Genomic DNA, 72,089 nt, shown 5'->3' with positions numbered 1-72,089 from the left:
AAAATAAGGTAATTGTTGGATCTTCACCTCAATTTCAACTATTTTCTTCTAACATCAAGCTAATCCACAGTTGTTCACTGCATATTCTTTTATATTAGACAAGCATTCCATTTCAATTTCATTCGGCGAGCAAACCAATCAATTGATTTGTTCCTAATTGGTTATGATTTGAGAGGAACATGCTGTGTGTTGGATGTGGGTTGGTGCAGGCTCCCCTGTTCTTTTTCTACCGTCAAAAAATACTCTTAGTATTGAGCCCTAAAAATAGCAAGCTTCCTACACAGGGCAACAAGGGACAGTAGTTTATATCATTTGATGTCAAAGATGGAGAAATTCCCCTTTTTTGAAGAACCATTCCTTGCCTCACAACAGAATACGGATTCAAGGAAGACCAATTCCATTCCTCCAATTAAACATAGAAACCATCAGTAAAGCGCTCAGTAAAGTCATGAAGAAGCAAAAGGGGAAGAAAGAAAAATCACCTTGGTGCCGTCACCGAAAGGCACAGGATTGGCGATCCTCGCGTAGATCTCCTTGCCGGCCACAGGGAGGAGCAGGCCACTGGTGCTCCACCAAGCAGCACGATTTCTGCAGCAGCGATTTCTGCAGATTTCCGACTACACCAAGCAACGATTTCTCGCGCAGATTTCTGCAGACGGCAGCAGTAGTACTAGCAGCAGCAAGGGGGTTGGGGGCGGGCCGCGGCCAAGGGGGGAGCAGGGGAGGGGGAGGCGCCGCCGAGCCGCAACGGAGTGGGTTCCGCCGTCATCGTAGGAGCCAGAGCTGCCGCCTACATGCTCTATTGTGTGGGCGTGCCTCTGTGAGGGTGTGACCAATGTGTTTCCTTCTCATTTAACACTGGTGCGATTCGTATATTTCAATTAAATTAATATCCGTCATCCAAACAAGCAGCAACTTGGTTCCCCTGGTTATGAGGGCTAGCTCTGTGCACGCAGGCTGCGGGTTCGAGCCCTGTTGCGGGGATTTTCTCCATCTTTTTTTTTCATTGACGGAAAAAAAGGTTTTATTTCCATGCTGTACACATTGCATTTCCAATATATCCGTGAGCAACACATATTATATGATTCCATGAGACTCTTCAACACACTTTTCCGTAATGAGTGAACTATATGTTGCAAAGAGCCTCAACAACATATAGTATGTGATACAAAAACATTGCAGCTCCAACACATAGCTCTTGTGTTGTAGACAATGTGTTGTATAAAGTCAGTCCTGTTGTAGTGTATGCACTTGATCTTATTCAATCGTACCAATTAAAAAGATACATACTTTTACCTTACAACTTTGGGTATGTGTTCCCTCCATATTTTTGCAATTTTTGAGTATCACGATGTTAGGACTTAGGACTAATTACCTACGGTGACATATGTGCAGTTTTCACTGGGCCCACTTTGTCATCCAAACTGACTATAGCAGTATTATTGTCCTCGACGTGAAAAGAAATCCAGTAGCCGAATATCAATCTGTTATAGACTTGCTACAAAGGTAAACTAATTATTTCATTAATGCTTTAGGAAACTTTGAATTGATTGCATCTACAAGGTGTACGTACGCTACATCAAGACGAAATGACGTCACTTTCCATTCCGAAAGGAAGGGAAAGTCATAACCAACTTTCCTTGTAGGATTGAGACTAAGGGCAATAATTTATGTGGCTACTATGTATGCGACTTCATGCATTGGATTCACCGAAAATAATTATAGTGCCATTACTAATGCTGAGGTAAGTGGATAACATATTGATGATTAATTTTCAGTTCCTAGTCATGTTCAAATATATTGATTCTTCAATTCTGGTAATTGCAGGACCTTGAGCTGGAAACAAGTATCCTCATGCCGTAGAGAATCAACACACTTCTAGAACAACTCTGCGGGTTCATCAATGACGAAGTCATTCCAGAGTCCAAGTGGTGCCATGTTTTCAAATGGTGTTGTTTGGATGCTGTCCCTTCACTTAGCATGTGGAGTTCGTTACCTGATTTTCCTCAAGGCAAAAAGCGTAGTTCAGGGTTTTTAGTGAATAAGAAGAATTGAGTGGCATCGCTTCTTACTTTTTGTTGCATACTTGTATTAATTATGAACTTTTGTTGTAAACTTGTCTTAGTTATGAACTCTACTCAATGACATGTGAAATAGCAAGGTTACTTATGCATGAATGACATAAGATGTGAATGAATTATGTCTGTATGTGAAATTATATGAGCTGAGATGATTATACGTGCATGTGAAACTTGAATGCAGTTTATCTTGTTGTATGTGTTGTATGTGATATTATTATGCTATTGTCGGCAACGACTAGATTTTGTACAGGACGGAGGGGATATCAGTGCCGGCTCATGACAAAAAGCCGGCATAAATATGAGACTATCAGTGCCAGCTTGTACCACAAATCAGCACTGATAGTTTGAGTATCAGTGTTTGTTCCTTGTTATGGATTGGCACTGATACTCATTATCAGTGCCTGTTTATAAACCGGCACTGATAGTACGTGGCTATCAGGATAGATCAATCAATGCCGGTTCAAATTCGCCACTGATGCCGTTTTTAAGCCGGCACTGATGACCCTTTCTATAGTAGTGACTCGCTCGGATAATAGATGATACCTTATCTTAAAAAATTTATAATTTTTTAATACGAAGTTGGATGAGGACAAACGTTATATGAAAATTATAGCTCTCGACGAGATTTACAACTTTGTAGTTGAAAACCTTTTCATTTGAAATTATTTAGATATCTAAATAATTATTTAAAGTTTTAAATATAAGATATTAAAAGGATTGCATATGATATTATTATCACTAGAACTTCTATAATGAAATGGTAAGGACGTTTCGCATGACTAAAAAAGATCCTGGGTTTGAATGTAACAAACCACAGGCAGTAAAAAATCGCGTGACTTGTTAATCATTCCTCGTGTGTTGTTGATCATTTTAATACTCCAACATGTGTATTTTTCATTTCGATATGCAAATAATAGTTCATTAAGTGGCAAGGAAGGGTGTCGCACTGTACAAGGTAAAATATCGCTCGTGTGTTGTTGATCATTCCAATACTCCAACACGTGTACCAAGTTACACGTCCATTTACTTTGTAGGTTCCTGCAGAGTTCTAGGCTATCAAAGGTGCCAACATGCATGTTGTGGATGGGCCGGAGAAGCGGGCCTACCGTACCTGTACTTTCTCCGACGACCACGCCGATTCCTCTTTCCACATCGGCTCTTAAGAAAAGTACCATGCTGGTGTACAATAGGACTAGGACACATCAACTCGGCTGCTGGCCTGAGCTCGAAATTGGCTTGGGCTCCAATTGTGTACTCGGCTGCTGCTGGTCCTTGGCGCACAGAACAAGGTATACTTCTCCTTGCTGAATGTGGTTAAATCTGCCATAATCTCTTCATTTCCAATGCACGCCGGGCTTGTCTAAAGGGATGTAGCACTAATATATAGGTGATGTCCTCATCACGTACGGCCTCTTTTGCATGTATGTTTTTTTATCTTAGGACACTTTTGCATGTATGTTTTTTCTTAGGACACTTTTGCATGTATGTTTTATCACCTGGTTTGTAACTCATTTTGCATAGGATTCCAACCTTAATTTAATAGGGTAGATAAGGTTCCTAACTCTTACTTTTTCCATGATCTTGTGACTCGTTAGTTTTGTAGGCATGCGGTGGTTGAACAAATTTGGTGAAACCAAAGGGTTACATAGTAAAAATAATTTGTCTCTGTTAGCCTTCATATATGATATATGGTTCTACGTGTGATATATAATAGGAGTATGCTTTATAAAGATTTTGGAAAGGAATTTGTCTACAAAGTACAACCATTGAAAAAAGAACAAAATTAATAAGTTATGTAAGGCAGAAACTCATACAATTATAAGAAAGAATACAATACAGCTGTGTGGTGGCATAATTGTGTCGACTAGCTACTAGCTTTCTCTTACATTAAACCATGAGTTCTTGCTTAAGTGCAAGTGCATTTTATTTGAACTCTCATAACACACCGTCTTAAGTAATACATATAATGCCGACTGATTTGTGGACAATCAGTCAACTGACCCCTAGATCAGTACACTCCCATATAATATAAACAAACCTGAAAGTATACGTAAACTTCAAACGATATATAGAGGCTAGGGACACGCATGCACTGCAGTTTTACTACCAAGCAAATCCATGACAGCAATTTATGCTCCAGGATAGGTGTACCGCCTGGAGCTTAACATCAGCTCGCTGTCCGATTTCCACCACTGCTTGAGGTCGTGCGAGCCGAATAAGCCACTGCTCGTGCTCGTGTTCTTCCACAGCCTCGCCGAAGGCAGGAGGTGTGGCCGTTCCTTCTTGCTGCCGAGGAAGGATAGGAGCATGTCGCGGTATGATAGCTTCATCGCCGCCTTGGCGATGCCGCGGAAGCGCTCCTCCACCTTCTGCCGCTGCTCGAAGTAGTCGATGAAGCCCTTGCAGATGGGGTCCCTCTCATGCACGTACAGCTCCGGCGCCCAAGGTGACAGCCGGTCGAACAGCTCCTCCATACGCCTCTTGTGACACCTCATAACCGTCGCCCCAAGTGCCGCCTTGATCATGTAGCTCCCGGTGAACAGATCTGTCTTTGCAACTTCTGCTGCGTGCAGCATGTCCAACGCCGGCAGCGGCGACACATGCGGTGGATTGAAGAGGAATGTCTTCAGGTTGATCCCGTGATCGGCCATCATGGTCCGCCCCACGTCTAGCGCCAGCGACGCGCCGAGCGAGTGCCCCGCGAGCCAGACGACGCAGCTGTCCGCGCCCTTGGCGAGGAGCATGTTCTTGACCGCGTTGCGCGCGCTCTGGGAGCGCTTGCAGCACGGCACGTCGTTAAGCAGGATCTTGATGTCGTTGAACAGATCATGAAGCGCTTTGGGGTGCAGCGGCATGGTACCTCGGAAAGCGAAAACGTAGTGTGGAGCCGACGGCTGGCGGCGCATGCCGGCCGGGGGCAGGTACTCGAAGACGGCGCCAAAGATGAACTGGTCATTCTTGTTGGAGTCGCACTTGAGCACTTCCCGCAGGTCGAACTGGAAGCTCTCCCACCACGGCGGCGCGAGCCCCTTGTTGTACACCCTGCACCTGGGTCGATCCTTCTCCATGACGTAAGTAGCTTTAACGAGGCAGGCAGCGATGCACCTGCGATGCTCCTCGTTGTCCCTGAAAAATAAAAGTGCCATTGATCTATTCTCAATGGGAAATGGCTACTACCACTACTTGAAAATCAGATAAAAAAGATATGAAATTAGTTATGGGTCGTAACATGATCTGTCACTAACGACGATTCATCATATGTCGCATCAATAATGAATCATACATCCACCGTGCGTACATACCAGTTAATCGAAGAACCTGCACCGCCTTTCGACACCAGATGTTTCGGACCGGAGGAGTCGAAGCAGTCATGGAGGTTGACTTTTGAAGCCATCGGTGAATGTGAGCTAGAGGATGCACCGGCCGGGAAGGCTTGGAGAAGCCTACGGCAAATGATCAAAAAAGTCGACCGGCGGTGCGGTACTGCATGTGACTACGCTTTGCTTTCTCGTGTGAAAGAATGAGCCCTAGTAGTCACGTTATAAATACTTGCATGGGGTTAGGATCGAGTAGGAAGTTGCAGAATTTCTGCTCCTTTTCACGTGGGCATCTGCAGAAGAGCAAAAGCATGCACATATTTGATTTTGGTTGACTTGACTTGACTCAACCATTTTTTCCTGGGCATCTCACAGACCAAAAAGAATGCACTGATAAAAAAGATAAGAATTTTGCTTTGTTGGGTGCGCAACATAGAATCTGGACCCAGAACATCTCCAATAATGTACCTTTTGTTATAATTTTGATTGACTTGACCTAACCATTTTTACCTGAGCGGCTAACCGTAACATCCTAATTTTTAAAGGTTTTCAATTTTTTCTTTCTATAATGTGGGGAATGTATTCCCAACATTGTGGAAATTTTTGCTATAATTTTATTTGAACATTTAAAATTTAATCGTAAATTAAGCCATGAAATACAGAAGAAGGAAATGAAAAAAAAAACCCTAAGATCCATTGATGCAATAATTATGAAAACACTAAAAAGCTGGCACACCGTTGGCGCTCCTTATGGCCCCACCTGTGCACCGGGGAGTGAATTAGATAGAGAAAATATCTATATATTTTTGTGCGTGATAATTGTTTAGTGAGTCTAATTGATTACTTCACCTGGAAAAATTAAATATCAGGTAACAGACACTGAAGCATCCTAGATTTCAGTTACAGTAGCGACCTAATCTAGTTTTTTCTCTTTTTAATTTTCATATTATAAGGAAACAGTATAGTTCTCCAGTACCAACTGTATCTGGCTCGTCCCCGTGCCATCACACGCTGAATTATTCTTTAAATCGTGATTCTTTTCTTATGTCTTTCGTTCTTGAGGAAATATGACAATACAAGTCAATCTGTTTGGGAAGAAAAACTTCATTGATTAAACAGTGGGATTCCTAAATAACATTTAAGATAAAGTCAATTATTCATGCGCTATTGTCTGCTACTGACCTGCACCATTTCCTTTTAATAAAGGGGAAATTACTCTATCAATGAACTGTTATACTACTTCACTTATTTGGAACCAATTGAACAGTATGATTTCCGTTCTTTGGCCACTCCGTTTCAATTAGAATTCAGAACTGTAGTATTTTGCAGTACAGCCTAGTTGAGACAAAGAGGGAGATAACTAACATGCATAAGCTCAAAATATGGTTTCAAAGCTGCATCCATGGCGGTGCTAAAATTATGTCTTCTTTCTGGACTGGGGAAAAAACTTGTTCTGAAACCTCATGACATTAACTGTAAAAAAACTGCTATAAAATGCACATACCTAGTAATTATGTGAAAAGATAGATAGTCATCAATTGTAGCTCTCAATGAGATCTAGAACTTTGTAGTTAAATTTTTTTCATTTAAAGTTATTTAGATGTCTAAATAACTATTTAAAATTTTAAATAGAAGATATTAAAAAAAATTGTATATATTATAGTTATCACTAATATTTTTATAATAAGATAGTAATAACGTATCGCGTGAGCTAAGAGATCCGGAGATCAAAGGTCACAAACCGCGCGCTCGCCCGCATATTTAGTAAAAAAATCAAGTGACTTTTGATCATTCCTGGTCTCCTGTTGATCATTACAGTAGTCCAACACGTGTGCCAAGTTACACGTCCATTTACTTTGTAGGTTCCTGCAGAGTTCAAGGCTACCAAAGGTGCCAGCATGCATATTGATGGGCTGGAGAAGCGGGCCTACCGTACCTGTACCTTCTCCGACGACCACGCCAATTCCTCTTTCCACATCGACTCTTAAGAAAAGTATCATGCATGCTGATGTACAATAGGACTGGGACGCCGACGAGAAAACTAGCCGAGACACCTGAGGATCCTGTTGCAAAGAAGGCAAAGAGATAGATGACGTAGAGCCGAAGCGTCAATGTTACATCTGCAGGCTAACTTAATTAATTTATCCTCTTTGATTTTGACCATCACTTAATTAAGTCACCACATCCATGCTTGTACATTTTGTTCAGCAAGAAAGCCCTCGAGATTGCTATTCTACGAGCTTGGTCACTGCTAGTATCGCGCCTTATAACATATCAACTGATTATAAGTGCCTATGACGACTATTATACGACTTTGATTATGTGTCATATCAACTGATTTTTCTGTGCAAGAATGTGGTGCAGCAAGCCGCGACTGCCCATTCTCCTGTTGGGTTCGTGTACCCCGAGATTATTTCTCAGTCCACATGCGCATCATAGCCAGAGTTCGTTGCCACCAGGAGTAAGTTATACTACGCTACTTACTTGTACGCACTTAAACCATATATGAACTAATTTTGTTACAATGCATACCATTGGGTTCTACTTGTGATTGATCCGAGTCAAAACAATGTATACACCACTGAACTCAATGGAGAGGAAAGATGGATTACATGATCCATTTTCCAGAGGAAAGTACATATCCCTAACCTAACACTATTTGTATTTAATTTTATTTTACCTCACACTACTAAAAACTATTTTTTAACACACATGATAACTTTATATACGGCTTATATGACAAACCACCTGAGCAGTTGGCGGCGGCTTCCCTGTGGTTTTGGGCCGCCTGTTGAAATAAATTTACACAGGCAACTTCTTACGATAATTATCTCCGAAAATAAGATGGTTACCATAGATGATTCATAAACCGTCTATGTAAAAGGTCATTTTCAGAAACGATTCTTTATATGAACCACCTATATAAAATATTGTTTTCAGAGACGGTTCCATATGTGATATGCCCCTGAAAATGAGAAGATTTTCAAAGACGGCTCATAGAAGGAACCGCATATGATAATGGATGATAGCTTATCTTAAAATTTTCATAACGTTTTCATACGAATTCGGATTATGACAAACTTTATATGAAAATTGTAGCCCTCGACGAGATATACAACTTTGTAGTTGAAAACCTTTTGATTTGAGGTCATAAAATATCCAAATAATCGTTTAAAGTTTTAGACCGAAGAGATCAAAATAATTGCATATGCTATTAGTATCGATAGTACTTTTGTGGTGGGATGGTAAGGACATATCGTGTGAGCTGAGAAATCCCGGATTTGAGTGCCATGAACCTCACATGCGCAAAAAATCGCCAGACTTGTGGCTTATGATGCGCGGCCACGGGGATGCCTAGTCGGGGCAAACAAATATCAGTTTTTTGGATAAAAAATGTGGATTCGGGGACCGATTACTACATGCGGTTTCTTACGTGAACCGCCTCTACCAGGCCGTCAATTTTGTGCCTGTGGAAATCATCTATTTTTCACAGACCTTCCACCAAAGACGGGTGACTAAACGACTGTGTAAATGGGTTACCATCCATCTCTGTAGTAGTGTCAATGACATCTTTTCAATGTTTATAGGGCTTTCTCAGCTTACATTCACTACGTGAAAAACAGACAAAGGAGACACAAAATTAGTGACAGCTCGTAATATGACCTGTCACTTATGATAATAATAACGAGTTATAGTTGTGACCCGTCACCAATGATGACTCATCAGTGACGGATCATCTGAGACTAGTCATTGGTGACAGGTCAAGTTTTGACCCGTCACTAATGACCAACTCATCAGTGAAGGGTCAAGTTTTGACTCGTCATCAATGACTAACTTATCAGTGACGGATCTTCTAGACCAGTCATTAGTGACGGATCAAGTTATGACATGTCACTGATTAGCAATCATGCCCTTCCGGTTAAATAAACAATTACATATAGTCATATACTATTAAGAAGCTTTACCAATAAAATGAAAGTCATTGTCATAGATGAAATCAAGATCCTTTTCTGTGGGATAGATCAACCAGGAGCATTTAAGATGATAATAGCCAATGCTACCTATTATTAATAACAATAATACATGAGATATTACCAAAATATTTTTATTTTTATTTTATTTATTTTATTTTTCTCACCTCAGCAGCACTATAATAGGAACTATTGTATATTTCTGCTCAAGTTTGATGTAAGAGGTGATGTCTGTGGACACAAAAGTGGGTTTCGAAAACTGTGCAGAAATTTTCGGGGCAAGAACTCAATCTTCTAAGCCGTTTTTGGCCTAAAAAATTCACCGAACCCGACAAAGTCAAGAAGAAATGGATGTAACTTTTTTCTGTAGATATCTATAGAGTCAAAAATATGTCGAAATCAAAGTCCGTATGCAAAAGTTATGTCCGTTTTACTGAAGACACTCGGGTTAATTAGTTCGTGTGTCTATTGTACAATAAATATGAGTGATGGGTCATAATTGTGACCCGTCACTTATGATTGTCATAAGTGACGGGTCACGGTTATAATCTATCAATTATAATATTCGGTAAAGATTAAAAGGATAAAATATCCGCCTCCATTGAGAAGGCACGTGAGGGTGAGGTGGTAAGGTGCATGGGTACACGCGTGAGGCTAGGTCATGGATTCGATCCTGTCGAAACACAGAGTATATAAATAGAGTGAAAAATTGACTGACACATGATGAGTGGTGATGACTTGGATAAAAATATATTTTTTTGATAAAAAAATATGAAAAACGTTAATCAGTAAGAAGTGACGGGTCATAACTGTGACTTGTAATAAGTGACTTGTAATAACTTATAACTTGTAATAACTTATAATTTGTAATAAGTGACGGTTTACAGTTATAACCTGTCACTTATGGTTTTGATAAGTGATGAGTCAAGTTTGACCTGTCACCAATGATCTTATTGGTGACAGGTCCTTACCCGTCACTTATGGCTAGTTATTAGTGACGTGTTCTAGGTGATGGGTATGACACCCATCATCTATGAAGATTATGATTCGTCACTTTTAAATTTTTTTCGTGTAATAATTGTGGAAGGAGGGCGACACAGTTTGAAACAAGGTAAATAGTTGGAGTGGACGCGATTCAAGGTACAAGTGCCTAATATAGGATTCTTTCTGACATTTATTGTTCTTATTTTCATTGTTCGTAGTGTCATCGAAAGGTGGACTTCGAGATGTGTGGCTTCTACATCGCGCACAACATGGAGATGCTAATCCAGCATGCATATGATTTCTAAGAGGTATGTATATGCATAATATACTCATTTTTTTAGTACACTCAACCTTTAAGTACAAATTGTACACCTTTACTCATTGCAGAATTTTGATCTCCGCCTCAAGGGCCTGGAGGACAAAATCTTATCTGCATACGAGATGATTTGAATCTATGGTTCTAGTCGAACGCTATTTCTGTTGGTAATATGTCTAAATAATTTGGATTAGATTCATACGTGTGCATATGTGTGCTTGATTAGATTCTGATCTATAAGGGATTAGAGTTATAACGGGTCATCCGTGTGGAAGTCTTATTAGCATGCTCTATATAACAAGAAGAAGGAGCACAAGTATTTTGCCACTCTAAAACCATAGCTGCCACCGCTTCTTGAGCTCCCTATGAAACCTTAGCCAGGCACCGTACTAGCACATTGACGTACGGTGATCCATCCCTATACATGTGGATACTGTGGGGACACTGCTACGTTGTTGCGGTGCTGATCGGCGACAAGACGCTAGGAGGAGACACTTGGTTTGTGACGAGATCGACTACTTTCTCTTCGTGGACGCGCACAATTCTTCTTCCGCTATGCTGTATGTTTAGCGGTAATAATCTATGATCCCATACTCGCATGGTTTCCTCGTTGAACGTGATAGAGAAATTTTGATTTGTTCTAGCGTAGCTTATCCGTTCCCAAACAGTGGTTTCAGGTCTACATGTGTAGTTTTTTATCTGGTTCGATCACATATTGATGATATGTTGTAGTAATAAATTAGATCTATTGGTGTTCTTGTGATCGGTTCATGTGATAGATTGATTGATGCATGGTTTGATATAATTGGGGTCAGATGAGGTGTGAATCAATGGACATATAACCAAAAAGATTAGCTCGATCTTCCACCTGACCGTGCGTGCAACTTGCCCCTGACGGCTGGAATCACCATCGGGGCTAACAGCACGCGCCGCTACATGGCTAGAAGAACAACAGATCGAGGTTGGTGTGTTGTCATCGTTTCTAGAAACCCTTACGTGATGATCAATTCGATTGATCAGGTGAAAATTAAGGTATTGTGAATGACTCTGAATTGGCTTGTGATCAATCTGATAAGATTTTCATAGCGATTTCATAGATACGGTCTATGTATTTCCGAACCATTACGTTGCATACATGCATAGATTGTCATAATAACATGTTCACATTGTAACATTAGAATTCTATTATACGCTTAACATGTTTTTGCAAAGAATGGTGTGATTGGTATGACCTTATTATGCATGGGATATATGTATGTAATTTTGTGGCCTGTGTGTCATGATTAATTGCAGTCTAAGGCTGTCATGCTATTGTATAACGACCTGCATGTCAACATGTAATGCTTGATATTATCATGTAATTCATTGCTAGCTATTAGGTGTAGTAGCTTAGTATATGATCATGGAACCTTTGGCATGAAGGCTATAAAGATAGGAAGCTTGGCGATGGAGATCACAATGGGAATGGCCATACTATGTCACAATTAATATGATTGCCTGTGATGTTTATTTAGGTTCATGTCACACTATTTTATTCATATTTTCTATGAGATAAATAGTTTTACATGATAGAATAGCTTCCCTTAGAAAAATTAAGAGTAATTGATGCCCTTTCAATAGTTGCACCTACATAGATTTTGATCATTATTTGGTAGATCTGCCAAAGCAGGGTACCATCTTTTATCTTAACCAGATAGTGTGAATGTCAGGATCCATATGCATAATGTTTGTTTACTTAACAAATCTATCAAAATGGTTTTGGGCTTTGGAGAATGAAGTTGGGCGCCAAGGCATTGAATGTCACCCAACAAACAAGAGTCATATATGATATGATTAGCAAAGTGTCGCTCACCTATGTCACTAGGTTTCTAGCAGTGATACCAAAACACACTAGAAATTAGTTTAATATAGATCTTGACCCACTATATGTCATTAGAGGGATATTGTTTCAAAACATATAATGAGAGTGTCTTTTGTTAAAATTGTTTAATAGAAGGTTCATATAAACATAATGCTAAATTTGCATGTTTAATTTCTGATGTAGATCATGGCACGTACCACTAAGTAATGCTTCTTATTTTAACTTGAGATCGATTGTTAAAAAAGAGAAGCTTTTTGGAACAAACTTTATTGATTGATATCGTAATATGGGAATTGTTCTCAAGCAAGAGAAAAAGAAATACACTCTAAAGTGTGCCACGGCCATTGAAAAGAGAGCTTATGAGAAGCACACTAATGATACACTTGATGTTAGCTGTCTCATGCTGGCCACAATGAACTCTGAGCTTTAGAAGCAATATCAGAATACGAATGCTTACAATATGATTGCGGGACTCCGTGGCATGTTTGAGAGCCAAGCTAGAGCTGAGAGGTTTAACACCTCAAAGTCCTTATTTGCATGCAGGTTGGCAGAAAATAGCCTAGTTAGTCCTCAAGTGATCAAGATGATTGGTTACATTGAGCGCCTGAAAAAGCTTGGTTTTCCCCTTAGCCCAGAGTTGGCTACTGATGTGATTCTCCAGTCGCTCCCTGCGAGCTTCGAGCCGTTCATTCTAAACTTTCATGTGAATAGCATGGAGAAAAGCATGGCTTAATTGCATGGGATGCTAAAGATTGGTGAGGAAAGCATTAAGAAAAGCTCTAGTCATGTGATGATTATTCAGAAGAATAGTAATAAGAGAAAGCACAAGGCCATTACTAAGACTTAAGATGAGATCTCAAGCTCTAAGTCTAAACTTGTTGAAAAGTCCAAGACTGGCCCTGCTGCTGCTGGTGCTTACCACCACTGCCATAAGCCTGGTCATTGGCAAAGGAACTACAAGCTATACTTGTAAGAACTCATGAATATGAAGGGAAGTGAGACTTCCACTTTAGGTATAAATGTTATTGAAATTAATCTTGCTACTCATCCTAATGATTCATGGGTATTTGATACATGTGCCATTATTCATACTTGTAAATCGTTGCAAGGACTAAAAAGCACTAGAAGTATTGCAAAAGGTGAGGTGGATATTCGTGTCGGCAATAGAGCAAAGGTTGCTGTGTTGGTTGTTGGCACTTACCCCTTGTTATTACCCTTAGGATTAATTTAAATAATTGTTATTATGTTTCGTTTTTGGGAAGAAACATTATTTCTTCTTCATGTCTAGAAGAAGATAGTGGTTTTGAAGTTATAATAAAGAACAAGTGTTGTTTAATTTATTTACATGACATGTTCTATCGTCGTTGTCTATTGATGAATGAACTCTATATTCTAGATATTGAGGATACGCCTATCTATAACATTAATACGAAGATGTTTTGGCATAATGATTTAAATCACACTTATGTTTGGCATTGTCGCTTGGGTCATATAAATGAGAGGCGCATGAAGAAGCTCCATAAAGATGGTCTCCTAGCTTCATTTGATTTCGAATCATTTGATACATGCGAATCTTGTTTGCTTGGTAAGATAACTAGGACACATTTCACTGGTCAAAGTGAGAGGATGAATGAATTGTTCGCCCTTTTATATACATATGTATGTGGACTAATGAGTTCTATAGCCAGAGGTGGTTTTTAGTACTTCATCACTTTCACTGATGAATTTAGTAGATATGGTTACATCGAGTTAATAAGGTACAAGTCTGAATCCTTTGAAAAGTTCAAGGAGTTCTAGAATGAGGTACATAATCAAATGGGAAAGATAATTAAATTTCTGCGGTCATATAGTGGAGAATAATGTTTGAGCCATGAGTTTGGTGGTCATCTAAAGCAATGTGGAATCGTTCTATAATGGACTCCGCCAGGAATGCCTCAATGGAATGGGGTATCTTAACGGAGGAACCAAACCTTGTTCGACATGATCCAGTCCATGATGAGCCAATCTGATCTTGCATTGTCCTTCTAGGGATATGCTCTAGAAACTGCTGCGTTTACATTAAACAGGGTTCCATCTAAAGCTGTAGAGAAGACACCGTATGAAATATGGACTAGGAAGCATCTCACATTGTCTTTTCTTAAAATATGGTGTTGTGAGGCTTATGTAAAATGGCTGATGTCCGATAAGCTTAATTACAAATTTGATAAATGCTTCTTTGTGTGGTATCCCAGGGAAATCAAATGATATTATTTCTATAACCATGAAGAAGGCAAAGTGTTTGTCGTCCGGAATGATGTTTTTTTTGGAGAAACAGTTTCTCTCAAAGAGAGTTAGTTAGAGCACGGTGCAACTCGAAGAAATTCAGGAAACACCAGAAAACATTTTAGCTCCTACCAAATCTCAACAGGTTGTGCAAGATGTTGTAGAACTTGTTGTTGAGCCACCGGCCCCACGTAGGTCTGAAAGGGCACGTCGCGCAATTGAAGGTTCACGCTCCTAACCACGGGGCAATGTGATATATTATTGTTGAAAAATCATGAGCCAAAGAACTATAAGGAAGCAATGATGGGATCGGACAATGAGAAATAGCTTGAAGCTTTGAGATCCAAATTAGAATCCATGCAAGAGAATCTAGTTTGGAACTTGGTTAATCCACTCGATGGTGTAAAAACCATAGAGCACTACTATAAAACCGGCCATAGATGGTGGCTCATCATTGCCAGTTGTGCAAGAACTAGCAGTGCAAATGTATCACTGCCAGTTCTTAATCTCCTGCGCCCGAACTATGATGGAGCTGCTAAGAATTAGCACTGATACCAGCTATCAGTGCTGGTTCGTGTTACAAACTGGCACTGATTGTCGGTATCAGCGCTAGTTCTAGCCACAAACCGCTACTGATGATGAGGACCTAAAATTTTGGTCCAATCGGCCTTTGGCTCATGTCCGCTCGACCGGCTCACATCCACGCTGATTTTCTAAGTGTCTTACTCATCTCTCTCTCTCTCTCTCTCTCTCTCTCTCTCTCTCATCCCTCCTGGCTAGAAATGGCCAGAGCAGAAGGCTAGTTCCCTGCTCATCTCTCATGGCAATCGTCCTTTGGCCAACATCCACACGGTGGGGACCCGAAGCAGGAGAGTGGCCAGAGTAGAAGACGGATCCTGGAGACCATCGCTGACGAGATCTCGTTGCTGTCCCTCCCCACTAATCTCCTCCCTTCGCCGGCAGCGGCGACAGCAAGGCATGAGTTGAGGATGGAGCGCATAGAGCCGACAAGCTTCCAATGAGGCCCCTCCCCACTGGCCTCCTCCCTTCATGGGCAGCGGTAGCGAAGGCAAGCAGGGTTGTGGCTACGGTGCTGATGCTCCTCCTCTCCACCTTCTTCGCGCATGCGGCGGCGGCAAGAAGGGCGGGGAGACGATCGTGTGTTCTGTGGCGGCGTCCTTCATGCCACCACATTTTCTTATGCAGGGCGGTGAAAAGCTGAGCTGGCATGGTAGCAATAGTAGAGCACACCGGTGGTGGCGGTAGCCGAGCCAGCTTGTTTTCTTTTTTTTGGCTCCCGGAACCACTTTCACTGCTGGTTGGAGCCACAAACCGATAGTGATGGGAACTTCTAGTGCTGGTTCTAGAACCGTCACTGATAGTCGTTGATTATCAGTGCCGAGCAATCAGTGGCGGTTCAATACCCGCCACTGATGAAAATTTTGAACCGCCACTAATGGCATGTTCTGTAGTAGTGGAGTGTAAATGGCTTTTCAAGAAAAATATATAAATGGATGGAAATGTCCATATCTATAAGGCACGATGGGTGGATAAAGGTTTCAAGCAAATTCAAGATGTTGATTATGATGAAATGTTTTCGCCCGTCGTAATGCTAAAGTCTATTCGGATCCTCCTAGCAATTGCTGCATATTTCGACTCTGAGATATGACAGATGGATGTCAAAACAACTTTTCTAAATAGAAATTTAAGTGAGGATGTGTGCATGACACGGCCTGAAGGTTTTGTTGATACAAAAAATGCTGGGAAGATATGCAAGCTTCAAAAGTCTATCTATGGGCTGAAGCAAGTATCTCAGAGTTGGAATCTTTGTTTTGATAAAGTAGTCAAAGGGGTTGGCTTTATCAAGAACGAAGAAGAACCTTGTGTTTATAAGAAGTTTAGTTGAGCGCACTTGTGTTTCTGATCTTGTATGTGGATGACATTCTATTGACCAGAAATAATATTTCAATGCTTGAAGCTGTCAAGTCTTCATTAAGAAAGAGTTTCTCAATGGAAGACTTAGAAGAGACAACATACATAATGGGCATAAGGATCTATAGAGATAGATCGAAAAGGCTAACCGGATTAAGCCAAAGTACGTGCATTGACAAGGTATTAAAACAGTCAATATGCATGATTCCAAGAAAGGTTTTCTACCAATGTCACATGGTATTAGTCTTAGCAAGAGTCAGTGTCTCGCAACACCTGATGAGTAGGACAAGATGAGTGCCATCTCATATGCTTCGGCTATTGGATCTACCATGTATAACATGCTTTGTACACGCTCGGATGTTTCCTATGCTCTGAGTGTTGATAGTAGATATCAATCAAACCTAGGTGAAGCTCACTGGGTAGCAACTAAGAATATCCTGAACTACTTCAGAAGAATTAAGGATATATTCCTAGTCTATGGGGGTGAAGAGGAGCTCATTGTAAATGGTTACACTGATGCTAACTTCCAAACTGATACGGACTATTTCAGATCACAATCTAGATTTGTATTTTGCCTTAATGGAGGTGCGGTGAGTAGGAAGAGTTCCAAAGAAGAAACAGTTGCCGATTCAACGATGGAGGCCGGGTACACAATAGCTTCTGAAGCTGCAAAAGAGGTTGTTTGGATCATAAAATTTGATTCTGAGTTGGGTGTGGTCTCTAGTGCGTCTAGTCCAATGGACCTTAGTTATGATAATAACGGAGCAATTGCACAAGCCAAGGAGCCTAGGTCACACTAGAAGTCCAAGCACACACTACGATGCTATCACCTTATCCGAGAGATCATAGATAGAGGTAGTGTGAAGATATGCAAGCTGCACATGGATACGAATATTGTTGATCCGTTGTTGAATCCTCTCTCACAGCCCAAGTATGAGGTGCACATGAGCTCTATGGGTATTAGATACTAGCATGATGCAGTCTAGTGCATGTGAGAGATTGTATCATGGCTATGTTTAAGTGTTTTCGAACAATCGTTTATTTAGTTCCTTGAATAATTATCATTTACATTGATCAACAAGTATGTGACTTGTTTGTGAAACTCTTTATTTTATTATGATGTTATTCTAATTGATCGATAATCTTATATCATTATGTGGAACAATAATGATTTATAGATTGGCACATTAACTGATAGATGATCATGTTTCCCGGATCATAGATACAGAGATATCAAATTAATAATGTGGACACATGTTAGAGAACATGGTGTTGGATTGACCAACCTTGCGACACTGCTAGGATATTATTTATTGTGCCATGAGTTCTAGTCTAAACGTTGTACCTTCAGGATCCTTAGACCTGAGATCGTCATTGATTCCCATAATGTGCAGTAGCACACTTAGGGGTTGCCAAAAGCTACTCTGTAACTAGGTAGTTACAAAGGTAGCGTTCGGGTATGCTATGAAACATGTTTGGGATGTGGGCTATTAAGATGAAATTTGCCCCTCCAAGATAACGGAAGAGATATCTCTGTGCCTCTCGATGCGGATGGATTAAGAAAGTGCATGGCCACGCCAATGTGATTAAAGAGTTGATCATGAGATAGTAATCCACTACAAAAACGATTGAATGGTTTAGCTATCACAAGGATGGCACGTATCTTGCCTTGAGCTTGACTAATGTCGTGAGGCAAAGGGATTGGTGTATGTGTGTATCAAGGTTCTTTCGATACAATCTTTATATATGTTCGAGAGTCAATGTGTCATGCTAGGTGCCACTATTGACTTGTGGTACGGAAAGGGTTTCTGGGTCATGACCATTCACACAGGAACCTAATGTGTCACACACTTAACGAGTTGCAACATTAAGTTACTTGCATGATTGACTCTAGTGCAAGTAGGAGATTGTTGGTGATATGCCTTAGAAGAATCATCAATTCGGATTAGATCCGTAGGTGGACTTGATTGGATTCTGATCCATGAGGGATTAGAGTCATAATGGGCCACCAACGTGGAAGGCCCATTAGTGTGTTCTATATAAGAGGAGGCATGGGCCATGAGTGTAGGTTTTCCGCCACCTTAAAACCCTAGCCGCCACCGCTTCCTGACTTCCCTACGTAACCTTTGCTAGGCGTGGTGTTAGCACACCGGTGTACGACGTCCCATCCCTGTATGTGTGGATATCGTGGAGGTGCTGCTGTCGTTGCTGCAGTGCTAATCAGCTACATGGACGCTAAGAGGAGACGCTTGGTTTGTGACGAGGTCGACTACTTCCTCTTCATGGACACGCATGACTCTTCTTCCGCTACGCTGCACGTTTAGCAGTAATGATCAATGATCCCCTACTCGCATGGTTTTCTGATTCAACGCGGTAGAGAAATTTTGATTTGTTCTAGTGTAACCTATGCGTTCCCTAACAATTTCAAAGCATGGGAAGTTTAGAGACCCTACAGACTCTTATTAATTTGTCCATGTAAACGATTACACATCTGATACGATATTTATTTTCTATTCAGTGCACTATGTAACAATATCAATGTAAAGGCTCAGCCGATATGTTTGTTGTGAATGTAATGTGCTGTGCATGTGAAATGTTTCTTGTGAATGCGATATAATGTGTTTTGCTATACTGTGAATGATATATTAAATGTTATATGTGTTTCTTGTGAGGCCAGCTAGGAAAACAGGCTGCAAGGTGATATACACATTTGTATTGGTTTTGAACTCAGAAACGACATATATGTGCATCATACACATGTACATGTCGGTTCTGAGCTGAGACCGACATATATAGATGATAAGAGTCATCTGTGTTGTTCCAAGACTAGCATGGTTTTACATAGAAGGTTTCGGACCGTCGGGTCTCCACAGTGATCATCCTAGCTCCAGATCTTTTTAATCATTAGGACTGAACAATCCAACAATTTTTGCAAGTTTCTAAAGATAGAAGCATCGATTTTGATAAAATAGGATCAAACTAAGTAATCAGAATTATATCTCTAGCAATTCTAACAACCTAAGCAAGTACCAATCTCCAAGTACCAATCTCCAAGCAAAAGAACAGATGCGAGCTTCTGACGATGTGAGTATCTTGTAAACCTTCTAAGGATTTCCAAAGATATGCCCGAGCCCAAGCATATATATCCTTATCCAACTAGCAATGAGCTCCGCACTTTGCTGCAGGTAAGCTTGGAATACAAGCACAAAAAGTTGTATGACAACGAAAGAAGTATAACTAGGAAAGAACTTGATAAAGATATATCCAAAAGCAGTGAGAGAACCAACAACACGAATATTTTCCTACAGAAACCTAGAGGGATGGCTTGTTGATAAGATTCGGAAGAATCTAACTGATCAGACTTCAGCATCCATTGAATTTCACACATTGTACACATCCAAACGTTTCTTTCACAATTGGTATCGGCACATGTTCTTGATAATGCATGTCGAAAACATCTAACAACAATCCATCTGCTGGGTCCCAGATGGTGTCACCGTCATCAAATGCCTCATCTGAAATGAAATTGTCTACAAAATCCCCTGCATAAGTAATTTTTTCGTTACTAAATATATATACTAGTAAAATGACCATTTTCTGAATTTGTCATCGATCACGTACCTGTGTCCAGTTCTGCTTCAAGATTAGCATAGTTCCAGTTACTACCATAATCAAATTGAGGGTCATTTACTGCTAAATATCCTGCAGTTATGGTATTGCAACATTATTTGAGGACCTAGTATTACAGAAACCAGGACTATTGCATAAAGATCAACCAGACCTGCTGTAAGTGGAATTGCACTCAGCTCCGTTGCTTTATTGGCAGAGGTCAGGATTGTGGCACCACCCTGTTCATGACCACTGCATACAACTGTATATACAGATGTTGAAACATTATAGCATTAATCTCTTAAGACTTGATCTGATTGACACGTGTAATTGATCTATCAGGACACCTAGACAATTGGATGTAACAGCCAAATGTACCTGCATTTTGTTGTATAACTGTATGCTGTTGTAACATATTGGTAGAACTGAAGTAGCTGCTACTGCCACTATATAAAAAATAGACAAGTAAGACACTACATATGACCCGTCACTTATGATAAAAGTGATGGGTCGTAGTTGTGACCCGTCACTAATACCAGTCATTAGTGACGGGTGAAAACTTGACCCGCCACCAATGACGTCTCATCACTCACAGGTTATCGTAGGCTAGTCGATGGTGACAGGTCAAGTTTTAACCTATCACCAATGAGTAACTCATCGGTGACGAGTCTCATAGGCATGTCATAAGTGACAGGTCAAGTTATGACCCGTCACTAATAACGTTATTCAGAAATACAGAAAATGATCTAAACATTAAAAAAAATTATTTTTATTTTATTTTTCTCTTATTTTTCTCACTTCAGAAGCACTAGAATATGAATCATTGTACATTTCTGCTCAAGTTTGATGTAAGGGGTAACAATTATGGACACAAACGCTCGTTCCAAAAACGGTGCAGAAACTTCCGGAGGCGAGAACTCAATCTTCCAAGCAGTTTTAGGCCTCAAAAAATTTCGCCCAACCCGACAACGTCGGGGAGAAACGGATATAACTTTTTCTGTAGATGTCCATAGAGTCAAAAAAACATCGAAATCGGAGTCCGTATGCAAAAGTTATGGCCATTTAACCGATGGCACTTCGAGTCAACTGGCTTTTATGTCTATTGTAAAATTAACATTGGTGACGGGTCATAACTGTGACCCGTCACTTATAACTCTTGGCAAAATAGTTAAAATGATCTTTTATCCGACTCTTGGCAAAACAGTTGTGACCCGTCACTAATGACCTTAATAAGTGACGGGTCAAGTTTCGACCCGTCACCAATGACCTTATTAGTGATGGGTCCTTACCCGTCACTTATTACATGTCATCAGTGACGCATTCGGAGTAACGGGTGCGGGACCTGTCACCCGTGACGGTTATGACCCATCACCCTTATCCATTGTTCACGTAGTGTGCTACCAATTACATTGAGCTCATGATAGAGTTAGACATGGCAGTCAGACCCATGGGTTCGGGTCCTCGCAGGTCTGCTTCCGATGAGTGCGGGTTCGGGTTTTAAATCCCACCCACGAGTCTGGCGGGTCGGGTATCTAACCTGGAGCGGATGCGGGAGCGGGTGGGCACCCGAAACTAAATCCTTAGCCTGTCGGCCTGGCCTAGCACGCAGCACCCCTCGCCCAATTCCGTGTCCGGGCGTCGCAGCCTCGGTAGCCCGCCCCTCTGCACCCAGGCGTCGCCGCCTCGGCTCCCCACCCCTCGGCGCTAGGAGTCGCCGCCCCTTATAGTCCCAGGCACCGAACAACACCGGCGCGGCGAGGGATGCGGTGAGGGAGGCCAGATCCGTCGGCACGATGCTAAGATCTGGTGCAGCATGACACTGAGATCTGGTGCCGAGCGAGGGCTGCATGGTGATGGTGACGGTGCCCAGGTCAACACTTTGGTCACCGTCGACGAAGACCACCGACAACGCGGCTAACGGTGGTGGCGGTGGCGGTGAGGTCCCCATCGAATTCACCAGCCGGTTCCTCTCGGGCTCCAGCAAGGGGCCTCCTTGCCCTTCCATGCCAGGCGTCATCGCCGGCCACCTACCCCCTCCACACCCAGGCGTCGCCGCCTTGGCCTCCCCGCCGCTCAACCAGGTTCTCTCCGCCACCACCAACAAGCTCCTTGCAAATAATTCGAGTATTGATCAGAGACGATCTTCTTAGGAATAACATGTAGTGAAACAATTTGAGAGAGGTACAACTCCGCATATTTCTTTACAATGAAGGAAGTCTTGACGAGAAGGAAATGCACGGACTTTATGAACTTATCGTATTGACCCAAATAGAATCATAGTCTTGAGAGGTCTTGGGTAAACTAACAATGAAATCCATACTGATCTCCTCCCACTACCACGAAGGAATAGGCAATGGTTGGAGCATACTGTCCAACTTTAGGTGATTCACTTTCACCCTTTGACATATGTCACATTCGGCCACATACCGAGTGATCTCTCACTTCATGTGATTCCACCAAAATCTTTTCTATGAATAGATAACAAAGAATTATGAGCCTCGTCCAAAATTTTATTTCTCAACACATGGACCCTGGGGACCACAAGTCATTTTCTGAACCAAAGAATACTTTCATCATCCATAGAAAAACAATTCTCTTTGCGCTCTTTCTTCTTGTCATGAATTCGGGCCATACCCTTGTCATCCTTTTGGTCTTCCTTAATTTGATTGAGGAGGGTGGATTTTATCTCAATGTTGGCAAGGAATCCCTCCAAGACCATCTCGAGTCCAAGCCTTCAAAAGTTATCACAAAGAGTGGAGACTTTGGGCTTGACCAAGAGACAATTGCACTGAGCCTTTCGGCTCAAGGAATCGGCGACGATGTCGCCTAGCCGGGATGATAATGAACCTCCAACTCATAGTTCTTGATTAATTCAAGCCATCTCTTTTTTCTCATATTGAGATTGGCTTAAGTGAAGATATATTTGAGACTTTTGTGGTTGGTGTAGATGTTGCAAAGATTTTCAAGGAGGTAGTGGCACCAAATTTTTAGAGTGAGCACAATGACCACAAGATCTAGATCCTGAGTAGGATAATTGTCTTCATGACACTTTAATTGACGAGAAGCACAGGAGATGACTCAGCCCTCTTGCATGAGAACACAATTAATGTCTATGTGGGAGGCATCGCAATAGACGTCAAAACACTTATTCATCTCCAACTGAGTGAGAACGGGAGCAGTGTTGAGAAGTTTCTTCAAGGATTGGAAAGCTTGCTTACAAGCATCAGACCATTCAAAAGCCACTCCCTTCTTTAAAAGTTCGGTCATGGGCCTGGAAATTTTGGAGAAGTTATCGATGAACCAGCAGTAGTATCCCACGAGTCCAAGAAAACTCCAGACATCGGTGAAGCTCCGAGGTTGCACCCAATTGAGCACATCTTGCACCTTACATAGGTCAACTGCGACTCCATTTTCGGAAAGGATATGACCAAGAAAAGCGACTTGTTTGAGAAAAAAAGTTTTCATTTGCTAAATTTAGCATAGATATGATGTTCATGGAGTATTTCTAAAATGATCCAAAGGTTTTGGGTGTGTTCCTCTTTGGTTTTGCAATAAACAAGGATATCACCAATGATTATTACAACAAAGGAATCAAGCTCTTCCATGAAGACAATCTTCATTAAATACATGAAGTATGCTGGTGCATTAGTTAGGCCGAAGTACATGACGGTGAACTCATAGAGCCCATAATAAGTAGAGAATGTCATTTTAGGAACGTGCTCCGATCGGATCTTGATTTGGAGATAGCCCAACCTTCATTCCATTTTGGAAAAGAAACATGCACCAGTCAATTGATCGAACAAGATATCAATTCGAAGAGGATATTTATTTTTGACAGTGACCATGTTGAGAGGATGATAATCAACACACACCTTTAAGGTATTATCCTTCTTCTTGAGAGAAAGAACCGGGTGTCCCCAAGGTACGGAGCTCGGTTGAATGAAACCCCTCTCAAGCAATTCCTTTAATTGCTTGAGAAAAATTACCGAGCATCCCCAAGGTGAGTTGCTCGGTTAAATGAAATCCCTCTCAAACAATTCCTTTAATTGTTTCTTCAATTGTACCAATTCATTCAGAGGCATTTGCTAAGGTCTTTTAGATACTTGGGTCATTCTTGGCATGAGCTCGATGACAAATTCGATGTCCTGGTCTGGTGGCATTCATGATAATTTTTCTAGAAACACGTTCTGATACTCACATACCACATGATATCAAAGAGGTCTGTGGTTGCGGCACCCTCCAAGCCATAAATACAAGAAACACCTTCTTTAAGTTTGAGAGGGACTTGGATCCCAGAAGAGCCATTAAGTCTCCGATGTACCTACGAGCACAATCGATGATAGTTCCATACTTGGTTAACCAATTCATCCCTAATATGATGTCAATCCCCTTAGTACCTATTAGTAGCAAGTTTGCAGAACAAGAAGCTCCATTGATTAAAATCAAAGCCATTTCTATGATTTGATCGGTGTGGATTTTTGCTCCAGGTGCTTCTATGAGATAAGGTGTATTGATGGTGCTAACTTTTAGCTCATGACGCAAGACATATCTCTGCTTTATGAATGAATGAGAAGCTCCAGAATTAATGGGGGAGTGTGGTCGGCTACACCGAGGTGATATGAGAAAAGTTTGTTCAAGTGGGAAACAAAGATAGGTCATCGGCCTAGTCTTGAGTTGTGCTAGGAGAAAAGAAAGAAGGGGTGGTGAGGAACCAAGAGAGCTAATAAACCATAAATGCAAATGCTCTAGTTAGTGCAGATAATGAATTTAGAAATTGACTCCGTGCACTTTGAAATACTTAGCCAAATAATAATATAACCGAATATACATACATGCATACATACATACATACATACATACATACATACATACATACATACATACATAAATACATACATACATACATACATACATACATACATACATACATACGTACGTATATACATACGTATATACATACATACATACATACATACATATATCACTACTACAGAAAAGATCATCACTGTCGGTTCAAAATTCACATCACTAATGGTTTTTGAACCGACGGTAAATAAGTGGCAGTGATAATCCATGATTATCATTGCTGGTTCTAATAAGTGGTACATGATTATCACTACTGGTTCCAGAACCGGCAGTGGTTGTATATCACTATCAATTCTTGATCTCATTCCGCTCAATTTGTATACTTATCACTGTCGGTTCCAGCTATGAACTGGGGGAGATACTCAATCCAGGACAAAACATAATAATAAATGAAAGATTCATGCATTAATTTAAATGAGATTAGCATTACTAATGATGGTATTAATATAGTTTATACTAATTATAGCAAAAGCTACCGTCATGTAGATAGCGGCGCAATAACCCTAACATGCACAAAACCCTACACGCATCGACTAACCTAGCTATAGTCGTGGTCGAGTTGAAACTTGACCCATGAATAGAAGTCTACGGCCTAGTAGTCATCGTCATCGTCATCGTCGTCCTCATAGCCATCATCATCATCATCATCGTTGCCGCTATCATCCTTGACGTCAGCATCGTCTTCGTCTTCATCCTCGTCCTCCTCCTCATCCTCGTACTTGTCCTCCTCCTCATCCTCTTCCTCCTCCAACGAGCTCATTCAGGCCTCCTCCTTCCCGAACGAGGACACGAGTGTGGGAGGCATCCTCGGAGAAGGTGGTGGAGGCAGTGGTGAAGGCGGCAGTGGATCCATGTGGATCGCACGAGAGAGAGTGAGGGAGAGAGCCTGAGAGAGAGCTAGGAGAGAGAGAGAGAGAGAGAGAGAGAGAGAGAGAGAGAGAGAGAGAGAGAGAGAGCAAGCGAGAGTGGGGAAACATTTAAAGTCACTGGGAAGACAAACGAGCAGCTGGGCACATGAAGCCTGGCAGTCAGGCGCTTGAAGCCTCCTCCTCCTCGGATGACGATGCGGGTGTGGGAGGCATCCTCGGAGAAGGTGTTGGAGGTGGTAGTGGATCCATGTGGATTACCCGAGAGACAGGGAGGGAGAGAGCACAAGAGAGAGCTAAGAGTGAGTGAGTGAGTGAGAGAGAGAGAGAGAGAGAGAGAGAGAGAGAGAGAGAGAGAGCAAGAGTGATAGAGCAAGCGAGAGTGAGGAAACATTTAAAGTCGCCGGGAAGACAAATGAGCAACCGGACGCGTGAAGCCTAGCAGTCACACGTGTGAAGACTTACAGATTTTTAGTATCACTGCCAGTTCGTAAACACAATCAACAGTGATAGCCATTATCAATGCTGGTTATTGTTTGCACGTCTTTTGATGAGCTAATATCACTGCAAATATCAATGCACGCGGCTTGGGTTTTGGGAGATCGTGTGGAGGGTTGCAGCTACGGTTTCGGAGTGGCTCACCTCTGCACGCCCCCACCCCATGCCTCTCCTTATATAGAGCTCGCTAATGGGCTCCCACGTTGGAAGCCCTTTAGGACTATAACACCTCATGGATCATAATCCAATCAAACCCATATACGAATCAAATTCGTATGTTTTGTTCCAACCCATTAAGTCTGTGACCCGTTAGGTTCATGTACAAACGGCTACGGCTCAGAAACCCTTTCCAAACTGAAGTCAATAGCAGTCCCTAGCAAGACATGTTGACTCGCAAGTATACACAAAGATCATATTGCCTGAATCTTGATATGCACATGCACTGATCCCTTCGCCTCATGATACCAGTCAAGCTCAAGGCGTGATATGTGCCACCCTTGTGATAGCCCGACCATTCACTCGACAAAGTAGTGGATTCATCATGATTAACTCTTTAATCATATTGGCCATGCACTTTCTCAATCCAACTACCTCGAGGGGCCCAGAGATATCTCTCATGTTATCAAGAGGGACAAATTCCATCTTGATCGTTAACACCCTAAGACATGTTTAATGACAAATCCAAAAACTACCTTTATAACTACCCAGTTACAGAATAGTCTTTGGCAGCCTAAAAGTATGTCACTACATATTCTGGGAATCAATGACTATCTCAGGTCTAAGGATTCTACAGGTACACCATCTGAGATAACAACTGATAACACATCATAAATAACAATCCTAGCAGTATCTCAAGGTGGGTCTGTACAATATCATGTTCTCCAACATAAATATCCATATTATTGACATGGTATCTCTATACCTATGATCTGTGAAATGTAATCATCAATCAATACATGTGCTAGTCTTATGAATCGTCACAATGATACGTGACTAGAGATCAATTTAGAATAACATTATGATACAAGCAAAGAGTTTCACGAACAAGTCACATACTTGCCAATCAATGTAAATGATAGTCATTCTTAGAATAACATATTATTCAAAAGTACATAAACATAGACGTGATATAATTATTTTTATGATTGCCTCTTGGGCATATCACCTTCAGTGAGATGGGGCACGGACTAAGGGATACGGGCTCAGGATTTATAGAAACATTATCACTATCGGTTTAGAATACGAACCAGTAGAGATAATAATTAACATTGCCGGTTCATATTCACTCAATTATTGCTCCATCAGTAGGATATGAACCGGTAGTGATAATCCTTATCGTTACCGGTTTATAATACGAGCCGGCAAAGATAAGGATTATCACTGTCCATTTGTATTGGCTCAATTATTGCTCTATCGATGAGCTTTTGAACCGACAATAATACTTGACATCAACTATCATTGCCGGTTCTTAAGGGCTTATAGTTAGATGTGTCAGTTCAGCCTATGAATCATCAATGATATCCTATCACTACTGGTTATTTCCGAATCGGCAAAGAAATAGGGATTGGAATGTCCCTTTCTGTTGTAGTAGTGCTTGCGCTTCACACAATTCACAGGCTAGGCTCGGATCAATATGTCTGACGATTAAGAACTTGGTGGGTTAGGATGTATCCATCTACCACTTTCCACCAGAACACCCGAATCTTTGTCCTTTGGGGGAACATCGATCTTTCACAGATGAGACCAGATTAGTTCCTGAGGTCCCTCCAAGTCTCCATGGTACAGATCTTCCACACATGCAGAACTTACAGCGATGTAGCCTCTTTGGAACGTCAAAATTCTACAAATTTCATAGTAATGAGTTCGATTCTTGCAGATGCCGCATTCCAGGCGGGGTTTTGTATACACTTACAACTGTTGAGAATGTAAAAGCATTAAACAAAACATGTGAACAGTTGGTAGTAAAGTATAACAGCCAGCTCGGCTGGAAATTTCTTAAATTAAGATACACTAGGATAGAGCTTTGGTACAAGTCAATGTTGTACCTCCTCCAATAAGCCAAATGAAAAATGACACTTGATCCTCGCAAAAAGAAACGGAACACTTGGTACCAACTATCATCAAATATATCAGGAATTTGTCAGTTGCCAGGTTCTTTATTCCAACTCAATAGACAGTTTGAAACAGCTGCTCAACTCATCTATGGCCAGATTGGCATTTTAAACACACAGTCTGATAGCATACTACTGGCTCAAGAAGGAACATCCACATCACATTCATACATAGCTGTCAAACATATCAGCAAAGGAACAAGTCATTGATTGGTCCGGTGATGCGTGTGGGAGGCTATTTACCCTAGTTTGGATAGGTTTTTTTTAGTTTTCTTAAAAAAATCAGAAGCTATCTAAACGGTTAGCTTTTGGTCCCGATTTCTAGTGGTTTTTAGCTGGCTGAAGAAGCGGTTGTGGCTGAAATGAACTAAAAGTTGAGAAGCAGATTCTGGCTGACTTTTCTAGCTTTTGGGTGTGCTGAGAAGCTAAAAGTTTATTATAAAAACCAACAACTAAAATTCAATAGCCACAAACACTTCCTCAACTAGCCAGAAACTTCAAAACCATAGCCTATCCAAACATGCCTTAACCTCCTTGTCCACCTTTCCTTAGTTTGAGAACAGATTAACACGCAATAGTGAGTAATTGACATCAGGATTTATATCTATATATATATATAAATATATATATACTGTATATCTATTATGTGCCGAGGCGTATTATAGTTCATTGTTGTGCCACCACTAGTTAATATCCCAAAAGAAATATAGTTGCAATCCACAAGGTAGGTAGCTACTACAAAAATATATAATCATAATTCAGTACCTTCTCTAGTTGTAATAATGTATTTTTTGTCATATGATCGTAACTTGTTCACCTCTACGCACATCCCCAGTTACGATCCCAAAAGCATTATAGTTGCAATCCAAAAGATAGGTTAGTTACTACAAATATATATAGTCATAACTCGGTACCTTATCTGGTTGTAACTTGGTACTTTCTCTGGTCATAATTAAGTACGTTTTGTCATGTCATTGAACTCCTTCACCCTGCGCACATCCCCAGTTACGATCACAAAAGTAGTACAGTTGCAATCCACAAGATAGGTCAGTTACTACAAAGCAGTACCATATTGTAACTGTTTGTACCTTAGCATGAACGTCTAGTGTGCAAGAAGCAAGCTTCGAGCGAGATGCAGCGCTCTGCTCGCGCTGTCCAACCAAAGCATGTCCGGTGCCACAGCCTGTGGCCAATCCACGCGAATGAGTGGCACGGCATGTCATACTTGTACCGATGAGAGGTCGCGGCGCAGGGTAGTGCGGTATGGTTGGGCGAACAACAGAGCGAATGGCGCGGCACTGGATAGGACTACGCATGGAGCGGCGGTGCCGGGGCCACGCGAATCCCTCCTAGCTCGATCGGTCGTAGTCTATTATGTGCCACTGCAGCCGATCGAGCTAGCTTCTTCCCACGCGCGCCCCAGTTACAACTCCAAAAATTGTCAGTTACAATCCATTAGGCAGACTAGTTACAACAATGTACACATCCATCCCATCCACCAGAGCATGCATACGGAGATTGTTTTGTTGATTCAAATTGTTAAAATGCAATATCTCTATAACCACATGTTCGATTTTCGATCTGTTTGAAGCTTATTGTTGGAAATAAATACGCTTAACAAAATGAGATCCATGAAAGCTATATTTTGATGAAGTTTTAGGATTATTGTACAGTTATAACATGGTAGACATCTAGTTGTGCTTTGTGCTATACTGTAATTACAACTTGGGTTGTAGTTGTGATTCAGAGACAGTCGAGTTACAACATGCTGAACAATATAGTTAAAACATTGATGATTGCAACATGATAGCAATTAGTTACAATAAGTCAGCCTGGACAGGTAAGTTGCAATCTCGCTATACATATAGTTGTAACCACTCTATGCCGATAGTAACTGACCTATTCTTATGGATTGCAACTATACTGCTTTTAGGATCATAACTGGGGGTGTGCGCAGAGGTGAACAAGTTATGATCACAAAAAAAAAGTACATAATTACGACTAGAGAAGGTACCCAAAAGGATCGAATGGCCCAAGAGGGGGGGTGAATTGGGCGCTAATTAAAACTTCTACCGCTTTCTAAAACAAATAACAACCTTAGCCTAGATAAAAGTGAATGCAACTACGTGATTTGAACTAGGACAAGGCAACTAAACAAACAAGATAACTAAGAGAGATAACGGTAAAGAGAAAGACTTGCAAGAACCAAGATACTCAAAGTAAAATGCAGGAATGTAAATAGTTGGAGAAGAGAACACCAATTTTTTCCCGAGGTTTCGAGAAGTTGGCACTTCCCCCTAGTCCTCGTTGGAGCATCCACCAAGGATGTAGCTGCCCCTTGAGTCACCAAGACTCAAGTGCTCCCTCTTGATTGCCCCTTCTCCATCTCCAGATTGGCGGGCATCAAACCAAGTACATCATCTCTTCCTGGGGCTCCCACAAGTCCTCCAAAAGCTCACCGAGAACACCTTCGATCACCAAGACCGTCTAGGTGTTTCCAACCACCAAGAGTAACAAGCTTCAAGCTTCACTTGACAAAGACCAAGCCTAGACAACAGCTAGATGCACACTTGTTACTCTAATCTTCAACTAAGAACTTGAAATTAAACACAAGTGCTCTCTCTTGCTGCTAAATGACACACCAAGTGTATGAGCTGCTACAGGGTCGCAAGAAGCCATTTATGAGACCAAATGAGTGGGTATTTATAGGCTAAGGATCAAGAATTAGCCGTTGCCTAACAACCCAGAATTTTTCTTAATGCCGGAAGATCCGGTGTGAATAACTCTCTCCACATCGGAATATCCGGTGCTAATACCCTGACAGAATAGCCGTTAACTGTTCCATTAGCCGTTAAAGCTCCGGCGTTTCATCCGGACTAACGCCGGATCATTCGGCGCATTGAAACCGGCCAGATGATAGTTTGCAACATTTCTGTATAAAATCATCTGGCGTTTACTCTTCAGTACGCCAGACCATCCGGCGTGTAGAATCAAGCCGAGACTGCACTGCAAAGATTGCTCCGGCGATCTCACCACTCGAACGCCGGACCATCCGGCGTGGACTTCAACAATTTTTCAACTCAGAACTCTTAGGAAATTGCTCCGGTGCTGACAACAATTTTGGCGCCGGACCATCCTGGATAAGCTAGAGAATTTTGCTGACCTCGACCAAAGTAAACTTCGGTGAGTACACTCTTCATACAGAGGATCATCCAGTGTGTTGAATATTCGCTGAATTCATCCAATTTAAACAATCTTGAGTTCTAACTTCTTGGACACTCAACCAAAAGCTTGTATGAGCTACCTAGATCTAGAGATTCACAAGTGTGCATCAACGATATCTAGACTCACCTAGGTCAAGCTACAACTCTTAACTCCCCTTTATAGTACGGTCAAAAGACTAAAAAGAAATAGAACCTATACTACTCTAAGTGTCCTTCATCTCCTTGTGACACTTAGAACTAGAAGATCCTTAATCTTCATGCACATGTCCTTTGATCGTCCATATAAGCGCTTAAAGGGCCAAGAGTATCAAAGCATCATTGTGAACTAAGTTTTTTCTTTTTCTTTAATACCGTTCAAAGCACATATGTTAGTCACAATGATACGGTTGTCATTAATCATCGAAACTCTTACCACTTACCTAGGGGCCTAGATGCTACAGTACCGAGTTACGACCATATATATTTGTAGTAACCGATATATCTTGTGGATCACAGCTATACTGCTTTTGGGATCAAAATTGGGGGTGAGTGCAGAGTTGAACTACATTGCACCTAGCCACATAATAGATATACATTATATATATAGAGGGTAGTGCTATTCTACACCGAGGGTATAGAATAACTATTCTACACCTGCCCCCACCCACCCCTCCGTGTACACCACGTGTCCCGCAGGCCCCTGCGCCGTGCTACGGGCGCCCCGTGCCTGCCCTGTGCAAACTAGCCCGCTTGCGCCCTTGCGCGCGCTGGCCATGCGTGCTGCATGTGCACGTCCGTGATTACATAGAACTCCTAAAATCATGCTAATTTTTGTACTAATAGAATAAATAACAGAGAACCTATTTTAACTAGTTTCAACTAAAAAACTCTTACAAATTTTAAATGAAAATTTCACAAATTTGATTTTTTTTTACATGGAGGAGGATTGATGACACATTTTGGAGCAAAGAAGGCTGAAGATGTGTTGGCCGCCCACTTCTTTTATCCAAAGATGAGACGTGATGTCGAGCACTTCGTTTTACATTGTACCACTTGCAACAAAGCTAAATCTCACTCAAATCCACATGGTATTTATATGCCTCTTTCTATTCCTAGTGCACCATGGGGGGATATTTCTATGGATTTTGTTTTAGGACTGCCTAGGACAATGAGAGGAAGGGATAGCATATTTGTAGTTGTGGATAGATTTTCTAAAATGATGCATTTTATACCTTGTCACAAGAGCGATGATGCTACAAACATAGTTGATTTGTTTTTTTAGGAAATCATTTGACTACATGGAGTGCCTAATATTATCGTCTCGGATCGTGGCACAAAGTTTTTGAATCACTTTTGGAGATCATTTTGGAATAAATTAAGGATGAAGCTGCTATTTTCTACTACGTGTCATCCCCAAACTGATGGTAAAACAAAGGTCGTCAACCACACATCATCGACTATGTTATGGGTAGTTCTAAATTAGAATTTGAGGATGTGGGAAGAGTATTTATAGCATATTGAATTTTCTTACAATAGGTCGGTACACTCCACCACCAAGGTAAGTCCGTTCCAGGTAGTATATGGATTTAATCCCCGTACTCCTATTGATTTACTACATTTGCCTACTTTTGAAAGACTTAATTTAGATGCTAAGAAACGTGCTGAATTTATTCTTAAGTTGCATGAAACAACTAAAAAGAATATAGAGAGCATGACTAAAAAGAATATAGAGAGCATGACTAAAAGAATATAGGTAGGAAGAAAATAAAATTTGAACCCGGTAATTTAGTTTGGTTGCATTTGAGGAAGGATAGGTTTCCAGAACTAAGAAAGTCAAAATTAATGTCTAGAGTTAATGGACCATTTAAAATAATTGAGAAAATAAATGACAATGCATACAAATTGAACCTACCTGTAGATTTTGGGATTAGTCCCACATTTAACATTTCAGATTTGAAGCCATATTTGGGAGAAAAAGATGAACTTGAGTCGATAACGACTATAATTCAAAGAGGGAGAGGATGATGAGCCCATGGCTCCTTCGGATAGAATCAATACTACTAATATTCCTCAAATCATATAAGGACCAAATACAAGAGCATGTGCACGACAATTAAACCACCAAGTGAACTCATTCCTCGTTGTTCATGCTTCCTTGGATGGATCACTACTAAATTCTTGTGATGTTCTATTGCTTAGGAATGTGGGAGAAGCACCACAACCTTACCCGGACGTCACCCCACGAAGGCCAAGTCTATTCGAACTCGAGGCTGAGCTCTAGTTGTGGTCATGGTCGAAGTCGTGGTCGTGATCAAGTCTCAAGACAGCGCATCAGTAAAACGGACATAACTCTCTCATACGAAGTCTATTCTAGGCAATGTTGGACATTCTGGAAAGCTTGCGATGAGCCCTTTCCAATGAATATGAGCTCGACAAAATATTCTTTATAGTTTAGTCAAAGTCAAAGAAATAAGGTGTTACGCCACCATTTTGGACCCTGTTGGGTCTTATAATCATGTCGGGGTCGGAGTCCAGGTTATGCACGCCTCTTTCCATGGTTGCACAACTCTAGGTCGACATCCTCACGTCCCCCCTATATACACAGTAGCTATCATAATTTAGGCTTGGGTTTAGTTTAGATTATTTTGTTTTAGAAAGTTTCGCCATTTATCGATTTGTTGAACCCCACTCAAGTACCTCATTGGTAATTAGCAATATTTAGATTGCATCTACCTATTCTTGCTTGTATTCTCGATTCGCTTGTAGGAAAACTTTCTTGGTGAGGTCAACCGCGTCTTGGTATGGTTGATAACTACGGAGTAGTGGTTGCGAGGGTTCTCGATCTGCTCTGTTTAGAGCCTTTGGATTATCAACGTCGAAGCTCCACCAATCGACTTATCATATTACCTTTCGGAAGATCGGGCAAATGTGCATCAGCCAACAACACATACTACACCATATTAGTAAATTGCCTACTCCATGTAGCTCACGGAGACTACCATTCACTCAATTCCAGCGCGCCGGATCTCCTGTAGCCCGACTCTGTTTCTACAAGCGCAGAAGTTTCGTGAGGTCGCATCCCTCCAATCGCAAGCAGTGGAACTCGCAAAGGTTTTCCTCGAACGATTCCTAGCGAGCGGACGTCGTCATGATCGATTCCCAATGCGGCGAAATCGGGTACCAGCGAGCGCAGATGGATAATGAAGAGGCTAGTCGGCATCTGGTTCGGTAGGGAATGGGTCAATCACGGGGGACGGTGGGGTCGCCAGAGAAAAGCGCACATGTGGCTAGGCGTGCCTCGTCGAAGAGAGGAGTCGTGGCCTGGCGGAAGTCACTGCAGAGGGGCTAGACATGGGTCAGGGAGAGCGAAGTGTGGTTGAGCTCAGGTGGGATGATGCAGTCGGTTGGATGGAGTGTTGGGTGTGGTTGGCTGGGTTGGCTGAGTAGGTCGGGTGTTGGGCTGGTTAGAAATGAAAACGGACGTGATAAATTCTGTCCTGTTCAGATCCATTTTTTATATTTTTCTCAACTGTTTTTAAATTTTCGGATCAACAGGATGAAAACGGGAAAATCAATTCGAAAATAGAACTAAAAACGATTTAGACATCATCTCATCCATATTCCCGTTTAGCCCCCCCCCCCCCCGAGATTCCCCTCACCTCCCTCCCTCTCTCTCTCTCTTTAGATAATGGAACAAAGTTCCAGCCTCTACCATCCGGCGATGGTACACAGCTGTGCGTCAACCACAAAACAAGCCCTACGACTCAAGTGCTTACAACGAAGCGGGGAATAAAAAAGCAACAAAGTTTAAGCCCAACAAAGGTGAGCGACCAAACGACTGGAAAGGAACTAAAAGCTACGCTTCAATTCGATTCCGGAAGCACCAACCAAACTTTGTGAAGACCGCCATCAATATTGTCTCCAAGTCTCTGCACCCACGTTTGAACAACGGGCGCTCCTCCTTCTTATGCAGCATGGACCATTGTCGGATCCAATAAGTCGCCCTGAAGATTACCTGTAAATATGTATTAGACTTAACCTTGTTAAAAACCACTTCATACCTATTCAACCATAAAGCCCAACAGAGAGCAGCAGCCCCCAACAAAATCTGGTTTCGAAGCCTAGGACCAACACCATTCAGCCAAGAACCAAACATATTAGAGATACTAGTGGGTGGTTGAATTCCAAAAGTGGTGTGCACCGCATTCCAAACAAATCTCGCAAAATGGCAATCAAAAAACAAATGTTGAATAGTCTCAACGGCGCTACAGAAACAACATTTGATATCACCTTGCCAATTTCTTTTTGCTAAATTATCTTTAGTAAGAGTAACTCCCTTTATTAAGTACCACAGGAAAACCTTGATTTTCAGCGGTACCTTTAATTTCCAAAGTGTGTTATTTTCCTTTAGAATTCCTTGCTTAATCATAGACCTGTACATAGACCGGACTGTGAAAAAGCCATTCTTTGTTAAATTCCATCGAAACAAGTCTGTACCCGGTTTGAGATTGACCGGGACAACTTTGGACACCACGTCAAACCAAGAGTTCAGATTAGCGTTTACCAAACCTCTCCTGAAAGATACATTAAGTGGTACAGTCCATAGGACATTTGCCACCGTATCATCCTTTTTTCTTACAATTTTAAAAAGATTAGGATATGCCTCCCTAAGAGGTTTGTCTCCCAACCAAATATCCTTCCAAAACCTGACTTGTTCCCCACTTTGCACTTCAAAACACCCACCGGCCAGAAAATCATCTTTAACTTTCAAAAGGCCGGACCAAAAATGGGAGTCACATGGTCGATGCTGCACTTGTGTTAGAGTTTTGTTAGGCAAATATTTCTTTCTTAGAAGCCTTTGCCAAACTCCATCTTCATTTATGAGCCTAAACAACCATCTACTCAGTAGGCATTTATTTTGAAGATCTAGGTTTTATATGCCTAGACCACCAAAATCCTTGGGTTTACAAAGAACACTCCATCTAGCGAGACGATATTTCTTTTTGTGATCATCACATTGCCAGAAAAAACGGGATCGATAGTAATCTAGTTTCTGAAGGATTCCTCTAGGGACCTCGAAAAAAGATAGCATGAACATGGCTAAACTAGTTAGCACTGAATTAATCAGGACCAATCTCCCTCCAACTGAAAGTAACTTTCCTTTCCAACTACTTAGTTTTTTCCGGAACTTATCTTCCACAAGGGCCCAGTCTTTGTTTGATAATTTCTTATGACTCATAGGTATACCTAGATATCTAAAAGGAAGGCCACCTATCTTACACCCAAACAATTGTGTATACTCTTGTTCACACTCCTTGGCTGCACCATAACAGAACAGCTCACTTTTGTGAAAATTAATTTTCAGCCCCGATAATTGCTCAAAGGTGCAAAGCACTATCTTAAGATCTTTGGCCTTGATCGTATCATGATCTAAAAATAGGATAGTGTCATCCGCATACTGGAGGACAGACAAACCATCCTCAACCAGGTGAGGGACTACTCCCTTGAATTTTCCATTAGACTTAGCTCGGAAATCAAGGTTGTTAGCATATCTGCAACTAGATTAAATAAGATAGGAGACAAGGGATCACCCTGTCTTAATCCTTTCTTAGTTTGGAAAAAATTTCCGACATCATCGTTGACTTTAACACTAACACTGCCTCCCCTCACAATTTGATCAATCCATTTGCACCATCTCGGCGAGAAACCTTTCATTCTCAGAATCTGTTGTAAAAAAGACCATTTTACCTTGTCGTAGGCTTTCTCAAAGTCTAGCTTTAAGATTACCCCATCTAACTTTTTCCTATGCATTTCGTGTATGGTTTCATGCAGAATGACCACCCCTTCCAAAATATTCCTTCCTTTCATAAAAGCCGATTGTGATGGTTGAATCACCTTTTGAGCCACTAGGGCTATACGGTTAGTCAATACCTTTGTGAAAATCTTGAAGCTGACATTTAACAAACAAATGGGTCGGAATTGTTGGATTCGAGTAGCTTCCTTTTGTTTTGGTAATAATGTAATTATACCAAAATTAAGACTAAAAAGGGGGAGGCTTCCCTTGTGAAATTCATTAAAGAGAGGCATGAGATCGTATTTTATTAACTCCCAAAAAACTTGGTAAAACTCGGCCGGAAACCCATCGGGCCCTAGAGCCCTATTATGCTCCATTTGAAAAATGGCCGCTCTAAATCCTTTTCAGAAAATTCCGCCGTTAAGACGTCATTTTCTACCTGCGAAACCTGTGCGATGTCCTCTGTGAAGGACTCTGTCATAGAAAAATTGTTACTATCCGGATCCCCAAAAAGACCTTTATAGTAATTGGTGATGAATTTCTTAAGATTTACGTCACCCATGATTGTTCCTTCCTCTTGCTCCAACCGGAAAATTCTAGTCTTCCTATGTTTTCCATTGGCCACTAAATGAAAATACTTGGTATTACAATCGCCAGATAACAACTTAGTTGTCTTGGCTCGTTGATACCATTTGAGCTCCTCTTCCCTTAGCAGGAGAACTAGTCTCTCTTTATAAAAGTTTTTAAGATCTAATTCCCGACAACTAAGAGTCTGTAACTCAGCTTTTTTATCTAATTCGTCAGCTTTTCTAATCAGCTCTGATTTTTCTTTTTTATACTTGCCACTAACATTCTTGGCCCAACCCCTCAGGAATTGACGAAGTCGTTGAATTTTATGATGACATTTCTCTAACGGAGTTTTACCTCTCAGTTCCTTTTTCCATACATCAACAACCAACTCATGAAAATCATCCCTTAATAACCAACCTAGTTCAAATTTGAACCCTGATTGCTTATTTCCATGAGTGCCATTACCAGTATCTAAAAGCAGCGGAGTATGATCTGATAGTTCCCTTGTTAACGCTTGCACCGTCGCAAGTGGAAATTTAGATTCCCATTCCGTACTTACTAAGATCCGGTCAAGCCTTTCATAAGTCGGTGTTTCTCTGTTATTGGCCCAGGTATATTTTCTGTTTGAGAGATCAAGTTCCCTCAGATCCAAGCTATCAATGATAGCATTAAAAAGGAACGGCCACCGATCTTCATAACGGTCATTGTTCTTTTCCTGTGGGTTTCTAATTATATTAAAATCTCCTCCCACAAGAACCGGGCCAGTTTCTTTTGCACAAGTTTGAACCAATTCAGCAAGGAAGGATTCTTTGTGTTCTACTTGAGCAGCCCCATCCACTGCGATTAGAACCCAGTGAAAACCATCCGATTTATTCCTAAGTCGAAATTTGACATAATAATCTCCCTCATCGATACTACCAATATCGAAGACTTCCAAATTAATCCCAAGTAGGATTCCCCCGGACCGACCATGAGGACCAGTCCAGTGCCAAATAAATTCTTGTCCTCCACAGACAGTCTTCGAAAAATCCTTCTTCCCTGTTTCAAGAAGAGCGATGAAGTCTAGCTTCTGCTCTTTTGAGAAATCAGAAAGGAACCTATATTTAGCCAAGTCACTAGGATCTCTGCTATTTCAGAAGGTTCCTTTCATTGTGAAACTTTTTTATGATTTTTAATCACCCGTACTTTTGGCTTTCTCTTGGATCTAGTCAAAGAGAGAGCCTTATTTTTCTTGAAGACAGTTCTAAAATCACAACTTAGGTGCTCACTGTCATCCTCCATAACCTCATCCATCAAATCACCACACAAGTTGCCAAGAGTAATATTATCTAGCTCATTATCTTCTTCATCACTTAAAAGATTATTTATAGAAACGACGTCCGTATTAGACGGCTCGGCTCTCAACCTTGACAATTCAATATCTTTTAATAAATTAACCGAGTCAACAACTAGATTAGGATTGTTACCCAGACTAACTCCAAGAGCAGAAACATGTGAAGAAATTTCATTAACCGAGAAAGGAATGAAAGAAAGGTCCGTGGTGTTACCTCCACTGAAGTCCAAATTCTTCCATGCCGCCCTCTTCTTTGCCTTCTGAATAGAGTCGTCGTCATTATGCTTAGCCAACCGAGGATTTGAACGCTTTGGTGTGTTGCACACCTCCTCCACAGCTGCAGCAGCAAGCACAGCCGCAGGGGTACCCACTCCTGCAGCACCACGAACTGCTGTGCTCGCAGCCCTGACACAAGCAGCCTTGGCAAGAGTGGCTTCAGCGTGAGTAACTAGACCACCATAACCGCAACCACTAGAGCCACGATCAAAATCAGCACCACCTGTACCGACTCCAAGAAAATCTGTAGGAGGGCTCTCTGAACTATGCACGTCATCATTTGCTGAAAAAACCTCTGCCACCTGACCATCAAGCTGCAAATCATTTTCAGCAAGCACTTTGTCTGCACACTCAAGCAGGACCCTGTCCACCGCCGTATCAATAATATTTTGGGTCATAGAATTGAGTTTATTTTCCAAAGTAGGGCCATCGGCAGTCCTATCCCTCATCACCATAATCCTCCTCCAAAGCATTTGCCGGCCTAGCTCTTTTAGCATCTCTATCCGCATCAATCTCCTCCTCCTTCTTCCCATCTCCATCATCACCATCCTCTCCGAAGTCCAGCTCCAGCTCATCCTGCTCTCCGATTCGAATCCATGGCTAGCTGGCTATACGCACCAACACAAACCCTCCCGCCGGTGAGGCTAGATGGCGTCGCCCGCCGCGGTGGTACGGCTGCGGGAGCTGGCGCTGGCGCTGGCACCCAGGGCGGAGCTCTCTGCCGCCGTCGCGGCCACGCTCGCCGAGTGCTGCACAGGCCTCCTCCATGCTGGCAGTGGGGACACTGAGGCAGTGCATGCGGCGCTCGACGCGCTTTTCGCCGCGGGCGGAGGGTACGCGATGCGGTGCCACGCCGACGGGCTCGCGCCGCTGGTCTTGGACGGCGACCTGGCCGTGCGGGAGGCCATCAGGAGGTTCCTCGTGCTGCTATCGTGGCTTTCGATTTTGTTCACTCTTAGTCACTCTGCTTGCTAGTTCGTATCCACATTCCCAAACTTATATTTTTCCTTTCGATTGTCTGATTGCATCTTTACGTTTTCAGAGCAGGAACATTGGGTCAGTATGAAGAATCCTGTTACTATCTGAAGAACAGAGTTACGGAAGAAGCACGAGGTGAGAACAGGCGCATCAGTCGAATGAGTATCCTGCAAAATAGTGACTTTTTCATAGCAAACATGCATCTGGTAGTGTGACGAAACTGTGTTGGCTTTAGAAATTATCCAGTGCTATGTTTGTTGCCGCTTCTTCATTGTTACGTGGTGCGATGAACATTAGAGTTCCTGACTTGCGAGACTAGGAGGACCGGAGGAGCGCCGAGATTGACACAGTCCTGAAGCACAATCTGTCTTGTGTCTTCAAAGTCTGTCTTGTGTCTTGACTTTTTTTTGGACAACTGTCTTGTACTCGGATCCACATTCTTTTGAGATACTGTCATACTGAGCATATCTTGTTGGTACTGATTAGGTGAGTTTTTGTACGTATATGTATATGCTAACTGAAGAAGGGGGAGGCACTGCTCGTGATTGTCTTTCACGGTCTGGATTAGGCGATTCTGTAGGACCTTTAATTACAACCAGTGCTCAGAACATATCTGCTGCAAGTCATAATTCAGAGCATTTTTGCACGAGTCCTGCTGTTGCTGAAACAATGTCATTATGTCAGGACCTTTTATGACTACTTGTAGATCCAGCACATCTAATCTTGTTTGCGGCAGTTCTACAGTTACAAATCCTATGAGTTGGTATTTCCGGTTTAAATTATCGGTTCCCAATACCGCCGTGTTTTTGTTCGGATTAGTTCTTTTTTATATCCCAACATTCTCGAGGTTGTACCCGTTTTCTATTCCGTTTTCGAAAGAAAATGTGAAAATAAAAATAGTTAAGGATTTTTCCTACTGTTTCCGTCCATTTTTATTTCCTAACTATTCTACACCCTAGATGTACAATAGCACTCTTTAATTGTCTTAGTTGTATTTGTCTACCATTTTCATTTATTTTAATAGGTCTAATAGCATATAAAATTAAACTATTATTCTCTTCCTTTGCAAACCGATGTTGTCTTTACAATGTATATTGAACTCACAAAAATTAGGAACTAATATACATAAGTTATTATGTTTGCCACAAGACGATAGTATCTGCAAACTAATGTTTTCAACATATTAATGAACATCCTTGCCAAATAAGTTTGCTAATATAAAAACAAAACAAAAGAGTAATAGTCAAATTTATGTATTAGAAAATATGCAGATGTCTAAACAATTTTGACTAAGAAACATGTAATATGTTATTTTGTGAAAACTAGGTTCACTATGTAAACATATTTCTCAGAGTAATTAAATTAATTTTAATGTGTTCCTGCATATTGTTTTTAGACCAGGAACATATTTTGAGCAGAGCACAGGAATACGTGTTTTTCAGGCTCACAATTATTATAAGGAAGTAATAATAAGTGATTAAGAAATTGTATTATTTTCCATTTCTCCTCAACAAAATATATGTTTCTTGGTTATGTGATTACTTAATGAAACTCAATGTAGTATAGTATTATAGTCAAAGGTCCTGCGTTTATATTCTTGCCAAGCAATTTTGACAGAAGACAACTCTGCACCATTCTACTCTGCGACATTGGCTTGAGAATGAGCGAAAAAGTATCTAATTTGATCAACTTCTCTCAGAATCTTATTCTTTCCTCAATAATTTTAAGCTCTGAATAAACTGCTTGAAATGTGAATGAAACTCAAAATTTCCAATACAAAATATGTCGAGTTACCAGGAAGAACTTCAAAAGGTTGGATTGACATATTTGTACATGGAAAGACAACTCACAATTAATAAATGTTTACAACCTCAGCAAGCAAAATAAACAATACATAATTGACATTGTTTTAGACAAAACAAGTATCCTTTGGGAAAAAGGAAAAGGCAGCGACTGGATGGAATGGACAACTTTTGATGAAATTTGCATTTCCTGGTAGCGGTACGGATGCACAAGGACGTATCAATTGTCAAATGTGGAACAATAAAAATAAGAAATAGGGGCAGCTTCCAAAGGACGAAAGTTGCAATTCATATAGAGATAGAGGCATAGAGCCGCCTCCGCGCAAATTTACTGGAATGTTGCCGTTCATAAGTTCCTCGGGTGTGCTCCGGGAGTCGTCCATCTAATCCGCAGCTCCACCGCCGGCGAGGCATGGACAGCTGCAGACAGAAGAAACAGATTAGAATCAGTTGCTAATTAGTAAGAACGTCGATGTGAACTCGGATGGTCCCTAAATAAGTTTCTTGTGTATATATACTAATCGGAGATTTGGAGTACCATTTGGCCAAGAAGCTTGATCTGCTCGGATTAGTGGTTTGCTGCGGTACTTGTTGCTGCTCGTGATGGCTCTCCGGACGGCCGACGAAGTAACCTTACATCCGGGGAGAGAAAAAAAATCCTAGTTTAATTTAACAAGAAGCTAGAAAATCGAGCATACTCAACAACGTCGTGTCCCTGGATGAATTGAGCAGGCAGAGAATGAAGGACGTACCGTTAGGAGTTTGCGTGGTCGCCGGCTTCTGCTCACCGGCGGCCTGTGATTCCGGCACTGCCGCGTGGTTGGTTGGACGGCCAACGAAGTAGCCTCCTGTACCGACAGAAAATTAGGGAAAGAAAGTTCTATATCTTCACCGCAGGAATTCAAGCCAGGGTAAGGAAAGAAATTCCAAAGTTTCACCACAAGATTTGAAGTCAGGAAAGAACCGATGAAGATGCACCACAAAAGAACAATCTTTCACTAACTAGCACCAATTCATCGCTCGCAATAGATCATAGATGAGTTGACCAGTTTCACACACACAGAGAGAGAGAGAGAGAGAGAGAGAGGGAGATAGATAGATAGAGAGAGAGTACCAGGAACATCTCCATGACCGTCGCTCATGGCTGATCTACCGCCGGCCGGTCAGCTAACTGCCACCTCTTCCCCTTAGCCTCTCCCGGCTATAACAAGACGAGCCGAGGTCGACGCGACGACCAAGGAGGAGACGGCCCCCGACGACTTATTGTAGGAGGAACACGAGAGGAAGAGTAGAGAGAGATGCTTTGGCCAGGCTGGCAATGATTCAACTCCGACATCCCGATACAATTACCCGAAACAACCTTGGTTCAAAAAATAATTATCCAAACAACGACCCAGTGGCCCTAGTCAGCCTACCGAATTCGCCAGCACCCATCACATGGCAGCTGCCAGCTCTGCTCCTGCAGATGTGAAATGGCACAGCGGTGGCGACAGCAGATACTTGGACCGACTCAGCTCGTCGTCCGTGATGACTGAAATCCTAGCAGCAGTTGCAAGCAAACGGGCTACATATAACAAGAGATCAGTATTAATTATGTCGGCGATATATCGAAGGTTATCGGCCGGCAAACGTCGATAAATCAATCGTACCAGTATAACGAATAAAGTTTGAACAATATTGATCAGTTTGATTTTTTTTCTAGAGTCTAATTTTGCCCAAAATTCAAATTTACTGGCCACATATTTCCAATCATCGGTTACTGGAGCTCCTCCGAGTTTAGCCTCTTAGCTAGCGATGTTGGTCATCCTTGTACTTTTTTCCAATGTAATCTCCCTTCCTTTTTGCTGCTTCCCGGGTTGTCGGACGCGCCACAATTTCTGGCGGGTGCTGGGCTCGGATAAAACTCTCTGATCGTGTTACTTCTTTTTCTCTTAATGAAATACACGCTCAGATGTGTTCTAAAAAAAAATAACCGGCCCTACCATCCAGCGGCTGCAACCCATACAGTTAACCCTGCCAGAGATTGATTGGTGGCAAACGTGGCTATAACTTCTATGCTAAAGTTAGAGAAGTTTGAATTTACTAAATTATAATTCATGAGTTTTCAATTTTAAATAAAGAACAATTAATGTAAGTAAGCTCATGACAATAGACTCTCTAATAGATGTTATTTTCATCTCACATACCAACATATTTAAAGCTCATATTAGTTGATGTGCATTTTAACATCCGCATATGAAACATTAACAACATGTAAATTGATAAGAATCTTATTAAAGCAAGAAAAAAATAATCAAGAAATCATAAGGCTTCATCTCAAATCTTATATATATTCTTTCTTATACAAATCCTTACGTACCTATTTTATGTTAGATGAACTTTTATTGTAATCATAAAGTGTTTTTCATACCTTGTACTTCGACTTAAGATGTACAACCCAATCGAAATCACTTCTCCACATGCCTTGGATAATCCAGTTTCTTGTGTTGCGATTGACCTCGATGGCGGCTATATTCTATGTTATCACTTCATTGTTATCAGAAACCTCATATGGGTTTAAGACATTCTCCCAAATTTCAAAGCCCTGAGCTTAAATGTAAGCATCTATCTTTATCTTCCAGAACTGAAAATTAACACCATTAAAAACACAAGTTTTATGGAATACCTATCCGACGTCATTTTTCTAATTACCGATTAAGATCGATTAGAAAGTTTAGCCTCTGATACCAATTGTAAAATCAATTACTCTATAATATGACAATTGAAGGTATGAATGATTGCTGGGTCCATTTCAAATTTTACTTCACCCTATTAAAAAAAATCCAAACTAATCTTGTATTCCACTTCTAGATAGACTGTTGTCACGTTACTAAAAATAATATATAGAAATATCTGTAGGTATGATTGACCTCAAATTGTAAATGAAAAAACTAGACAATGTTATGGAACTAACCCAATAAGAATCAAGTCAATCAAATCTATAGATCAAGAATTATGACCCTTGAAAGTAGACTGTAACATATGGTGATCAAGAATTTGGTTAAACCCTAATTTTGTGATTAAAAAAGAATTATGAAAATTCAATCAATTATAATTTTTAGAACCTTACCTAGATGTCCTAGGATGATTTTGGAGGGAAAGAACTATGAATGAGGAGAAAAGAACCAAATCACTAACTCATGAAGTTACTAAACTTGTCTTTATTACATTAATGAATTCACAAGAGCATCATCGCATCGCCCTTACAAGGATTCACCGCGAAATCCCAAAACTTAACCAGCTTTCTTTCTTTTCTCTCTCACTTTAGTTAAAATCTTATCAGCTAAATCAATCTAGATCAAAATCGGCATCAAAATGTATTTCTCTATCAAAAATCTAAAACTTAGACTCTCTTCTGGGTCTTGGTTGCCTCCCTAGCAATGATCCCTTCTTTCTTGGTATGGAAACAAGAGTCTTGAGTAAATCCCAACTCGGACATTGTGCAACAATCAAACAACACCACCCAACGGTCAAACCTCTTGCTACGAACTATAACATTCTAGCCAAATGTCCTGTACAGTCAGACCGCGCTACTTGGTGGTCAAACCGCTAACATCAAACAGAAATATTTGCAATCAATATGCAACCCGTGACTAGACTAGCCCTCTAGCGGTCAGACCGCCCAAGCAAATAGAAGGTTTTCTCCCGAAACCTTCTCTAGCAGCCAGACCATTACCCTGACTGTCACACCACCAGTATCAATAGAGACTTTCTATTGGACCACCTCCTACGGTCCAATTGACCTCATGACGGTCAGACGACCACTTCCCACAGTCAGACCAACATCTACGGTCACCATGTGTGGCGCCTCCATATGCATTGTTGTGTACCCCTAAGGTCCCACATGGCATCCTTGATCATTAGAACCTCGGTTTCTCTTTGAACATAGTTTTAAATTTCAATTCTTCTAGAACCTAATTCTAATCGTGTTATTGATCACGTTCGCTCCCAAGCAACACCTACACATGAACAAACACGAAAATACATACAAGCACAAGTTCTTTCTAACTTCATTTAAGATAAATCCGCAAAACTACTCAAAGGAGTATATTGCATCCAACAATTACACTACCAAAAGTGTATAAACTATACTACCATGAGCATATTAAGCAACATCATAGTATTATATGAGCATCAACCTAATGTCATTATACTAAAATATTTTATTTTATCAATTTCATCACTCAACCAATTTTTCGTCACAGAGCTCACGTGACCATTATTGGATCACTCTGCCCACGAGGCCAGCCAAGTTACCTGGTTTTACCACCACAGCAATCCATGTCACCCTGCATATTTTCGTGCTTGTAAAGCACAGAAGATGAAGGAAAATCCACACTCAAAGCACCAAACAAATCGACTGATTTTTATACTTGATAGCAACGGACTAAGATATTATTTTAAAATACAGGACAGTGACGTATTGGAATTGGTAGTTTCATTGAATCTGCATTTGTTGGTACGAGCCATATAAATGACTATCAATTATCAAATGTAGAAGAAAAATTGAAGAGTAGCTTCCTCCATGGGACAAAACCTGCAATTCAGACACAGATATAATCTCCTCCGTCCAATTTACTTGAATCTTTTCATCCATGGATTGCGCTCTACCGGTGACAGAGCTCTCGATCTTATCCGTTGGAAGCTCCACCACAGAAGAGGCATCGGCAACTGCAGCCGGAACGTACAAGAAAGAGATTCAATTATTAATCAATTCATTACTTAACAAAGAACAGATTAGTCGATGCGAGTTCGCTAGGTAAGCTGCTCAGATGCCAATTAATCGGAGTACCATTTGGCCAGGAAGTTCGATCCGTTCTTATCATCAGCAGGAGGTGGTGGCGATGTTGTTGCTGTACCCGGTTGTGCTTGTTGCTTCTCCTCAAGGTTCGCCGGAGGGCCGACGAAGTAATCTTGCGTTCCGGCAACAATGATGGTTAGTTTACGGGAAAGCTAAAAAACGCTGGAGTGTTTCTTAGCCCCTCAACACCAGATATTCGTGCTCAATGATGATGGATAGATGAGGTAAGAAAAATTCATAAGTTTTAAGATCATGAAACACTTGAATTTTGTGTTGGTGTAAATTGAGAAATTTAGGTGTTGGAGTCCCCAATAACACTAGATTTTTTTTAGGACAAAGCTAGATTAAATCTGAGCTGCACGTCTCAAATCAGAAGGCTAAAAAAAAATCAAATGTTGGAAGCCACTAAAACACTTAACAGAGTTGTGCTCATGAGCTCATCTCATACGAATTAATTAATTAAGCAAAGCATGCACGTACGTACCAGTAGTTTGCGTGCTCACCGGGTTCCGCACACCGGTGGCCTGTGGTTCTTTTTTCTTTCCCGGTGCCGGTTCCGCCGCGGTGTAGTTCGTTGGGTGGCTAACGAAGTAGACTGCTTTAGTACGGACAGAGAAGGAAACGAAATTTTATGTGCTTTCAGCACAGGAATAGCTAGATCATGGCAAGGTGGTAGATAGAACTCATAAAGATGCATGAACAAAACAATTAATCGTGCACTAACAGCCGCGCGCCGATTCACCTGTGACAGAGGTGGATAGATCATAGCTGAGTTGACCAGCTTATCACACACAACACACACACACACACAGAGGCACTAACCGTCGCTCATGGCGGATCTCCGAGCGGTCAGCTAGCTGCCACCACTCTTGCTGACGGCGATTAGCCGCGCGAGAGAGCCGTGGAGACGACTAGGACTGAGGAGACAATAGGCCGCCCAGATGCATTTTTGTAGGAGCAACACGAGGGGGAAGAGTAGGGAGAGATGCCTTGGCCAAGCTGGCGACCATTCAGCTCCGGGAGCACGAGATTATATTATCATCAAAATCAACAACGAAGCCACCAGGGCCCTAGTTTGCCTACCGAATTCGCCGTCAGCGTCACATGGCAGCTTACAGCTCTGATCTCGCTATTCAAAAATATCATTTCCTGAGATGATATACATGTATAGGATTGAGGAGATGGGCACATGTACATGTTTACAAACTTAATTAAACACCGTCAGATCAACAACATGTTGTTTCAAAGTACATTTAAGTAACATTCCGATTAAATTGATTTTGAATTTAAACATATGAATAGAATATGATTGCAAAAAAATCAATCTCACATGGACTACATGAGCATTTCAACAGTAAATATGACAAAATATATTTTACTCATGTTCACAAGGATATATATCATATAAGACAATTGACATAAAGAGGTGAATTAACATATAAATAAGCTCAGCATGTGTTAAAAAGATAGAATTGCTCTCAGTGTGGGTTACTGACTTAACAGCCATCCAAAGCTTACTAAGTTTTACTAATAGCCATCCAAAGCTTACTAAGTTTTACTAATTAATGTGACAACTTTCACCACAAAATGATAGACTGAGCTAACCAAGATATTATGATGTTTATTAGCAAGTACCTTACCACTGAATCCACCAGGACAGAGCAAAACCACTGAACAGAGAGATAAATGGAAACAACGGCTCACAAAGATAGACACCGAACATGAACTAGCGACTATAGCCTAGGAAATGTGCAAAACTGACACACGAATTATACTGAGCCTATTGTCGTCATAGAGCATCACTCCCACTTAACTAGGATGTAAATTTATCAATACTGACCTAGATCAAGAGATAGCATGCTAGACAGGAAACAAAAGAAGCTGTTGGAACGGACTTACTATCCAACCAAGGAGCTGAAGGCAAGGTGTGCAGTAGCAGCGTTGTCCCAAAAAACAGAGACACCCCTCTATGCTGAGGTCGACAGAGTGTGTGTTCTTTGAGATACAATGCTATTGTACCAGCTGCAAGGCACACTATAGCTAGTACCCGAGGAGTAGGGAACACCACAACAGAGAGAGGTCTAGCTCCTGGCCAGAGAGGTTGTTGTCGAACACCAACCCGAGACAACCAACGCCAAAGCGTGGTCACCACCAGCAGAGCAGGCACACGAGGCAAGCTCCGCCAGAAAGCCACACACATGGCTCAACCACCACACACACGGAATGTGCTCGGCAAGACCACTTGTAGAAACGCGTACAAGATGCGACACAAATCTCTGCCACAACAGCGTCACCACCACCACGGCCAAGGCACAAGCACCCCCCATACTTGAGGCAAAGCTCCATCGCACCGCACCATAACCAATCCCGCAAGGACCAGTTGGTGCAAGACGATGGGGCACACACGACCAGGGGAGGTGCACCAACGTGTTGCGAGTACCCTTACCGGAGCTGACGAGGTGCAGCCACGGAACAAGAGAAAGGGATCGCGGAGAGGAGGGTGGAGAGGAGTAGGCAGGAGGAGAAGAGAGAGGGCTCGAAAAGATCAATCCGAAAAAAGGAACCGCCCTAACTCTTATCCACCTGAGCCAAGAGAGAGTGCACAACGCCTCCATCTGAAATCGTCAGGAGCACAAATGGACTCTGGCTAGGGTGGACGAGCCTCAGCTCTCAAGAGCTGGACTCCGTCTAGGGTGGACGAGCCTCAGCTCTTAAGAGCCGGTAATGCCTCTCCTCGAACACTCCCATGAGGGTACGGTGGATAGCATGGCCGAGTGGGCTGCTCGACCTCATGGGCTTGAAAGAGGCCCACCAATCTGAGACCTCCTCTTTCTCTTTTTTTTTTCTCATGGAATTTGCTCAAATTTAAATCTGACTTCATTTTTATATTTGAATTTTAAAGGAAAAAACCTCTCACATCTCAACACAAGCTACAAAACATTAGGCAGATTTAGCTCGTGGAGATGACAACATGAGTTGAGTCAATTCACTGAAAGACAACAAAAAATTATTCTTTGTTGAAAGATACTCTATCTTCAAGGTTATTTACTACTAGATATCACATCAAAAATATATAATTTCCTTAGAGAGGTGTGTGAAAAGTCTATTTTGTCCTTGGTTGGGTCCACTACTTTAAGGGGTCCATGTGTTAGAGAGGGAGAAGGTGGGATGCCACTCAGCGTTCATAGAAGAGAGAGAGAGAGAGAGAGAGAGAGAGAGAGAGAGAGAGAGAGAGTAAAGAAGGCCGCACAAGCAACTGCAGAGGCATATCGAGCTCCAGATCAGCTCAACTTCATTGTGTTGCCAGTGGCCGGTGGGTAGATGCCACACGCTGATAGAGTTGGTCAAGCGTATCCACGTCGCGCTCCTGTGTGAGGGCAATCACATAAATCTTAGGATCGGATGCTCAGTCTTGTGGCTTGTCGCATGGCTCGCCATCTAGGGGGCTCTTGGGTATCTCATCTTATTCATTCTATCTCAATCTCCTCTCTCGCTTGCTCGCATTCCACCACTACAGATCAGCTTAACATTGTCAGTTGCAAATCGACCTTCACTGTCGGTTTTGCTTCTAGCAGTGAATACTCGGTAGTGAAAATCGAGCGCTATCATTGCTGGTTGTAAATCCAGTAGTGAAGTCATTTCCCAAAAACAAAAAAATAATAATCTAGGCTCGAGCCGAAGCCACTCGAGCCCAGCACCACTCCACTTGTTGTTTTGGAGCTCGGATCGCCATTGTGGACCTTGCTGAACACACCACCCCACACGGATGGTCAGCTCGATGTCCCACACATGCACACCCAAATGTGGTGGCACGAAGGTCACCGCCACAGAATACGTTGCGCCCCTAGCTCGTCATCTATATTGCACCATAGTCCACCATCCGCTCCTGGCCCCAGCTCGATGACACATACACATGCACATCCAGATGCGGCGACATGAAGACCGCCGCCACAGAATACACCGCGCCCCTAGATTTCCATCCGCATCGCACCGCCGTCCGCTCCCGGCCCCAGCTTGATGACACACACATGCACATCCAGACGCAGCGGCATGAAGGCTGCCGCAACAAAACATGTCGCACCCCTACTCACCGTCCACATGCACCGACATCCGTCGTCTGCTCCCGGCACCAGCTCGATGGCATGTATCTCTTCCCCTAGCGAGATCTATGGCTGGATCCCACCGTGGATCCCCACTGGATCCCGCCATGGATCTTGCGAGGGGAGGAGGAGGAGGAGGAGGCCACTACAGGAGGAGGTAGGGGAGGAGGCCGGTGGGGGAGGTGGCAAGGTAGGTGATAAGCAAGAGAGACATGGTGGAGGATATAAGACAGAGGAGCCATGAAAAAATATCTCTGGAACCAAACATGAGGGAAAGCCAAAACTAGAATCAATCAAAATTACAAGTCTGGATAGACTATTAGGCGGTTCGTGGCTAGAACTAGCACTGATAGTCGGATATCAGTGCCAGTTCATGTTACAAACCGGCACTAGTACTGACTATCAGTGTTTGTTCTTAGCGACTCCATCATAGTTCAGGCATGAGAGATTAAGAATCGACAGTGATACATTTTCATTGTCGTTCTTGCACAACCGGCAGTGATGAACCAACATCTATGGCCAGTTCTATAGTCTATTAATTTGTTAGTTGTTATTAGTAGCTAAAAATAGTATAAATCACATGCTCGAAAAGTACTCCTTGTAGACACAAGGAATGCCATTTTAGCCATCGAGACGATCACCAAAATATTACTAATATAAAATATATTTGTTATTATGAAACTGAATTTTAAGAGAAATACATGAAGGCACAAAGGATGTGCGCAATGAGAAATATCATGTGCTAGTCACTAAGTTCAATGGCATTAAACAACTTGCACATGAAAGTGCTAATGACATGTACTCACATTTGAATATTCTTATCAATAAGATTAATGGGCTAGATTTGACACCAATTGGAGATGATCAAGTGGTGAATATTTTAAGCTCTTCTTCCAAAGTATTAGTTGATTGTGTCCATCATCTACGACAACAACAACATTTGCAAGATAACTCCAAATCAAGTTCTCGACAAGATCACCACCCATGAGATGACTATGAACATAGAGGTCAAAACTTCCTCCTCATCTGGTGCTAAGAACCTTGCCCTCACAAGAAAGCAAGCTCCTTTCCCACACATGGAAGAAAAGATGAGAAGATAAGAGCAATAGTCAAGCTCAAGTGAAAATGATGGTGATGAAGATGAAGAGAGCGATGAAGAAGACAAGCAAAACACCTCAAGTAATGAAGAATGGATCCCAAGATCGCAGAGCTCATCTTAGGATTGAAAAAGGACCTTGAGAGGATCAATGCCAAGATTAATTATCAAATCTTTATGAAAGATTTGGTCATCACAATTGATCATATCAAGAAGGAGAAGAAGACCAAGAACAAGAACAAGAGGGAGACAAGGGGAAGAGGCAAAATGTTTGCAAGCATAGGAAGATTAGTGACTGAAGATGAAGATTCAAACTCAAGTGATGAGAGCTTCACCATTCACTACTCCAAGAGAAACTCTTCTTCAAGGTTGTCATCACACAATTCATCATCACACAAGTGCCTTATGGTCAAAGGTATGGAAAATGATGTAAGTGATGATGAATCTGATGAGGATTCACTCTCTCAAGAAGAACTTCTTGAATTGATCAATGAGTAACAAAGAGCCTTAAAGAAATAAGCTAAAGAACTTAAGAAATTCAATATTCTTAATAACATTCATTCTTCTTTTGTTTCCAATTATAAACAATTGTTGAGCAAATTTGAATTGCTAAATAAGGATCATGAAGAGCTTAAGGAAAAACTTGAGGACATTGAATCTCAGCTTAAGGCCCCTTTGAATCAATCTACCTCTCTCTTTAATTTTAATCCTAAGATAGATGCTTTCACTTCTTGTGGTGATTTGATTGATCTATATAGCTCACCCATTTGCAATAAGACATGTATTGAGAATATTATTGTAGAACCATGTAATGATCTCATTGCACAAGAGAATAATGAGCTAAAGGAAGAAGTGGAGAATCTCAATAAGGATTTAGCAAGATTATAGGGCAAGAATCATGTCCAATCTCATCAAGATAACTGTAACAACACGGTGTCCAATGTGATATGCTTCAAGTGTCATGAAGAAGACCTCAAGTCAAGAAGGATATCAAGAAGAAGAAGAAGGCAATGAACTTCTCAAACAAGACCCCCAACTTCTACATCGAGCCCAACTACAAAATTAAGACCAAGAGCAACCACTACAAGCTCACGAAGAAGACAATGACAAAATGGTTGCACACATGGTTAGGAGAAACGATCAGGGGTGGAACCAACCTATTTGGGTGCCCAAGAAAGTCATCACAAACATAAATGGGCCCCATCGGTTTGTGTTTCAAAGAAGACTTGAAGTCCACGGATCAGCTCGGGGGATTCAGAGACTTGAATCACAAGATGAAGTGAATGTTTAAGCAAAGAAGTCAAGTTTACAAGAGTGGGTGCATTAATGAAGATTTTAGTCATCATATACCTAAATTCTCCATCCAAAAGTAAAAGCGGTAATGCTACCTAGATTTTTGTTTATGTCTTTTGCTTTGCATCTAGTATCTTTGACTTGACTAGGATTGCATGTGCATATCTTTGATATATGGTAGGTTTCTTGTGTTTCTCCCTAACCAATGAGCAACCTATATGGTTTATTAATTGTAGGTTTTTTACATGGTATATTTGTACAATTGGTATCCTTTATGTGTCACGAGCCTAATCTATAGGATAAATTCCCCATTGTTATCAAATGACAAGTGCATGTCTCTCACAAGTATTCGATACTTGTATGTACATATTTAGGGGAGTCTATCCTACGGGTTGTGATTTTGAGACTAACATGTGCTTCAAGTGGTGTTTTTGTTAGTCTTATAGAGTAATTTTTAAGTCTCCGGAGGTATGCAATGCTTATTCGTCAATTTGTATTATTATCAATTTGTTCGTACATATAAACTACCTCCATACATAATATGGCATGAACTTTATATTTATTCATATTGTCTAGTTGTGCATATGTTTCACTCTCATCATATGTATACACATATAGGGGCGAATTCAGACCATATTATGTGATTTTAATAAATTATGATCCATGTGTTTTCATTTCAAATGGTATCCACATTTCTCATTTCAATTGCATCTCTACAATTGGTATGCATACCTACTGTTGATATCATTTACTCTACAATAGGTATCATATCTTTCAATTGGATTTCAACTTCTATCATTTTATTGGATCATGGTTCATGAAGATCTCTCCTGAATACTCTAATATTTTCCCTTGAGATCAACATGTGTGTGTAGTATTTTTGAGATTGTTGACAAAGGGGGAGAGTTTTGGCAACCAAATCAAGATGGCATGCCTAGAGGAGAACAAGCAAGGAAGCAAGATGCCTAGGATTGCCAAGGTTGACAATAGGGGAGAAGAAGATGCAAGAAGTGTGCAACGATTTCAATACATCCACAAATGGTATCAAGGTTACAAGTGGTATCAAGAGAGTGCACAACAAGCTGGAGCTCTTGCATAGGTCGATTAAGGGAAATAGTGGTGATGGAGAAATGGAGAGAAATGTCTCCATGACAGTCAGAGCAAAAGGTAGACTAAGAACAAGGTATGATAAAGATGTGATCTTTCCCTTACAATTAGTATATTTTCAATTGGTATCTTTGTTGCCCTTCAAATTTGGTATCATTAGTTTCTTTACAATTGATATCATTGATTGTTCTTACCATACATCCAAGCAAAGTGGTAAGTTTTTGTGCTCTTTATAGTTGGTATCATTTATTATTTGCCACTTGTTATGGTTGTGTTGTCATCAATCACCAAAAAGGAGGAGATTGTAGCGAACATAGTCCTTTTAGGGTATGTAACTGATTTTGGTGATTAATGACAACATAGTAAATGAGACTAACATGTTTGTCAAGTATATGTCTTAGTAGGTCTTATGGATGCAATACATGAAGAATCCACCATAGCCGGGACAAAGATTGATTGAATTGGACAAGTCCCAGGAAAATGTACAAGTCAGATGGTCTGGTGTTCTAGAGTTTGTACACGCCAGAGTATTCTCAGAAGAAAGTTCAGAGGTTGTACATGTAGGATGGTTTGGTAATGAAGAAGTGGCTACGCTGGAGTGTTTTTCTAGGAGCTGATTTTCAAGCATGTGTACATCGGATGGTCCAGCGCATACAACAAGGCTTCGCCGGAGCATTTTCCAAAAGGATTTCCCATCAGGTCAGTGGGAGATGGAATTACACATGATGGATGGTCTGGCGCATACAGAGGATGCTTCGTCAGAGTATTTCAGAGATGCAACGACTAGTTAATGGCTAGTGATAGCTGGCATTGGGAAGCTGCGAGGGTGGACCACACACCGGATGGTCCGATGTTTAGAAAAGCTACACGCTGGAACATTCTATGTTAAGAAAAAAATATGACCGTTAGGGAAACGACTAGTTTATGGGGTTGAGGCTATAAATACCCCCTCCCCACTCAGCCATTTGAGTGCGCTGGAGTCCAGGAAAACCCATAAATACTTGAGAAGACATCCAAGCCACCAAAGTGCTAAAAGTGATCATCCAAGGCAATAACTACATGATTAAGGGAGTGATTGGTGCTATTAGGCCTAGAGAGAGTTGTTGCTAGGTGTTGTGGCCTAGAGAGAGGATCAAGGAGTGATCCTACATTGTACTAAGTGGTATGCTGGCATCTTGGGTTGGTGACTCCCCGACACTGTGAGCTTTGATGGCTCATGCTTGCTGACCCTCCAACTTGGTGTGGAGCGGTGGTGAGACGCTTGTACGGGGACACAGAGACCCTTATTTTGGTGGCTGAAGCTCTGAAGTGAAGACGGCGGCAAGAGACCGGAAGAGAGGCTTGTGGTGAGGTATTGGCTTGATGGTTTGGTGGCTCAACCTACTTGATGCCTAGGTGGCTTAAGGGTCATGATTGGGTGCTGTCTGGGAGCTATAGCCTAGGTGGCTACTGCAATGTGGACTAGGGGTGGCGTTTATACTATCAATACCACGGGATAAAAATCCCTTGCGCCGAGTTTGCTCTCTTTACCATCTTTACATTTTCGCATTTATATACTTGCAACTTATCTTTGTGTATTTACATTCCTGAAGTAGTTTGCTATGGCTATAGGTTGCAAACCTTTTGAACAGTAGAGTAGATACACTAGATAAACCTAGATCACATTTAAATAGAAATTGATATAGGTTTATTTTGTAAAGTTTTTGGAGCCAATTAGTTTTTAATATGCTAATTCACCCCCTTAAGACGTCACTGATCCCTATAAGGTATAGCCTAAGCAAGTATGTTACTAGTCGTCTCTATTTAACCTGGTTGTAATGTTTGAGGTAGATCCAAGTATTCTATTATTCTATTGGTCATATTGACTTTTGTGAGTTGTCTTGCATTTATTAGTTGTGTGTCTATTTGCTTAGGTCTTATCACTAAAAAGTGAGAGATTTGAAATATTACCCCACTATGTGACAGGGAATAGGGAGAGTCATTGAGGGTTAGTAGGTAATAATTGAAGGAAATAATAGATTTAAAAATAATTCTTATATATCATGCAATAATATCTTTCTGGCTAAGGATCACAATAATAGATACCGAGATAGAGCTTACTTAATATCTAGATAATGCATGTTGACCTATCTATTTCACATATGCTTTCCCAAAACCATCGCAATCATCCAACCATCTCTTATGCAATTACATTCAAGAATAGAGCTGATCTGCTAGTATAAAGTAGTTAATCTTATTAGGTTTACTTGTTTATCCTTATGAATACGATAATCTTGGAACACAAATGATTTGTACGCTTGTGGTAATAATATTGCAAGTATAACCAGTGTCAACAGTCCTCATAGGGGATGTTGTGTCACCACTGTCACTAAAATAGGTCATCACGAGGGATGTTGTGTCACCACTGTCACGACGAATCTTGGAATGTTTTTTCTTTGATTCTAGTTGAAGTTCTCTCAAAATCAAGTTGAATATTTTCAAACAATTTGGAAACTCTCTGTGTCTATTCTCGTGTTAAAAAAAACAATAATTAAGTTGTCAATTGGGTGTGGTGGGTACGGATAGTGCTGACCTATATCCATACCTGTCAGTTTTAGCACACATGTAGGTATACCTGCAAAGGCTCACGGGTGAAGAGTGGGAAAACCGTCGCTTGCGGGTACCCGTCACCCGTGGGTATACCCGTTTACCCATGGGCCATTTTAATACAGCAATACAGTGTTATTAAAAAATACAGCAATACAGTTCTTTCAAATGTCTTTTTGCGAAATGAATACAACAATAATTTTTAGTAGTGATAACTAGCACACAGCTCTAATGCAACTTCCAGATCATCATCCAGTTGCCTTACAGCATGAAAAGTTCTGGAGTAGAGACTTACAAACTTCAGTGCAGATGTTCCCATTTTGAACAGGCAACAGCTTCATCAATGAACATTTCTTGAAAGTTAGTTAGTAGAATGAACATACTTTTTTGCAGTTCAAACTGACTCTGTCCACAACTTAAGAACACTCCAACAGAAATAACAAGGTACCAAATTGGTTACAAGTGGTCATCCTTCATTTGAACTGGTAGACGCCTGGACCATTGAATCCTTCATGTTCTACTTCTAGGCAGCAGAAATAACAAGGTACTACCAATACTCTTGAATCAATATTACATGTGTAGCGACAATGGTCTTATTAGATCATGATTATATTTTTAGTGATTAATGATAACATAAAAACTGAGACTAACATGTTTGTCAAGTATATATTTTAGTAGGTCTTATGGATACAATACATAAAGTAGTCACCATAGTCGGGACAAAGATTGACTGAATTAGAGAAGTTCTAAGAGAATTGCTCTCACCGGATGGTCTGGTGCTCTGTGTGTTGAACTCACCAGAGAGCAATTCTTGTAGAGAGAGTTGGAAGCGTTGTAGATCGAAGAACAATAGACCAGAAGGTCTGGTGATGGGAAGTCAGTCCACCAGAGGTTTTATCGGAGCATTTCTTACAGAGCTGATTCCAAATGTCGAAGAATGATGCTGAACTGATCGGATGGTCCAGTGTCAAGAGAAAGTGCACCGGAGGATTACACCGGAGCAATTTACACAGAGAGACTGCAAAGGCTCAGATAGATCAAATGTACTCACCGGATAGTCTGGTGATAGAGATGTAGTATACACCGGAGTATCCGGTGTTTATAGAGGCTTTGAGTGGGAGTACTAAGGGCTAGTTTCTGAAGATATACTCACGAGATAATTCGGTGTTAGTACTACTATTCTCACTAGATCATCCTTTGTTAACAGCTTTTCTGAGCTATTGTGAAAATGACTAGTTGTTGGGTTTGAGGCTATAAATACCCCTCCACTCAGTAATTTGAAGGTGTGGCATGTTGTTGGAGTTCAGAGAAACACATAGACACTTGAGAAGACATCCAAGCCACCAAAATGCTTAAAGTGATCATCCATGATAATTAAGTACAATTAGTAAGTGATTAGTGGTTATAGGCCTAAATAGAGTGTTGCTAGATGATTACTTCCTAGAGATCTAAAGTTGCTCAAGCTTGTTGACTCTCTAACTTGGTGCAGAGCGGTGGCAAGACCTGTGTATAGGGTCGCGAAGATCCTTACCTTGGTGGCTCAAGCTCTAAAGTGATCATGGTGGCAAGCAATCGAAAGAGAGACTAGTGGTGAGGTCTTGTCTTTGTGGCTTGGTGGCTCATCCGATTTGAGGCCTTGCCTTGGTGGTTTGATGGTTCAAGAGCTGTGATCGGGTGCCATCCGGAAGTATATCCTTGGTAAAGCTTTAACACGGACTAGGGGTGATATTCATGCCATCGATACCATGGGATAAAAATCCCTCGTGCCGAGTTTATCTGTCTACCTTATTTACACTTACGCATTTACATTCTTGCAATCTATATCTGTGCATTTACTTTCCTAGAGTAGTTTGTTAGGATTGGCTATAGGTTGCAAACCTTTTAAGTAGTAGAATAGATACACTATATAAACCTAGAGCACATTTAAATAGAAATTGATATATATTTATCTTGTGAAGTTTTTGGAACCTATAGATACACTAGATATACCTAGAGCATATTTAAATAGAAATTGATACAGATTTATCTTGTGAGGTTTTTGGAGCCAATTAGGTTAGATTTTTAAATGCCCTAATTCAACTACCCTCTTAGGATGTCACCGATCCTCACAACATCAATATTGAGTCCAGGGTCTAGGCGTCTAGAACTCCAGCAAAAACATCACATGACAATAATTGACTTAATGGTCCAAGTAGCAAGTAGCAAACTAGGCGCCAATGGTGTGCCGGGCGGCTGTAGTGTGCTGGGCAATGGCAGCGCGATGTGTTAGGAGGTGGCGGTGCAATGTACTAGGAGGCAGCGGCGAGGTGTGCTCAGTGGCTGTGCAGTGCTGGGCTGGCGGCGGCGTGGTGCTGGGAGGCGGCGGGCCAGGGCTTGCCAATAGCACGATGTTGGGTTGGCAGTGGCGCGGAGTACTAGGAGGCAGAGGCGAGGTGCTGGGTTGGGCAGAGACTGGGCTAGGCTGGTGGCCTGATCTGAGTCCACTCGTGACTCTGTGAAAAGGGGCTTGACGCATGAGAGAAGGGAGTAAGGGGTGACAACAGGTAGATGAGAGGATCGAGGAACTGAGCAGGCCAGAAGGGGAGTAGGGTTTGTAGGATTTGGCCCACCTATCAGAGAGAGACTATACGGGTAAATGGGTATCATGGGTTCAGGTACGCCTTACCTATACCTATATCAGTATACTCATCGGATACTATTTTTTTCTTACAAATGTACCCGCAGGTACCAAATTTGAACCATACATGATCCCATTAGGTAATTACCCAAGGATAAACAGGTAATCAGATTAAATTGCCATTCCTATCTATAATTTTATCTTTCGCCAACTAGCAAAAGTATACATGTATACAACAGATTTGTAAGGGAGAACTTCTAAAGTTGGATTGGCTTTATACGATATAGGAGAGCACACAATAATTATAAAAGCATAAATCCGTTCAACGTCACTTCATCATTACATAAAGGAACCAACACATCTTTGACAATGTACAGCGAGGAATTAGAGAATACTCACTTCAGAGTACAAAATAATAAAGACAAAGTACAAATACAGATCAGAATAGGCGTTCATCGAATTTGCACTTCTGGTTGGAATGAATAAGAGGCATCAAATTCCGAGGAAAAATAGAGAGGACTTTTACAGTACACCTAAATGAGTGTATATCGTTTATTTTCTTCATCCTGTGGTTTAGATTGGCCCAATGATACTCTATCGTCCATCAGTATTATGGGTATCATTAAAGAGTATCATATGTATCATAAGGGTAGGATTGAAAATAAAAAAACATGATAAACTTGTAAATTATATGTTTAATTAGGGAAGGTCAAAATGTTAGTTTATTCTTCGGATAAGCTTTCACTTATTCTGTTTATTTCATTTATTAGGGTTTCCACCCTCCGTCGGTCGGTCGATGATGGGTGGCGAAGGTCCGAAGTCCGGTCAGTCAATAACGTAATTACCCCTAAGGGTATCAAGATAATTACAATAATACCTACTAAAATAGACGGTTAGATCACAATAATAATACTCTTCACCATCTAGTATCATGGTGTACCGCAAAGGTTCTCAAAATAGAACATCTTCCAGATAACAGAACCTACAACACAGATACAAGTCGAGGCTTGTCTCCCAGTCCAAATTTCGCTGAATCTTGCAGGTAATTACCCCGCCGGGCTTGTCGATTGATCATCTAGTTTGCAACTTGGCCGCCGTTGAGACAAGAGAAGCTGGGGTAAGAAATAAGATTAGCTGCGAAACTATAGAGCAAATAAAGCTGTTGACTTGATGTTAGTTCAACAGTTAAGTGATCTCTAAAACTAGTTATTGTTCGTATACTACAGCAGGGGTACCATGGCAGGAAGCTTCTTGATCTCTTCAGTTCACCGGTCGGCTGTGCCGGCTCAGTCGCCGTCGCTTGAGTAGGCCGAAGATTCTCCGGGGTCCCCATGAAGTAATCTTATTTGGATCAAAAAGCAAAGTTATTCAACAAAAAAATTAATCCAACAAACGTTTCTGTGGATTAGTGGGTTATGTGACGTACCACCGGGAATCTGTGTGTTCGCCGGCTTCGGTTCAGCGGCAGCTGCTTGTGGTTGCTCATCCGCGAAGTTCGCCGGCCGACCGACGAAATATCCTGTGTAGAATAGGAAACGAAAGCTGTTTAGCGCAAGAATCCCAGGCATGGCATGTCGACACTCGACAAAACTGACAGGGAGGAGCAAGAAAATCTTGGGAGATGCCTTGATCGGCCATTTCCGATCCAAGACGTTGACCTCCCTTTTCTCGCAGCTCCGAGAGAGAGAGAGGTCTGTGACACCTACCGCCAGGAACATTGGCATCAGCGTCGCCCATGGCTGATGGATCGATCTGTGGCCGGTCAGCCGCTTCCTCTCCTCCGCCTGCGAGACGTGGCAAAGACGGGGGGTGACAGAAGACCACCCTCACCACGTTTTATTAAGAGGATCTCCTCTCCTCCGACTCCGTCAATCAGCAGGATCAGCGCAACGCAAGAGATAGAGTAGAGAGATGCTTTCCCCAGACTGGCAGCGCAGTTGACAACGACATTGCAATAACCAACGACGAGTCGACGACCCGGCACAAGCCAATTCTAGCAGTTCTCTGTTCTCTCCGCTGGTTGAACATGTGTGCACCACCGGAGCATTTGCAGCAAACAATTTGGCCATCACCATCACATGGCAGGGTCCAGCTCTGCGCTTGCAAATGCGAAATGGAACTGCTGTGGAGAGACACATTTGGACATTTCTGTTGACTTGACTCCTCGTCTCTTCTTTTTTTCTCCCCATTTGTTTTTTGTCTGTGCTGATTACTTATTAGAATCTGTTTGTACTAATCTGAGTTTCTCAGCGTCTCTGCCTTTTCTTTCTAAAGAACACTACTAGTAGAGAAAAGAAAAGGAAGTTCAAACCTCAATGTCACTAATACATTCAGGTTGAGAAGAGGCAGACATGACCATGGCAATTTTCGAGGCCTCTATTTTTTCAGCATATAATATGCATTCAGCTCCAGAAGAAGAGGCAGACAGGACTATAGCCCTTTTTGAGACCTCTATTTTGTCTGCATATAATATGCATTCGGCTAGAGAAGAAGAGGCAGATATGGCGACGACCTTTTTCGAGAAATGGCCCTCTATTTTTCCTGAACGTAACATACATTCAGCTCGGGAAGAACACGTTGCCATGACAATGAGCTTTTCGCTAAAAATTCTTATGTGCCAATAAAAGTTGTTATGATCCCTAACCGGTCACTCAAAATTTGATGATTCCTGGGTGCCACTGATAACTTTTAGCTACCCTTTTGTGCACTTCTATCCACTCTTGTTCCTCTCACCCTTGCTCTCTCCTCTGTTTGATCCATTGACCAGCCTCCATAAAACTCGCTTGTCGACTGATCCCATGTCGCCACATCCAAACATGCTGACAGTCCAGGGCTAGGGCTGTTAACCAACCGAGCTCAAACCAGCCTGACATGGTAAGTTTGAGCTTGATAGAAACTCGAGCTTGAGCCTGAGTTGCTGACCAAACTTAGAGATAAGCTAAGTTTGGGTCGATTGAAGCTTGACTCGACTTGAGTAGGTTCGAGTAGACTCATTAATAGATAAAATTCATAAATATTATTCTTTATTCCTAATCAAATGTATAAATTATTAATAAATTCTCTTCTCTATTCCTAATCAAATGTATAAATTATTAAAAAATAAGAGACTCGTAAGTTTCAAGCCAGATTTGAGCTCGGCTCGTTTAAGCTCATGAATGTCAGACAAGCCAATTTCTAATAAAACTTTTAACAGATCAAGTTCAAGTAGCCTAATGGTAGGCTGTGGCCAGCCTTTGCTACCACTATCCCTAGGGATGGAAACGGATCGAATACGTATGGAATCGAATTCAGATGGTACGATTTACCACATTTTAATCCGAATGCGAATACGGATCCGGATATCCTCGAATACGAATATGAATCGGATAGTTCGAATACGAATCTGCATTCGGATATCTACTCGATCTTCAAAATTCAGGTTGGAAATTTAAATTTTTGATAAAATTTGATAAAATTCGACTGAAATTTGTTCTAATTTGATTGGGCCAGAATTTTAGAAATTTTGTTCAAAATTCATGTTGGAAATTTAAATTTTTAATCAAATTTAACTGAATTTGTTCCAATTTGATTGGGTTGGAATTTCGTTCATATCTGAAATTTCTAAAACTTTAGCAAAATTTGGTTCCCTAGTTGGTGGATACGGATACGAATCGGATATATCTTGAATTCGGATATCCACATTTGAATCTGAATCTCGAAAACGAATTCGGATATATCTATTTTAGTATCCATTTCAGAAACGAATACGGATACGAATATTCATATTCGTATTTTAACAGATACGAAATCGGATAATTCGGAATTCTGCCATCCATTTTCACCCCTAACTATCCCCTCTCTGCCACATCATGGGCCGCCACCACCACACCTGACAAGTCAGCTCCACTTTATGGTTACCTAGGCTCACTCAAGCTCCACTCTACTGAGGTTCACTGCACTTGGGCACAGTACTACGGAGTACTAACAGGTGCTTACCTTTTATGCATACGAGAGTTCCAATGTTAAAATTTTGCTGGCGTGTGAAAAGGGACACATTCGGACGTGTGCGTCATTGTGATCGTAGTGTACGTGCGTCTTCCATGCAATGTAAAAGACACACACAAAACAGTCGGCAGCCCAACAACCGCTCATCCAAGCTAAAAGCATGTTTTATGTTTTCATTTTGTTTAGGAAAAGAGCAGAGACCATTTGGAAACCACATTCACAAATATTTAACATTTCAAAGAACCGGGGTGATAGTAAGTGACCAACTCACAGAACATGGCTAACCATACTACTAAAAACATGGCAATAATTATTATTCCAGTTGAGTCCGACTACACCATTAACTATTCATACACCAAAGGCGTTGCTGCTACAAGATGTAACGTCATTATGTCTTCCAAAAATAAAATTAAAAATATAAGACTATAAGGTATCTCTCAAAACTCAACATATTTGGTTTGTTAGACATTAGTTAGGTGCCCACGTAAGTAAAAAAGTAATGTGGTAAGTTTTTTTTTAAGAAAAAGAGGTGATACTCGTTTCTTATGGAACAAAGTAGCTCGAGAAATCTAAAATGATTGTAAGATAATAAATTATTTTAAAAAATCTTAATAAATAAATAACACATATACATATATTAAAAACTTATTTCTTAACGACACTAATATTGTACCCTCTCTCATCTAAAATATCACTTAAGAAACAAAGTATTAGAAGTGGTGTAAGTCTTATCGCTTCGATTATACGCGAGCATGCTCAGGCTAACGGTAGGTGTTCCGATCTAATCAACTTCGGCTTTTGGCTTCGAGGTTATTTTTTGTCCATGGTGAAACCCTAGCCACCAGTGCCGACATCACCTTCGTGAGTCAACGCGCTAGTGACCTAGTCACACCACCGATCACGTGCTGAACCTCGCTAAAAGTTAACAAGGTACCGTGACTTTTTTCCCATGGTACAGCAGCCGGGATGAAAGTTTCACTTTTTCTATTGGATCCACCAAGTACTTATTCAATTGAATTAAAAATGCAGTAATATATAATTGATTTGTGAAGATAAAGCAATGATCTAAATAATTTATTGGGTTACCACTTATATCCTTAGAGAGTTATCGCTCTTTCCAAGTTCATATTAGAGCACCTCCTTGAGGTATCACTCCTGACAACTGATCATCTTCTAGATGAGCAGGGATGGCTGTTCCCACGGGATACTCTTCACAAACCCTTTTTTATTTGACTCACCGTCTCTCCACTAACTTAGCATTTTGTCATTCCGGCACGGTATGGTCCAATTGCTCATAGAGCTTGATGCCACTTTATACACTACCTCAGAACGTGTTATTATTGACGAATGTTAAATCCTATCATATACGGATTTAAGTTTTGTCTTAGCAAAAGTGATTGTGATATCGAGTGTATCACAGATTGGTAAAACTTTTTCTATAACATAGCTATAGATAGACAATTTTTGTTAGGAAACCGTTTGTAATACTATTTTTGGAAAAGAGGATTTTGGACTAAGATAAATAAAAATAAAAATAAAAAGTTTTCGGCCACGTTGTCACAAGTCACGCTATTACATGTGACCTCTGGGATCGCACGAGTAGCTTCCTTACCATCTTACTTATACATCATTGCTAATAGCAATATGATGTTTTATCCTTTTGACCCTTGTTGGCTAAAAATTTTACAATTATTTGGGCATCTAAATTATTTTAAATGAAAAGGTTATAAACTACAAAGTTGTAAATCTGATCAAGAGCTACAATTTTATATAAAAACTTTCTTCATTTGACACTATTTGTATATTCATAAAATATTTACCCTACAAACACAAATAGTTTTTTCTTAATGTGCATAGGCGTCTTATGACACATCACATGTAGTTTTTCTTAATATTCGACTGTGTCTTATGTCACATCATAGATGATTTTTCATAATATTTATTTGTGTCTTATAACACATCATAGATGATTTTTCTTAATGCTCGGTTGTGTCTTATCATAGACAGTAAACCGTCTGTGACTTATAGCACACTGAGACAATAGGTTATGTTACAAACATGTCTATTTTAACAATCATCTTTATGTACTTTGTGAGAAACCAAATTAAAATATGCCTTAATTTACTTGTGACGAGTGATTAATATTAGTATTTATTTGGTTTGATGATCCTCTGTTTTGCATGAGCTTTGATGTGATTTGAATTGATTTGGGATTTTATTTGAGCATATTGATTATGGATTAACTGGAATTGGAGTCCGAGATATGTGTTTGCCCTTCTCATGGTGTGCAGGTGATGGATGCAACAAGGAGGTCGAACAGAGTCAAGGGTGATCCTAGCTGAACATGTAGAGGTCAAGCAAAGCATGGAAGATGGATGTAGATTGTGTGTTGACAAAGTCAAGTGAAGTGGATGCCGATGCAAGTGACAAGGTGGCCTAAGGAATCAGGAGCAGGAGAGACATGCCGGCAGTTAGGATCGCAAGATGGAGTACATGCATTAATATCGGAGTACTTGCTTAAGGTGCAAGCAAGTGAAGAGTCACGCTTTTAGAAGCATGCTAGGGTTTCACAGTTTGACCTCAAAATCGTGGGAGGACTGGAGGAGTATGTAGCACCATCACGAAGCTTGCGTCGAGGCAAAGCTAAGTCGTGAAGGCGTCACGGCCGTCCGATGAATCAAGAAAAAAATAGACCAAAATACCCTCGATGGTAGATAAGAGTACAAGAGAGGTGTATTTTTGGAAAAAATTAGGAAACTTAGGGGTCAAGTTTTCTAGGCTTATAAATAGAGAGGTAGTGCTATGAGAGGAGATGAACTAATCATTTTGAGCCCCTTGTGCTATCCATATAAGAGCCTTGTGATAGGGTTTTAGAGGAGAGGAAGAGGAGTGCTTAGCCTATGTATTAGGTGAGAGCTTTGTGAGGAAAAAGTTTTGTAATATGCCTAAAATAGGGATGACCTTTACTGCAATGAAGTTTATTTTTCTTTATGTTATTATGCTCACCTCCTTCTAGTTTTCCTCTATTGGTTCCTTTGCAAGTTTGTGAGGTTTTTGGTTTTTGAATTTGATTTTCGTTTTGATTTTTAGGCTGAAATTTCAGCACCTTGTGAGGTCATTCTTCTTGTTGCTAGAGGCATAAAATTCGTATACATACGCTTATGTGATAGGGTCTTAAATTCTCTTGCCTCTAGACAATTAACTTGGAGAGTTTCGTTGCTCGGTGTTTATCTTTTCTTGTTTCTTTGTAAAATTATGATCTTTCAAGCGCTAAGACATATGTATTGATCTTAAATAGAACCTATGGTTCATATACCATACGTGGAGTCGTGCTACCTCGATTTTCTCTTGTTAAAACTTCTCTCTATTTTTTGTTCCACTTGAGTTTTGAGGCGCGTTTGGTGATCCAAATAGGAGAAGAATATCGATTTCACAAGAAATTTGTTGAGATGCCTATTTACGCCCCCCCTCTAGTCGCCAATCTCGTTCCTACACTTTGTCAGTGATCGGTCATAGGAATCCATTTGTGATACTCAGACTACTTTCATTGTTTTCTATGGTAGTGTTAACCACAATTTAGAGAGTATCGAAAGACTCACTACCTTCAAGCCGTCTAGGTGCCAGCAAGCATCACGAGTAACCAATGTGTATTACTAACTTGATCCATCTCTAGGATAACCACCTAGCAATGGTGCATATTAGGCCTAATCTAGCACTAATCAATCATTAACTTTTTTGCTAAAATGCTTTGTTCTTAAATGAACTTCTCCTTTTACTCAAATCTCTCTCCAATATGTGGCTAAGTCTTCCATGGGTGCAAGTGTCACCGAATGCCTGGTAGGAGACGATATTTGTAGTCCACTCAAAAAAGTATCCATCAAGGCAAAAAGGGCAAAAATTACAAGAACATTCGGTCCCTCTACCGAAACATTGTTCTGGAGCTCCAATGATCGAATTTATTTGACTATTGGAACCACTAAAATATGAGGTCTAGAAACTGAAACATAGACGTCGGAGCTCCCGGTCTTCATCTTCCGATGCACACTACTATAGATCGTGTCAAAGCAGATGAGATATCACACATGGTTGTCAAGAACCATATGTAAAAATATACATTAGATATTTTTTTTTTAAACAACCGTCTATGGTCTCACAAACATTTTTTTAAAAAAAAGCATCTATGATAATAGTATATTATAGACAGTTCTATGCGCAAACCATCTATGACAATATTTCTAATTTTCTTGAAGTCACCAATTTAAATTTCACACATTACAACAAAAAGGGTCAGAACTTTGATGATATAGCTGACGGTTCCCAAAATGCGCCTACAATAAACATATTGTAGACAACTCTACAAGAGATTGACTGCAAATAACCCAGCTAAAATTAGACTGAATAGAATAACCAACTTGAAACATAATGCAGACGCATACAACAATTGTCTGCCAATAGTGGCATATAGCAGACGATTAAGGAATCAAGCTGTTTGCAATTAGAGGAGACAAAGCAGACGAATGGGCTAGAGCCGTTGGGAACATATTGTAGGATCTTCTATATTATGTGTCTACATTATATCAAAGTATTGTAGTCGACTTTCAACTGGAACCGTCGGCTATATGTGTGGAAGGTGAAAAGTCATGTAAATGCAGATGACTTTGCTTTATACTCATCTGCATTATGTTTGGTGGAAGTTATATAATTGTGTAGGAGCCAGTTAGAGTTTTCTCCTGCAGTTTACACATTACTCACTTCGCCATGGCATCCTCCTCCTCATCATCATCGCCGTTCCCACTGGGGGTGGCACCTCTAATGTCGTTTAGCTGGCCCTTGCCCACTGCTTCCTCCGACCATGACGAGGAGGAAGAAAACAACTGGGCAATGACTCTCTTTGTCGACCTGGGATATAGAGGTGAGGAGGTGACACTTGCGGATATGCAAGCTAGGGATGAGGAAGAGGTGCAGTACCCTAATGTCGGACCTTGATCTCATGTTCCCCTATGCCTCTTGTATCAGTCCCTGAATCAGTAGTTGATACAAACATAATTCACTAGAATAATACCAAACACATATGTTACATAAATTAGATTGCCTGAATAAGCTAAATAATGGTCTCTTGGACTAAGATCCATGGTTGACCGACTAGGCAGAAGAACATAATGTGGAACTAAGTGAGACAGCACAATGCCACGTGCAACTTGAATGCAGATGCAACATCAGACTTCTACTCTTCATCTTCATCTGGGAAGAAGTTGAACTCCATCTCTTAATCTGAAAATAACAAGATTTGAGTATGGAAGGTACTCAGTAAGTCCTAACTCCTTGAATTGGTTGGGACTAGGTGTTGACCAGCTTAAAAGATGGGAACTACGAGGAATGAATAGCTTCCCCAGGACCAACAACTCTTTATTAATCATCAAATCTAGCTGTTCAAGTGCTCACACACCTTAATTCACCCTACATATAAAATTGTTTTTAAACCCAAAATATAGCCTTATGGATTACTATGGATTTATCCTTGATTACACCCCTTATTCAGCTATCAACCCCTTGGAGTAGTGTTAGGACTTGTTGAGAACATTTTGTACTTAATATTGTTGTTTTCATATTAAGAGATGGAGTTCAACCTTGTCCTAGATAAAGATGAAGAGTAAAAGTTAGAGGTTGCGTCCACATCTAAGTTGCATGTGGCATTGGGCTGTCTCACTCTATTCCACTATAGGCTCTTTTGTCTGGCCAGTATGTCATGGATTCTACTGCATAGGACCATTGTTTGGATTATTTAGGTAATCTAATTTATATAAAGTATGTTTTTGGTAGTATTCTATTGAATTATATGTGTATTAGCTACTAATCCATGGACAGATATAGTAGGCACAGGGGAACCTAAGATCGGGGCTGTGTCTGACACCTGAGGAGCTAGTGGAGGTGGACAATGAGCTCAAAGAAGAGGAGAAGGAGGTGGTCGAGACCGATGAGGCAACAGAGATGAGGAAGAAGAGCAGGACCCTAAGCTCATGGCGGTGGATGTCGACTAGACTGAGGAGGTGGCTAAGACTGATGACGAGCCCAAAGAAGAGGTGGAGGAGGTGGTGGCCAAGACTCACTACGAGGATTCAGAGGAGGTGGCTGAGACCGATGATGAGGACCCAGAGGAAAATGACCACAATGGGGAGCCTGATGACCATGGTCGCAATGAGGACCCCGAAGAGGAGGAGGCGCCCGGAGAGGAAGATAATGGCAACGACAAGGATGACAAAGATGCCGAGAGCAGCGATGAGGAGGATCCAAAGGCAGAGGATAGCAGTTTTAGTAGCAACAACGAAGAGAGCAACCCTATGTCCATAGGGTATTTGGACATGTCTACTGATGATAACGTTGATGGTCCATCACCATTGGAGCATTCGAATATTGAGTAGTTATGTATCTAATAGATAGATGAAGTGCACCAGGTTACTCCTAGTGCTTAAACCATTATTATACCAGTCTCTAGATCAGTCATTGCTAAATAAGAGTCCTACAACAGATGATATCACAGTGATACAACATGGGGAGTGATGAAAAAGATCCACCATCCTAAAAATACATAAAGGATTCCTACGATCAACAAAATCCACATTATCAGAGAGCACAGTAGGAACAACATGAAGACACGCCACTCCATAGGTAACTCATGGGAGGACGCTACTGAGACCTACTCATTAGCCTCATCGTCTACTTCGGTGAAGTCTGGATTGTCCTCTGAAAGCACAAGTAAAGGTGAGTACAAGCGTACTTAGCAAGTCCCAACCCTTGCCCTACGATAGGGGTATAAATACATGCATATGATATTGACAAGGAAAAGGCTGTAAGGTAAATCTTTGTGGAAATGCCAAGTTTACACATGCAAAGGTATATTTTTCAATAAGCAGTTTTGTGAAAGCATCATAGCTATATTCTTAAAGGAAGGAGGTTTTGGCCGTGGTGGAAAGTCACCAAGGCCCAAGTTTTAATGTTGCTGGACACCCGTCCACAGTAACCCATGGCACACTGCCAGACCTGTTTCCCAAAATGGGCACAGCTTGCCCACACACTTACCAAGGAAACACACGCAACCCAAGCTAGTTGTTTTGACTGAACTGTAGTTCATCCATGACTGTGGACACAACTATTTAAATAGTTTTACCTCTACAGAGTGGTACATTTTATCCACAAGCTAAGTTTGGCAACATACCATCGTCGTGGTAGTGTGACTCAACAAAGCCATTACCCACCATAACATCATCTCACTAGTCGCCTACGGGAGCTAACCAAGGGTTTTTGACCTTTAACTAGGCCTCCAATCGGGTCGCCAATCCTGCAATTGCTTTCATTTGCTCCATGGTATCCCGTTGCACACCTACCTCCAGACAACTAGTAGACTAGTTGGTGGGTTTTAGACTATGCCCTACCCATATAGGGTCAAGTGGTTGTACTGTAAAGACTAGGTAGAATGTCACATCAAGTCTATCCTCAATCAAGCCGAGGCAAACATCTCCACATGAAGCCTGCCACACAGGCAATACTCAACTCTAGAAGCGTTCCCTACAGAACCCTAATTTTCCCCATCTCTAACATGTTGTCATACTGTTATGAACATCCAGTAAGTTACCCCATCCCACAACTCACACAACACCAAGCACCAAGTTTACACAGTTTGCAAAGCTATATTTGATTAAGCATGAAATAACAGTAGAGATTACCGTCCTAAGCATACTAGTAACGAGGTAATCATCTTAGTGTAAATAAAGTAGTAGAGACGAAAGTCCTAGGGTTACCGAGATTATATTCAGGATGATCGTAAACAAGTTGGCTAAT

The 72,089-nt window shown here is 41.2% G+C and overlaps 5 protein-coding genes across 5 annotated transcripts; 2 read left to right on the top strand and 3 right to left on the bottom strand.

The window, feature by feature from the left end:
- Nucleotides 1-3,987: 3,987 nt before the first annotated feature.
- On the bottom strand, nt 3,988-5,580 carry LOC133887275 (GDSL esterase/lipase At4g10955-like). The gene is made up of 2 exons (XM_062327215.1): nt 5,384-5,580; nt 3,988-5,207 (listed from the first exon to the last, which is right to left on the bottom strand). Exons 1-2 carry the CDS (start codon nt 5,473-5,475, stop codon nt 4,211-4,213), a joined length of 1,089 nt encoding a protein of 362 aa, XP_062183199.1. The 5' UTR covers nt 5,476-5,580; the 3' UTR covers nt 3,988-4,210.
- Nucleotides 5,581-35,563: 29,983 nt separating this feature from the next.
- Nucleotides 35,564-40,275, bottom strand: LOC133886913 (uncharacterized). The gene is made up of 2 exons (XM_062326825.1): nt 39,789-40,275; nt 35,564-35,892 (listed from the first exon to the last, which is right to left on the bottom strand). The coding sequence occupies exons 1-2, from the start codon at nt 40,246-40,248 to the stop codon at nt 35,843-35,845; spliced, it is 510 nt and encodes a 169-aa protein (XP_062182809.1). The 5' UTR covers nt 40,249-40,275; the 3' UTR covers nt 35,564-35,842.
- On the top strand, nt 40,216-41,629 carry LOC133886915 (uncharacterized). The gene is made up of 2 exons (XM_062326826.1): nt 40,216-40,764; nt 40,893-41,629. The coding sequence occupies exons 1-2, from the start codon at nt 40,499-40,501 to the stop codon at nt 41,041-41,043; spliced, it is 417 nt and encodes a 138-aa protein (XP_062182810.1). The 5' UTR covers nt 40,216-40,498; the 3' UTR covers nt 41,044-41,629.
- Nucleotides 41,630-42,618: 989 nt separating this feature from the next.
- Nucleotides 42,619-43,914, bottom strand: LOC133887320 (uncharacterized). The gene is made up of 4 exons (XM_062327251.1): nt 43,745-43,914; nt 43,383-43,478; nt 43,169-43,262; nt 42,619-43,050 (listed from the first exon to the last, which is right to left on the bottom strand). Exons 1-4 carry the CDS (start codon nt 43,770-43,772, stop codon nt 43,014-43,016), a joined length of 255 nt encoding a protein of 84 aa, XP_062183235.1. The 5' UTR covers nt 43,773-43,914; the 3' UTR covers nt 42,619-43,013.
- A 25,097-nt stretch (nt 43,915-69,011) lies between these two features.
- On the top strand, nt 69,012-70,672 carry LOC133886317 (uncharacterized). The gene is made up of 2 exons (XM_062326061.1): nt 69,012-69,212; nt 70,292-70,672. Exons 1-2 carry the CDS (start codon nt 69,012-69,014, stop codon nt 70,670-70,672), a joined length of 582 nt encoding a protein of 193 aa, XP_062182045.1.
- Nucleotides 70,673-72,089: the final 1,417 nt, after the last annotated feature.

The sequence above is a fragment of the Phragmites australis genome, chromosome 12 (genome assembly GCF_958298935.1).
Source record: "Phragmites australis chromosome 12, lpPhrAust1.1, whole genome shotgun sequence".
Taxonomy (NCBI): domain Eukaryota; kingdom Viridiplantae; phylum Streptophyta; class Magnoliopsida; order Poales; family Poaceae; genus Phragmites; species Phragmites australis.
This window is presented reverse-complemented; position numbering and strand designations above follow the sequence as displayed.

What these genes read in the sequence shown, in the direction of transcription:
- LOC133887275 (XM_062327215.1), bottom strand. Translation starts at nt 5,475, where the DNA reads ATGGCTTCAAAAGTCAACCTCCATGACTGCTTCGACTCCTCCGGTCCG. An exon ending in GCAGGTTCTTCGATTAACTG is followed by an intron (nt 5,208 to 5,383) that starts GTATGTACGCAC and finishes TTTATTTTTCAG; the next exon opens with GGACAACGAGGAGCATCGCA.
- LOC133886913 (XM_062326825.1), bottom strand. Translation starts at nt 40,248, where the DNA reads ATGACCCAAAATATTATTGATACGGCGGTGGACAGGGTCCTGCTTGAG. An exon ending in GAATTTGGACTTCAGTGGAG is followed by an intron (nt 35,893 to 39,788) that starts GTAACACCACGG and finishes ACATATTTACAG; the next exon opens with GTAATCTTCAGGGCGACTTA.
- LOC133886915 (XM_062326826.1), top strand. Translation starts at nt 40,499, where the DNA reads ATGGCGTCGCCCGCCGCGGTGGTACGGCTGCGGGAGCTGGCGCTGGCG. An exon ending in GTGCGGGAGGCCATCAGGAG is followed by an intron (nt 40,765 to 40,892) that starts GTTCCTCGTGCT and finishes TTACGTTTTCAG; the next exon opens with AGCAGGAACATTGGGTCAGT.
- LOC133887320 (XM_062327251.1), bottom strand. Translation starts at nt 43,772, where the DNA reads ATGAGCGACGGTCATGGAGATGTTCCTG. An exon ending in CGGTCATGGAGATGTTCCTG is followed by an intron (nt 43,479 to 43,744) that starts GTACTCTCTCTC and finishes CTGTCGGTACAG; the next exon opens with GAGGCTACTTCGTTGGCCGT. An exon ending in TCAAGCTTCTTGGCCAAATG is followed by an intron (nt 43,051 to 43,168) that starts GTACTCCAAATC and finishes TTCTGTCTGCAG; the next exon opens with CTGTCCATGCCTCGCCGGCG.
- LOC133886317 (XM_062326061.1), top strand. Translation starts at nt 69,012, where the DNA reads ATGGCATCCTCCTCCTCATCATCATCGCCGTTCCCACTGGGGGTGGCA. An exon ending in AAGCTAGGGATGAGGAAGAG is followed by an intron (nt 69,213 to 70,291) that starts GTGCAGTACCCT and finishes GATGTCGACTAG; the next exon opens with ACTGAGGAGGTGGCTAAGAC.